We start from the raw sequence: 72,089 nt of genomic DNA, 5'->3' as shown, positions 1-72,089 counted from the left end.
TTATAATGAGAAAAGCGCTCCCGAGGACACATGGGAATTATCATCAAGCTAGTTTTCATCACGCTCATATGATTCGCGTTCGGTACTTTGATAATTTGATATCTGGGTGGACCGGTGCTTGGGTACTGCCCTTCCTTGGACAAGCATCCCACTTATGATTAACCCCTATTGCAAGCATCCGAAACTACAAAAGAAGTATTAAGGTAAACCTAACCATAGCATGAAACTAGTGGATCCAAATCAGCCCCTTACTAAGCAATGCATAAACTAGGGTTTAAGCTTCTGTCACTCTAGCAACCCATCATCTACTTATTACTTCCCAATGCCTTCCTCTAGGCCCAAATAATGGTGAAGTGTCATGTAGTCGACGTTCACATAACACCACTAGAGGAGAGACAACATATATCTCATCAAAATATCGAACAAATACCAAATTCACATGACTACTAATAGCAAGACTTCACCCATGTCCTCAGGAACAAACGTAACTACTCACAAAGTATATTCATGTTCATGATCAGAGGAGTATTAATATGCATTAAGGATCTCAACATATGATCTTCCACCAAGTAAACCAATTAGCATCAACTACAAGGAGTAATCAACACTACTAGCAACCCACAGGTACCAATTTGTGGTTTTGGATACAAGATTGGATACAAGAGATGAACTAGGGTTTTGAGAGGAGATGGTGCTGGTGAGGATGTTGATGGAGATTGACCCCCTCCCGATGAGAGGATCATTGGTGATGATGATGGTGATGATTTCCCCCTCCCGGAGGGAAGTTTCCCCGGCAGAACAGCTCCGCCAGAGCCCTAGATTGGTTCCGCCAAGGTTCCGCCTCATGGCGGCGGAGTTTCGTCCCGTAAGCTTGCTTATGATTTTTTTCCAGGGTAAAAGCCTTCATATAGCAGAAGATGGGCACCGGAGGGCCACCGGGGGTCCATGAGACAAGGGGCACGTCCAGTAGGGGGGGCGCCCCCCACCCTCGTGGCCAGGGTGTGGGCCCCCTCTGGTACTTTCTTTGCTCAATAATTCTTATTAATTCCAAAAATGACTTCCGTGGAGTTTCAGGACTTTTGGAGCTGTGCAGAATAGGTTTCCAATATTTGCTCCTTTTCCAGCCAGAATCCCAGCTGCCGGCATTCTCCCTATTCATGATAAACCTTGTAAAATAAGAGAGAATAGCCATAAGTATTGTGACATAACGTGTAATAACACCCCATAATGCAATAAATATCGATATAAAAGCATGATGCAAAATGGAGGTATCAACTCCCCCAAGCTTAGACCTCGCTTGTCCTCAAGCGGAAGCCGAAATCGAAAAATATGTCCACATGTTTAGAGATAGAGGTGTCGATAAAAATAAAATACGGACATGAGGGCATCATGATCATTCTCATAACAGCAACAAATATTGATTTTGTCATATGACTTATTATGCTCAAGTAACAATCTATTCACAATGTCAAGTATGATTCAGAAACTTCATTGAGAACTAGCAAACTATAATCTCAGTCATTGAAGCAATTGCAATTTAGCATAACATCAGAAAGATTCAAGAATAGAGCTTTTTAGCAAGTCCACATACTCAACTATCATATAGTCTTCTACAATTGCTAACACTCATGCAATATTTATGGTTATGGAGTTTTAATCAGACATTGAGAAAGATAGGGGCTTATAATTTTGCCTCCCAACGTATTCACCTTTGGGTGGTGTCAACAATAATAGTTCATGCTAACTTAAATCCAATTTGATATATATATATATATATATATATATATACATAAACACTATTCTGATCACGGGATCAGAATAATATTCTGATCACAACCTGAACTGCCTGAGTAACGCGCCTGAACTTCCCTCTGTACTGGGTTGAACTTCAGCTAAAAAGTGTCCAAATGGGGCTTGCGATATACCGTTGGAAAGCTATGGACACCAATATCATGATCCAAGTTAAATTTTTGGCAAAACGTAAGCGGTTTAAGAGCAGTTTTGAAAACCGTTTTTTCTTCATACAAAAAACGTGAATCGTATTTTCGATCGCATTTCTAAACCGTTTATCGGAATGAGGTAAATAATATAGCATTGGAAAGCTGCTGCAAAACCGCTCCTTCGACATGTTGAAAGTTTTCTCTAATTCTCTATGGATAAAGAGTAATTTTGAAAATCGTAAAATTTCGCAAACCAAACAGCCGAGTTCGTATTTTCAATGTAATTTCTAAACAGCTAATCCATTTGAGGCAACTGATATGGCATTGGAAAGCTTGTGAAAATACACTACTTTTTCATGTTAAAAGTTTTTTCTAATTTAGAACGGTTTAAAAGTAATTCAGAAAACGGTACAAGTTCCACCAAGTTCGTATTTTTGAGATAATGTTTTAACCATACGGCCGAATGCAACAAATAATACGGCGTTGGAAAGCTTGAGCAAATGCGAAACTTTTTCGTATATATTGTTTCTCCTAATTCCTTACAGTTTTAAGTCAAACTGGAAAATGGCTAAAAACGTATTTTTGGCATAATTTCTACATACTTTATCGAAATGGGGCAAATAATATACCGCTGAAAAGCTACGGAAAATGCAAAACTTTTTCATGTTGATGGTTTTCTCTGATTCCTAGCCGTTTTCATGTAATTGTGAAAATAGCGAGATCATTCGTTCTGCCTTTATCACGAAACTGATTCTTCGAAAATGCATCGCGTGAAGAACCTGAACTTCTCGGCACGTGTACTTGAACTTCACTCTGTTTTTCACGTGCTTTTTTTTGCTTGTATATCTCTATCCACTGCTCCTAGCTCTCCATCCAGTCACCGGAATTGAGCAAGTGATATACCGATGGAAAGCTACTGTAAACACGCAACTTTCCCGTGTTGATCATTTATTCATACTCGCAACGATTTTAAAAGTTTTTCAACTGAAATTCATTCAGCGTAGTAGTTGAACTTCATGTTGTTTTCACGTTGAGCTTCTGTGACGTATTTTTGTTTGTACGCGCGCCTGAACTTCTCTTTGTACGAACCCGACCTTTGGGCTATCTTCGCAACCGTGCCTTCTACCGCGAGTTTTTCTGGTTAGTCGTGTTCCATGTGATCTAAGTGTAATCTTCAAACGATTTTTAGCAACTAAATACTCGTTTTAGATAGGAATCTCGCTCATAGGCGGATTTTGCACTCGGGTCGTGAAAAACTCGTGTTTTTTGCGATTTTACTGCCTGAATTGTTCGACCTGAACTTCCCTCTGTGCTAGGTTGAACTTCCCGCAACATTGCCCAAATAGGGCTTGCTATATACCGTTGGAAAGCTACGGACATGAGTATCATGACCCAAGTTAACTCTTTGCAAAATGTAAGCGGTTTAAGAGTAGTTTTGAAAACCGTTTTTTCTTCACACAAAAAACGTGAATCGTAATTTCGATCGCATTTCTAAACTGTTTATCAGAATGAGGCATATAATATGGCGTTCGAAAGCTGCTGCAAAACCGCTCCTTCCACATGTTGAAAGTTTTTTCTAATTCCCTATGGTTAAAGAGTAATTTGAAAAAACGTAAAATTTCGTAAACCGAACAGTTGAGTTTGCTTTTTCGATGTCATTTCTAAATGGCTAATCCAATGGAGGCATATGATATGGCGTTGGAAAGCTTATGAAAATGTGCTACTTTTTCATCTTGAAAGTTTTTTTCTAATTTTGAACGGTTTAAGAGTACTTTAGAAAATGGTCCAAGTCCTACCGAGTTCGTATTTTCGAGCTAATTTTTTAACCATGCGTCCAAATGCAGCAAACGATATGGCGTTAGAAATCTTGAACATATGCGAAACTTCTTGGTATGTATTATTTCTCCCAATTCTTTACGGTTTTAAGTCAGTTTCGAAAATGTCGAAAAACGTATTTTCACCGTTATTTCTACAGCCTTTATCGGAATTGGGAAAATAATATACCGTTGAAAAGCTACGGAAAATGCGAAACTTTTTCATGTTAATGGTTTTCTCTGATACCTAGCCGTTTTCAAGTAATTCCGAAAACGGCGGGATCATTCGTTCTGCCTCTACCGCGAAACAGATTCTTCAAAAATGCACCGCGTGAAGAACCTGAACTTCTCGGTGCGTGTACCTGAACTTCACTCTGTTTTTCACGTGATTTTTTTGCTCGTAGATCTTCATCCACTGCTCGTAACTCTCCATCCCACTCACGGGAATTAAGCGGGTGATATACCGATGGAAAGCTGCTGTAAACATGCAACTTTCCTGTGTTGATCATTTTTTCGTACTCGCGACGATTTTGAAAGTTTTTCATCTGAAATTCATTTAGCGTAGTAGTTGAACTTCCTGTTGTTTTCACGTTGAACTTCTGGGACGTATTTTTGTTTGTAATTTTCTCATCCATTCGTAAGTGTTACACAAATAATATTCATTTTGTACAAACGTCTCTCACAATAATTTTTTTAACTTTCTCCGACCAAGGACTTGAACTTACACAAATGATATTACCGTCGTTTCGAGGTAAATTAGAAAATGGCGAGATCATGATTTCTGCGTTCATCGTGAATGGAAATGCACTGTGTGAAGTAGTTGAACTTCTGGAGCATGTCTGTTTGAACTTCACTTTGTTTTTTGACGTGATGTTTTTCGCCCGTAATTCTCAAACCACTTACCGTAATTGAGCAAATGATTACCGATGGAAAGCTATTAAGAACACGCAACTTTTTATGTTGATGAGTTTTTCATACTCGCAACGATTCAAAATATATTTTTGAATGTGTAAAACAACGTCTTTTTTGCATGTTTTTTACATGTAACTGAAGGTCGAACGTCTCACACTAGAGATCTCGAACTTCACCGGGAGTAGCACGTGAACTTCTATCAACAAAATCTTTTAAGCTTTTTGTTTTATATTCTTATTTTCCTATCTGAAACGCATTTCGTGTAGTTGTTGAACTTCCCGCTATTTTCATCTTGAACTTCTGTCATGTATTTTTGTTCAACCTCTCTCACAAGAATTTTTGAACTTTCTCGGGCCGAGCACTTGAACTTCTAGCAACGAAATTTTATCCTTTGCTTGAACTTCCCGCTGTTTTCACCTTGAACTTCTGTCACGTATTTTTGTTGAACCTCTCTCACAAGAATTTTTGAACTTTCTCGGGTTGAGCACTTGAACTTCTAGCAACGAAACTTTTAGCCTTTGCTTTTTCATTCTTTTTTTCATACAAATGCACAACGTGTAGTACATGAACTTTTGGCAGTTATCAACCTGATCTTCTCTCGGTTACGTGAAAATATTTGAGTTTTTTTATAAATTTTTAATCTAATTTTCTTAATCATTTTTTATGAATTTTGAAGCGCTCTATTTTTAAAGTTGAACTTCTTGTTATTTTATTTTGTGAACTTCTTGTTTCCATTCTTTAATAATGAGGAAAATCTAAGTTTTCTATAATCATCGAACTTCTCCATCTTTTTAATATGGACTTCCTGGTTTTTTTTCTTAATCTCTTTTATGAAATTTTGAAGCACTCTATTTTTAAAGTTGAACTTCTTGTGATTTTATTTTTGAACTTGTTGTTTCCATTCTTTAATAACGAGGAAAATCTGAGTTTTCTATAATCATCGAACTTCTCCATCTTTTTAATATGAACTTCCTGGTTTTATTTCTTAATCCTTTTTAAGAAATGTTGAAGAGCTCTATTTTTAAAAGTTGAACTTTTTGTTATTTTATTTTTGAACTTCTTGTTTCCATTCTTTAATAACGAGGAAAAATCTGAGTTTTCTATAATCATCGAACTTACTGATGTTTTCACTTTGAACTTCTACCACGTATTATTGTTCGTAATTCCTCACCCGTTACTCGGAGTTCCACAAATGATAAACCATTAGAAACATGTTGAAAAGACGCAACTTTTTTTCATACGATTAAACTTCTTTTTAGCACAACATACACCAATTTGTTTTTAACCGTTTATGTTGGAATAAGAATATGATATACCCATGGAAATTTGTTGAATAGAAGAACATTTCTGTGTCGAGCATTATGTTTCAAATTTATAATGGATTGAGAAAACTTTTTTAAAACACTAGAAACAACATTTTTGTGTGTTTTTGCACAATTAAATACATAGTGAACCTCCTTTACAAGAATTTTTGAACTTCGTGGACCGAAACACGTGAACTTCTAGCTAAAGTCTTTTTAGACTTTGTTTTTTTAGTAGTTGAATTGCTGGTTGTTTTCACTTTGAACTTCTCTTTTTGCTTTTTTACCCATAATTCCTAAAACATTAATAGTTTTATTCTCCGGAGAAAAAAAAAGGTTTTAGAATCATACAATTTTATTAAAATTGAACTTCTTTCTTTCATTTTTCCTAGAGACGGAAAGGATTTGAGTTTTCTGTATAGATCGAATAGCTCCTTTGTTTTAATTTGAGCTTCTTCATTTTTATTCTTTAGTTACAAGGAAAACCTAAGATTTTTATAAATATCGAACTTCTCTATTTTCGTAATTTGGACTTCTTCATTTATTTCCTTGTAGTAATGGAAAAAATCCTAGTTTTCTAATAAATATTGAACCGACCCGTTATTTAAATATGAGCTTCTATAGTTTTTTATTAGAAACAGTGAAAATCCTTTTATGAATTTTTTACTGCTCTATTTAAAAAAATGAACTTCTTGTTTTCATACTTTAATAAAGAGGAAAATCTGAATTTTTTATATCATCAAAGTGCTCCGTTTTTTAGATTTGAATATCTAGGGTATTTTAATGGATAATAATCCTAGGTTTTTATAATCTTTGAACTTCTCTATTTTTTACTATGAACTTTTTGTTTTCTTCTTTGAAAAGAAAAAAAGATTTTTATGTAAACATCGTACAATTTTTCAAAATAAATTGAACTTCACACTTTAATTTTGCGGGAAACAAGAATATTTTGAGTTTTTTGTATACTTCAAACTACTCCATTTTTTAATTTGAAATTCTTGTTTTTGTTTTTAAAATCCCATATTTTGTATAAATATCGAACCATGTGTTATTTTAATTTGAACCTTCCAAAATTCGGTGTGTTAAATTTCGACAAATATAAAGCAGGACAAACAAACTCATTAGCATGACTAGGCGGTGGGCAAAACATGTTTCGCACGTTATGCACGTACATACACAAGTAGTTGAAATTTTGCCGACATGATTTTGCACATACAAGCATAAATAACCCACGGGAGCAATTCTTTCTTCTTCTTTTTCTAGCTCCAACCATCTTAAAGATGGATCGATTTTATTTATAAAACACTTGAAGACGAACATCTACTTTTGAAAAGAGAAATGGGTATAATGCAAATGCCGTGGAGTTATTCTCCACCACACACGTTCTTTTATCCTCTCACTGTCGCAGATGTTCTCTGCTCTTAATATGGTTGCTTTTGCAGTCTCAGTAAAAAAATTAGATCATCAGGGGAGTTTCTGCCCCCCGGGTTCCATTTAATAGAAAATCACCAACAGTTCAGACAACCACGCACTCTGCATCTAGCATGTTCAGGAAGTACGAGAGATAAAAACAAAAAGGGCCAATGGCCTAACACATGTTCACCCTTTTTTTTGTTGCATACTAACGACTCAAATCGCGCCCATAGAGTGTAAAGGATGAAAAGAAAGAAAGAAAGTTAGCCACCACGGGGGGAGCTCATTCCGCGGCTCTTTCACGAGTTGGCCCTGGGAAAATTTCAGTTGTTCGTCAAGTAGCTGGCTGTTTCAGCTTTCTACGTTCTCGTTTGACTAGACTATAAACTGAACCCAACATGTATATCTTCTGAGTTCTGCCCGCTGCCATTGCCTATCCCCAATTCTCTGTTTTTTTGTACTCTGCTTTCTTGCTTGCCTACCGCTATGGGGAACAGGTAGAAGTTCAGATTCAGTTAGAAGTTCAGAATCAGTGGTGTACTCTGCTTTATCTGTGGGTGTCGGTAGTAGCATAAATTTTTAGCCAACTCTGTTTGTTCTTCAAAACACAAACAACCAAGCTGATGAGGCTGGGCAGGTTGAAGTGAATTGAAGTGACTAGAGGTGGAAGCAGCGCGGGGCATTGCGAAGCCAAATGCACCGCAACGACACCGTCGACCCTCAGGAGCTATAGCGACACATCACTGGACCTGTACCAGTAGTTTGATAAGTTCAGAGAAGTAAATTTGTAATCCATCAGTGCCTAGACGTAAGTAGTATGATATCCCAAACCTGGGCGCCGAGTTGAAGGTGACGAGCGTGACGGCGGAGGCCGGCAGCAGGCGTCCATGGCACCGGTCAGCGGCTGGGCGCAGGAACGCCGTCCTGAGATGGGTCAGCTCGTGGCGTCGAAGCAACAACAGCTGACGATTGCGAGGAAGGAGAGGAAGTTGCAGATCACCGCCCTTCGACGGCACTTACCGGCTGCGGTGAACTTCCCAGCCCGAGGGGTGAACCTCTCCAGATCGTGATCCGGGATGGGTCGCCGGAGACGGAGTGGTGGTGGCGCGCCTAGGTGGAGGTGGGATGGGGGCGGCGCCCGCAGCGGCCGGAACGCCCCGTGTGCTGCTGCGGTGGGGCCCGTCGGGAGGGGTTGTGTGTCGGCACGCCGTAGGAGGCGAAGGAGCTGGGAGGAGGTGGAGGCGGCGTCGCGCCGGAGTAGGTGGTGACGGCGGTGCGCCGGAGGAGGCGTGGGGGGGCCTTGGCAGGCAGCGGCGGGCACAGGAGGCGTGGTGGTCGACGTGCTGGTGGAGGCGGATGGCAGTCGCGGCGAGCGACGACGTTTGTGGAGGCACATGGGGCTGCGCATCCGCGGGATGAGGTAGGTGGCGGCGCCACGGGAGGAGGCAGGCGGCGGGGCCACGGGAGGAGGCCGGCGGCGCATCCGCGGGAAGAGGCAGGCGGCGGGGCCACGGGAGGAGGCCGGCGGCAGGCCAGCCTATATAGGGACATCGTGATCCAAATAACTATTCTGATCCAGGAATCAGAATAGTGCCTATATATATATATATATATATATATATATATATATATATATATCAGGATCTTTCCAACACGAGGTGCTTGCCAAAGAATAAGATGAAAAAGGGAAAGGTGAAGATCACCTTAACTCTTGCATAAAGTAAAAGATATAAAGTAAAAAATAGGTCCTTCGCAGAGGGAAGCATAGGTTGTCATGTGCTTTTAGGGTTGGATGCACAAAATCTTAATGCAAAAGAACGTCACTTTATATTGCCACTTGTGATATGAACCTTTATTATGAAGTCTGTCGCTTTTATTACTTCCATATCACACGATCGTATAAAGCTTATTTTCTCCGCACTAATAAGTCATACATATTTAGAGAGCAATTTTTATTGCTTGCAACATGACAACTTACTTGAAGGATCTTACTCAATCCATAGGTAGGTATGGTGGACTCTCATGGCAAAACTAGGTTTAAGGATATTTGGAAGCACAAGTAGTATCTCTACTTGGTGCAAGGAATTTTGGCTAGCATGAGGGGGAAGGCAAGCTCAACATGTTTGAATGATCCATGACAATATACTTTAACTGAGATGTGAGAAAAAAACTCATTACGTTGTCTTTCTTGTCCAACATCAACTCTTTAGCATGTCATACTTAATGAGTGCTCACAATTATAAAAGATGTCCAAGAAGTATATTTATATGTGAAAACCTCTCTTTCTTTATTACTTCCTATTAATTACAACGATGACCAAAATTATGTTTGTCAACTTTCAACAACTTTTAAGTCTCATACTGTTTATATGTGAAGTCTTTACTATCCATAAGATCAATATGAACTCTTTTATTCTTTTTTGTTCTTCCTATTTTCTCAAGATCATAGCAAGATAGCAAAGCCCTTGATTCAACACTAATCTTTATTACAAAGCTCACGGACTCGATTACATAGAAGGATCACAAAGCAAAACTCGAAATTAATCCATACCAAAAATTCATTCTAGTAGATCAAGATATTATTAAAAGGATTGAACTAAGAAAAATGGTAAAGATAGGAGTGTGATGGTGATACGATACCGGGGCACCTCCCCCAAGCTTGGCAATTGCCAAGGGAGTGCCCATACCCATGTGATTATGTCCTCGGAGGTGATGAAGGAGTTGTTGATGATGTAGGCTTGTCGTCCGTCTTTCAAGGCATAGGCTCACCATCATATAAGGATGATCGAGTCTCCGGGATGCTCAAATCTGTAACCAAACTCATCCTCTTGAATCTATATTCATACTCACAGTTTTGATTTTGCAGGTCATAGATCTGAGCTTGGAGATGCTCGATTTTCTCATGAAGCTTGAAGATGGTCTCCCCAATGTTCTTGGCGTCCAGCTTGTGGTTGTTGGTGAATTCTGTGATCCTCATCTGGTTGGCGTTAAGTCCATGCTCCACCATCCCTTGGCACTTGAAAACTTGTTGTTCCATAGCTTCGAGCTTTGTCTCCACGCTTCCGGTACGCCTTGGTCCCTCCACATCGCAGATGTGCAGCACCCCCTCACGCATCTCAATGGTTTGAGGGTGTTGCAGCACCTCCGCAAGATAGGGGTTGATGACCCTCTCGAAAAACTTGTCCTTGGGAGCACTTGGAGACGTCACGGTGCTCTAGATCTGTCAGAAAAACAGCTCGAAACAAAGATAGAAGATTTTTGCGTGATACGGTGGTCAAAACCTTCGGGAGATTATATAATGAATTTTTACCGACCAAGAGAAGTATTGTGCAAGAAAACAGAGTCCAGGAGGCACACGAGGTGCCCACGAGACAGGGGGGCGCGCCTAGTAAGGGTGGGCGCGCCCCCACCCTCTTGGAGGCCTCGTGTCCTTCCGGGATTACTTCTTGCTTTCCTAAATTCTTAAATATTCCAAAACGAAGAAAAATTGCCATTAGAATTGTTTTGGAGTCAGTTTACTTACCGTACCACACACCTATTCCTTTTTGGATTCTAAAACGTTCTGGAAAGTGTCCCTTATGTATTCCTCCGGGGTTACAGTTTCAATAATATTAGTTTCAACATTGATAGGATTACCTGAGATATAATGTTTGATTCTTTGACCGTTCACCACCTTCGGATTTGTGCCTTCGAAGTTGTTGATTTTTATGGCACCGAAACGATAGACCTCCTCGATAACGTAAGGACCTTCCCCTTTAGAGAGAAGTTTTGCTGCAAAAAATCTTAAACGAGAGTTGAATAGCAACACATAATCACCTACGTTAAACTCATGCTTTTGTATTCTTTTGTCATGCCATCTTTTAACTTTTTCTTTGAACAACTTGGCATTCTCATAGGCTTGGGTTCTGCATTCATCAAGTGAGCTAATATCAAATAACCTCTTCTCACCGGCAAGTTTGAAATCATAGTTGAGCTCTTTAATAGCCCAATATGCCTTATGTTCAAGTTCGAGAGGTAAGTGACATGCTTTTCCATATACCATCTTATACGGAGACATACCCATAGGATTTTTATATGCAGTTCTATAGGCCCTTAATGCATCATCAAGTTTCTTGGACCAATTCTTTCTAGATCTATTGACAGTCTTTTGCAAAATTAATTTGAGCTCTCTATTACTCAACTCTACTTGACAACTAGACTGTGGGTGATAAGGAGATGCAATTCTATGATTAACATCATACTTAGCAAGCATTTTACGAAAAGCACCATGAATAAAATGTGAACCACCATCAGTCATGAGATATCTAGAGACTCCAAACCTCAAAAAAATAATTCTTTAAGCATCTTAATAGAAGTGTTATGATCAGCACTACTAGTTGGAATAACTTCTACCCACTTAGTAACGTAATCAACAACAACTAAAATATTTGTATATCCATTGGAGGCAGGAAAATGTCCCATACAATCAAAGCCCCAAACATCAAATGGTTCAATAATAAGAGAATAATTCATAGGCATTTCTTGACGTCTACTAATGTTACCTATTCTTTGACATTCATCACAAGACAAGACAAACTTACGGGCATCTTTGAAGAGAGTAGGCCAATAAAAACCGGATTGCAATACCTTATGTGCAGTTCTATCTCCAGCGTGGTGTCCTCCATACAGCTTGGAGTGACACTTGCGTAGGATCTATTCCTGTTCATGCTTAGGTACACAACGTCTAATAACACCATCTACTCCTTCTTTATAAAGGTGTGGGTCATCCCAGAAGTAATGTCTTACATCATGGAAGAACTTTTTCTTTTGCTGGTATGTGAAACTAGGCGGTATAAATTTAGCAACAATGTAATTAGCATAATCAGCATACCAAGGAGCAGTACGAGAAGCATTAATGACCGCTAATTGTTCATCAGGAAAGCTATCATCAATAGGTAGTAGGTCATCAAGAACATTCTCTAACCTAGACAAGTTGTCTGCAACGGGGTTCTTAACTCCTTTTCTATCAATAATATGCAAATCAAATTCTTGGAGCAAGAGAACCCATCTAATAAGTCTAGGTTTAGCATCTTTCTTTTCCATAAGATATTTAATAGCAGCATGATCAATGTGAATAGTAACTTTAGAATCAACAATATAAGGTCTGAACTTATCACAAGCAAATACAACTGCTAAGAATTCTTTTTCAATAGTAGCATAATTTCTCTGGGCAGTATCAAGAGTTTTACTAGCATACTGGATAACATTTAATTTCTTATCAACTCTTTGCCCTAGAACAGCACCTACAACATAATCACTAGCATCACACATAATTTCAAAGGGTAAATTCCAATCAGGTGGTTGAACAATAGGTGCAGTGATCAAAGCTTTCTTAAGTATTTCAAATGCTTCTACACAATCATCATCAAAGACAAAAGGAATATCTTTTTGTAATAAATTAGGGCCTGTTCGGAGGCTCCCCAGCTTCTCAAAACTCCAAAAAACCAGCTTCTACTCCTTGCTTCTCCTCGCTTCTAGCTTCAGCTAGCGATCCCACGAGCGTTCGGCTCGATGTGCAGCTTCTCCCGTTGCTGCAGCCCAGTTGGGAGGGGATGTGGCCTGTTAGGCGTACGTTGGGCCGGCTGGACACGGCCCAATTAGCTGGGTACCGGTTCGAGCGAGACTAGCGTAACGCTTCGATCGATCCTTTTTCTATTCGACGAGGGGATGCAGCGAAGCGTTTTCTTTAGCGGTGGCAGTTCGCTGTAAATTGAGCGAACTCCACGCTTCACGTTTAGGTGGAGCTGGGCCGGTCGTGCTTCCGATTTTTACACTACAGGATCAATCAGCTTCGTGAATTCAGCTTCTCGGGCTACAACTGTTCTGGACAAATTCATTTGTGAAGTTTTGGAAGCGTGGAGTTGGAGGACATCAGAACAGGCCCTTAGTCAGAGGCCTAGAGATTTTAGAAAAGTCCTTAATGAACCTCCTATAAAAACCAGCATGACCAAGGAAACTTCTTATACCTTTAATGTCCTTGGGACATGGCATCTTTTCAATAGTATCAACTTTAGCTTTATCAACTTCAATACCTCTTTCAGAAATTTTATGCCCCAAGACAATGCCTTCATTAACCATAAATTGGCACTTTTCCCAATTCAAGACGAGACTAGTGTCTTCACATCTCTGCAAAACTCGATCAAGGTTGCTCAAGCAATCGTCAAAAGGGGATCCATAAACGGAGAAGTCATCCATGAATACCTCACAAATCTTTTCACAAAAGTCAGAGAATATAGCCATCATGCATCTTTGAAAGGTAGCAGGTGCATTACATAAACCAAAAGGCATACATCTATATGCAAAAGTACCGAAAGGGCAAGTAAAAGTAGTTTTTGATTGATCCTCCGCTGACACAGGTATTTGAGAGAAACCAGAATAACCATCTAGAAAGCAGAAATGTGTGTGTTTGGATAGTCTTTCTAGCATTTGATCAATAAAAGGTAAAGGGTAATGATCTTTCTTAGTAACTTTATTTAATTTACAGAAATCAATTACCGTCCTATAACCTTTAATAATTCTTTGTGGGATCAATTCATCTTTATCATTAGGAACGACAGTAATACCTCCCTTCTTAGGGACGCAATGGACAGGACTTACCCAATCACTATCAGCAACGGGATAGATTATACCTGTCTCGAGGAGCATTAGTATCTCCTTCCACTTCTTTCATATTAGGATTTAACCGTCGTTGATGATCTCTAACTGGTTTGGAGCCTTCGTCCAATTTAATTTTCTGTTGGCATAAAGTGGGACTAATGCCCTTAATATCATCCAGAGTATATCCAATAGCAGCACGGTGCTTCTTTAGAGTTTTCAATAATCTTTCCTCTTCCTGCTCTGAAAAGTTAGCACTAATAATAACATGATATATCTTCTTTTCATCAAGATAAGCATATTTAAGATTATCAGGCAAAGGTTTAAGCTCAAACATGGGATCACCCTTGGGTGGAGGGGGATCCCCTAGGATTTCAACAGGCAAGTTGTGTTTCAGAATAGGACCCTATTGAAGGAATACTTCATCTATTTCCTTTATTTCATTCATAAACATATTATTTTCATGGTCTAGCAAATATTGCTCTAATGGATCAGTAGGAGGCACGACAATAGAAGCAAGACCAATTATTTCATCCTTACTATGCAATTATTTATCATGGGGTTGTCTATGGAACTTAGCAAAGTTAAACTCGTGTTCCATATCCCCTAAGCCAGTTGTAATAACATCCTTTGTGCAATCAATCCTAGCATTAACAGTATTCAAGAAGGGTCTACCAAATATAATGGGACAAAAGCTATCTTGTGGGGAACCAAGAACAAGAAAATCAGCAGGATATTTAACTTTCCCACACAAGACTTCAACATCTCTAACAATCCCAACTGGTGAAATAGTGTCTCTATTGGCAAGCTTAATAGTAACATCAATACCTTCCAACTCAGCGGGTGCAATATCATGCATAATTTCTTCATATAAAGAATGAGGTATTGCACTAGCACTACCACCCATATCACATAAGCCATGATAACAATGATCTCCTATTTTAACAGAAATAACAAGCATGCCTACAACAGGTCTATGTATCTTAGCATCAGGTCTAGCAATATTAGCAGCTTCATCATAGAAGTAGATAACATGCCCATCTATATTATCATCCAAGAGATCTTTAACCATGGCAATACTAGGTTCAACTTTAATTTGCTCAGGAGGTGTATATGTTCTAGTATTACTCTTACAAACCACAGTTGAAGCTTTAGCATGATCCTTTATTCTAACAGGAAAAGGTGGTTTCTCAACATAAGTAGTAGGAACAATAGGATCATTATAAGTGATAGTCTTTTCTTCAACTGTAAAATGTGCAACTAATTTTACTTCAGTGGGAGGATTATATTTAAACCACTTCTCCTTAGGGAGATCAACGTGAGAAGCAAAAGATTCACAGAAATAAGCTACTATCTCAGAGTCTAGTCCATATTTAGCGCTAAATCCACGAAAAGCATCGGTATCCATAAAAGATTTAACACAATCAAACTTAGGTGTCATACCTGACTCCTTACCATCGTCGGACCCAATCTTCAGAGTTGTGTTTAATTATTTCCAATAAATCCCAGTTGAATTCAGTAGTCTTCAGCATATAAGAACCAGCACAGGAAGTATCAAGCATGGTGCGATCATTGAGAGAAATCCGAGCATAAAATTTTTGAATAATCATTTCTCTTGAGAGACCATGATTGGGGCATAAATATAACATTAACTTAATTCTCCCCCAAGCTTGAGCGATACTTTCTCCTTTGCGAGGCCAAAAATTATATATATAATTACGATCACGATGAGCAAGATGCATAGGATAGAACTTCTGGTGAAATTCCAATTTCAATCATTTATAGTTCCAAGATCTCGTATCATCACATAGCCTATACCATGTCAATGCGTCTTCGTTCAAAGATAAAGGGAAGACCTTCCTCTTAACAACATCATCGGGTATACCTGCAAGCTTAAATAATCCACAAACTTCATCCACATAGATAAGGTGTAAATCGGGATGCAATGTTCCATCTCCTGCAAAGGGATTAGCTAGGAATTTCTCTATCATACCCGAAGGAATCTCAAAGTAACATTTTCAGTAGGTTCAGTAGGTTGAGGAGCCACTCTTTGCTCTACTGGTCGGGGCGAAGATGCCCCGAACAAGCCCCTCAAAGGATGAGTTTCCATAGTAACAACTAACAAGTGACAGAAAATTTCATCACACTATATAAATGTTTCCTTACCAAGTTCCACTCACCCAAGGCACTTCACTCCCCAACAACGGTGCTAGAAAAGAGTCTTGATGACCCACAAGTATAGGGGATCTATCCTAGTCCTTTCGATAAGTAAGAGTGTTGAACCCAACGAGGAGCAGAAGGAAATGATAAGCGGTTTTCAGTAAGGTATTCTCAGAAAGCACTCAAATTGTAGGTAACAGATAGTTTTGTGATAAGATAATTTGTAACGGGTAACAAGCAATGAAAGTCAATAAAGTGCAGCAAGGTGGACCAATCCTTTTTCTAGCAAAGGACAAGCCTGGACAATTTCTTATAATGAGAAAAGCGCTCCCGAGGACACATGGGAATTATCGTCAAGCTAGTTTTCATCACGCTCATATGATTCGCGTTCGGTACTTTGATAATTTGATATGTGGGTGGACCGGTGCTTGGGTACTGCCCTTCCTTGGACAAGCATCCCACTTATGATTAACCCCTATTGCAAGAATCCGCAACTACAAAACAAGTATTAAGGTAAACCTAACCATAGCATGAAACTAGTGGATCCAAATCAGCCCCTTACGAAGCAACGCATAAACTAGGGTTTAAGCTTCTGTCACTCTAGCAACCCATCATCTACTTATTACTTCCCAATGCCTTCCTCTAGGCCCAAATAATGGTGAAGTGTCATGTAGTCGATGTTCACATAACACCACTAGAGGAGAGACAACATACATCTCATCAAAATATCGAATGAATACCAAATTCACATGACTGCTAATAGCAAGACTTCACCCATGTCCTCAGGAACAAACGTAACTACTCACAAAGTATATTCATGTTCATGATCAGAGGATTATTAATATGCATTAAGGATCTAAACATATGATCTTCCACCAAGTAAACCAATTAGCGTGAACTACAAGGAGAGTAATCAACACTACTAGCAACCCACATGTACCAATTTGTGGTTTTGGATACAAGATTGGATACAAGAGATGAACTAGGGTTTTGAGAGGAGATGGTGCTGGTGAGGATGTTGATGGATATTGACCCCCTCCCGATGAGAGGATCGTTGGTGATGACGATGGTGATGATTTCCCCCTCCCGGAGGGAAGTTTCCCCGGCAGAACAGCTCCGTCGGAGCCCTAGATTGGTTCCGCCAAGGTTCCGCCTCGTGGTGGCGGAGTTTCGTCCCGTAAGCTTGCTTATGATTTTTTCCAGGGTAAAGGCCTTCATATAGCAGAAGATGGGCACCGGAGGGCCACCAGGGGGCCCACGAGAAGGGGGCGCGCCCAGTTGGGGGGGCGCCCCCCACCCTCGTGGCTAGGGTGTGGGACCCCTCTGGTACTTTCTTTGCTCAATAATTCTTATTAATTCCAAAAATGACTTTCGTGGAGTTTCAGGACTTTTGGAGCTGTGCAGAATAGGTTTCCAATATTTGCTCCTTTTCCAGCCAGAATCCAAGCTGCCGGCGTTCTCCCTCTTCATGAAAAACCTTGTAAAATAAGAGAGAATAGCCATAAGTATTGTGACATAACGTGTAATAACGGCCCATAATGCAATACATATCGATATAAAAGCATGATGCAAAATGGATGTATCATTGGGCCAGATTTCTGCTTGTTAAAAACAGGATCAAAGACTACCCAGACGACGACGTAGTTTCGGTCTTTCATCGTAACTGCACCGACGAGGGAATATCGAATGCCCTCGACCGTCGCGACATACGGTGCTTTATGAAACTATCAGAAGTAGTGGAAAAGTATTGTGTGATGGAAAGCACATGGAGGGCCCAGAAAACTCAACTGGAGCCTGCTGCCTTTAAGCAGTGTGCAGCCCGCACTAAACGGATACATCCATGCGGGTCACTCGACCACCAGTCTATGGGCAGGAAAAATAAACCCTTCACGGGACACATGCCTGTTCTTGACGAACTGCTGGACAAGCCCTTCCCAATACACGCCACTTCGCGCACAGTCCCAACCCATAGCCTTCGAGCAAGCTGGGTACTCCGACAAGTAGCAAAAAGTGGAGTGGCCATCGTCACCAAAACTCTAGAGAAATACTCTCTAGAGAGGGACAACTTTAGCGTCCTCACGGTCTTTGATAACCCGCAAGTATACGGGATAGTTGTAGCCTCTTTTGGTAAGTAAGATTGTCGAACCCAACGAGGAGCTAAAGGTAGAATAAATACTCTCTCAAGTCTTATCGGCCACTGATAGGACTCTACGCACGCTTAACATTCGCTTTACCTAGAACAAGTATGAAACTAGAAATACTTTGTAGGTGTTGTTGGATAGGTTTGCAAGAAAGTAAAGAACGCGTAAATATAAAATAGGGGCTGTTTAGATAAAGACACAACTAAATTAGTAAAAGTAAAGATCTTGTTGTCACGAGAAAGTTATTTGTCCCTAGGCAATCGATAACTAGACCGGTAATCATTATTGCAATTTTATTTGAGGGAGAGGCATAAGCTAACATACTTTCTCTACTTGGATCATATGCACTTATGATTGTAACTCTAGCAAGCATTCGCAACTACTAAAGATCCATTAAGGTAAAACCCAATCATAGCATTAAACATCAGGTCCCCTTTTATCCCATACGCAACAATCCCTCTTACTCGGGTTTGTGTTTCAGTCACTCACCAACCCACTATAAGAGAATCATGAACGTATTGCAACACCCTACAACGGGAATCCCTCATGCTTGCGCGACACGGATGGCACCATAGGACAGCACCAATAATAAAACATACAACTCAAACCAATCACGATCATCAAATAGCCATTAGGACAAAACAGATCTACTCAAACATCATAGGATAGCCATACGTCATTGGGAAATAATATATAGTGTTGAGAACCATGTTTAAGTAGAAATTACAGCGGGTAAGAGAGAGGTTACACCGCTGTATAGAGATGGGGGAAGGTGATGGAGATGTTGGTGAAGATGACAGCGGTGTTGGTGAAGATCGCGGTGATGATGATGGCCCCCGGCAGTGTTCCGGCGCCACCGGTAGCAAGGGGGAGAGAGCCCCCCTTCTTCTTCTTCTTCTTCCTTGGCCTTCTCCCTAGATGGGAGAAGGGTTTCCCCTTTGGTCCTTGGCTCCCATGGCGTGGGAGGGGCGAGAGCCCCTCCGAGATTGGATCTATCTCTCTGTTTCTGCGTTTTTCTGCATTGGCAGATTCTTACCCCTTCACCGTTTCCTTTATATCTGGAGATCCGTAACTCCGATTGGGGTGAATCTTTCGCTCAGATCTTCCTCGTAAAATTATCTTTCTTGCACCAGAAGGAGAGCGTCAACCACCTTACGGGTGGACCACAAGGGTCAGGGGAGCGCCCCCTTACCTCGTGATCACCCTGGACGCCGTTTCGCGTTGATTTTACTTCCAAAAAATCATAAATATTCAAAAAAAATCTCCGTCCGTTTTTATCCCGTTTGGACTCCATTTGATATTGGGTTTCTGCGAAACAAAAAACATGCAACAGATAGGAACTGGCACTGGGCACTGGATCAATATGTTAGTCCCAAAAATAGTATAAAAAGTTGCCAAAAAGTATATGAAAGTGAATAATATTGGCATGGAACAATCAAAAATTATAAACACGACGGAGACATATCAGCATCCCCAAGCTTAATTCCTGCTCGTCCTCGAGTAGGTAAATGATAAAAAAGAATAATTTTTGATGTGGAATGCTACCTAGCATAATCTTGATCATATGTCTAATCATGGCATGAATATTAAGACACGAGTGATTCAAAGCAATAGTCTATCATTTGACATAAAACAATAATACTTCGAGCGTACCAATAAAGCAATCATGTCTTTTCAAAACAACAAGGCCAAAGCAAGCTTATCCCTACAAAATCATATAGTTTGGCCATGCTTCATTTTCGTCACACAAAATGCCCCCATCATGCACAACCCCGATGACAAGCCGAGCAATTGGTTCATACTTTTTAACGCGCTTCAGCTTTTTCAACCCTCACGCAATACATGAGCGCAAGCCATGGATATAGCACTATAGGTGGAATAGAATATAATGATGGAGGTTATGTGGAGAAGACAAAAAAGGAGAAAGTCTCACATCGACGCGGCTAATCAACGGGCTATGGAGATGCCCATCAAGTGATGTCAATGCGAGGAGGGATTGCCATGCAATGGATGCACTAAGAGCTATAAGTGTATGAAATCTCAACAAAAGAAACTAAGTGGGTGTGCATCCAACTTGCTTGCTCATGAAGACCTAGGGCATTTGAGGAAGCCCATCGTTGGAATATACAAGCCAAGTTCTATAATGAAAATTCCTACTAGTATATGAAAGTGACAACATAGGAGATAATCTATATGAAGAACATGGTGCTACTTTGAAGCACAAGATATAAGACTCACTACATGAAGAACATGGTGCTACTTTGAAGCACAAGTGTGGAAAAAGAGATAGTAACATTGCCCCTTTTCTCTTTTTTTGGGTGGGCTTCTTTGGCCCCCTTTTTTATTTAGGGTCCTTTGGCCTTTCCTCTCTTTTTTATGGGGCAATGTTCTATAATGATGATCATCACACTTTTATTTACTTACAACTCGATATTACAACTCGATACTGGAACAAATATATGACTCTATATGAATGCTTCTGGCGGTGTACCGGTATGTGCAATGATCTAGCGTAGCAATGACATAAAAAAACAGACAAGCCATGAAAACATCATGCTAGCTATCTTACGATCATGCAAAGCAATATGACAATGAATGCTCAAGTCATGAATATGATGATGATGGAAGTTGCATGGCAATATATCTCGGAATGGCTATGGAAATGCCATAATAGGTAGGTATGGTGGATGTTTTGAGGAAGATATAATGAGGCTTATGTGTGATAGAGCGTATCATATCACGGGGTTTGGATGCACCGGCGAAGTTTGCACCAACTCTCGAGGTGAGAAAGGGCAATGCACGGTACCGAAGAGGCTAGCAATGATGGAAAGGTGAGAGTGCGTATAATCCATGGACTCACATTATTCATAAAGAACTCATATACTTATTGCAAGAATTTATTAGCCCTCGAAGCAAAGTACTACTATGCATGCCCCTAGGGGGATAGATTGGTAGGAAAAGACCATCGCTCGTCCCCGACCGCCACTCATAAGGAAGACAATCAAAGAAACACCCCATGCTTCAAATTTGTCACACAACGGTTACAATACGTGCATGCTACGGGACTTGCAAACCTCAACACAAGTGTCTCTACAATCCACAACCACCCACTAGCATAACTCTAATATCACCATCTTTATATCGCAAAACTATTGCAAGGAATCAAACATATCATATTCAGCGATCTACAAGTTTATGTAGGATTTTATGACTAACCATGTGAATGACCAATTCCTGTCATCTCTCTAAATAGATATAAGTGAAGCAAAAGAGCATTCTACAAATGGCGGTTGTCTATATGAAGAGAAACAAGCAATCCAAACTTCAAATGATATAAGTGAAGTACATGAAGCATTCTATAAAGCCACACTCAAAAGATTTAAGTGAAGTGCAATGAGCCTTCTATAAATCAACCAAGGACTATCTCATACCAGCATGGTGCATAAAAGAAAAATAAAAACCTAATTGCAAAAGACGCTCCAAGATTTGCACATAATGCATGAACGAAACAAATTTGAAAACATACCGATACTTGTTGAAGAAAGAGGGGTTGCCTCCCCAACATCCCCAAGCTTAGACGCTTGAGTCTCCTTGAATATTTACTTGGGGTGCCTCGGGCATCCCCAAGCTTGAGCTCTTGCCTCTCTTCCTTCTTCTCACATCGAAACATCCTCAATTAGACACTACATCCACACAAAACTACAACAGAAAACTCGGTAAGTTCCGTTAGTATAATAAAGCAAATCACCACTCTAAGTACTGTTGCAAACCAATTCATATTTTGTTTTTGCATTGTTTCTACTGTAATATAACTTTTACATGGCTTAATCCACTAATATAAATTGATAGGTTCATCAAAATAAGCAAACTATGCATCAAAAACAGAATCTGTCAAAAACAGGACAGTCTGTAGCAATCTGAACATCCACCATACTTCTGGTACCCTAACAATTCTACAAAAATTAGGAAAAATAAACAAGTTGTGTAGCAAGACAGTGCAAAAGGAATTATAACCATTTGACGTTCCAGGTAAAAATGTAAAATCGTGCACTACAGCCAAAGTTTCTGTCCTGCATCATACAAACCAACAAGCATTGTAAACATCCTAAAGGCAAACCTTGGCACATTATTTTTATAATACAATGGAATTGTACAAGGGGATAATTATTTGTGATGAAAAGTTTCTGTAATCAAGATTCACAAAGTTTCTGTGAGCATGAACAAAGTTCAAGGAGCTCTCCCACTTCAACAATGCTTGTCTTTCTTACTTTCACTTTCCTTTTTGAAAAGTTTTAGGTTCCCCTCTTTATTTTTTTTTGTTTTTAAACTATATGAAAGCACTCAACAGAAATAAATGACTCTCTAAAACTTCCGGGTTGTCTCCCTGGCAGCGCTTTCTTTAAAGCCATTAAGCTAGGCATTTAGTGCTCAAGTAATGAATCCACCCGGATCCCAAGGTATATCAAAGCCAATTTTAATTAACAATGATTTGTAATTTAGTAGTGAGCAAAAAGTAACATATATCATGCAACAACTAAGTCTAACTCTCTTCCTATGCATCAGCATGTCGTAAAAGAACAATTCATGCACACATAGTAAAGGCCAATGCATAGTATAAACAGTTTCTTGCAATTTTATCGTGTGGGAAACATAGAGAGGTGGAGATATAGTTCCTCTCTCATAATAATTGCAAGTAGGAGAAGCAAGCACATGCATATTACATTCATCAAAATCATCATGTGCAATGGTAAAAGGCAACCCATCAATATAATCCTTAATAAGCACAAACTTCTCCGATATAGTGTAGTTTGGAGAATTCAAAAACATAATAGGACTATCATGCGTGGGTGCAATAGCAACAATTTCATGTTTAAAATAAGGAACTATAGCAAGTTCATCTCCATAAGCATAATTCATATTGGCATCTTGGCCACAAGCATAGCAAGCATCATCAAAAAGGGATATTTCAAGAGAATCAACAGGATCATAACAATCATCATAGCAATCATCCTTCGGTAAGCACGAAGGGGAATTAAATAATGTATGAGTTGGAGGGTTACTCTCATTAGAAGGTGGGCACGGGTAGCTAATCCTCTCCTCCTCCTTTTGTTCTTCGCTCTCCTCATCATCTTTTTCATCCAATGAGCTCACAGTTTCATCAATTTCTTCTTCCATAGCTTCCTGCAAAATATTAGTCTCTTCTTGGACAGCGGAGACTTTCTTAATAAATTGTTTAACATAGGCATTAGAAGCATAATTATAATAACAATATTCAAGTATGGAAAAAATTTCAGATTTGTAAAGAGTAGCATCATACTTTGCAATCAACATAGCAATTTCAAAAGCACCCTTAAAAACAACAAATTCTTCAATTTGTTGAACATCATAGTAACTATAAACACCCTTAGCATAAGAAGATAAGATTCCATTATCAATAAACTCACATTTGTAGGGAAGGTGTTTTTTAGGGTTTTCAGAACAACAAGTAAAATCATATTCCCAACATAAATTCCAAGCATAGCATTGTAAACGTTGATTGACCCCATAATAGTTTCCCTTTTTCAGATATACGGTGTCGCACATAACAAGCATGCTCATCTAAAGATTTGCCCTCAACTAAGCTAGTTGGGGTTTCAGCACGAGCACATAGGGATCGAAGATGATCCAAGTAATAAGCTTCAGCAGTGTGATAGATTTTGAGTGGTTCTTCAAGCATTGGTTCAGCAGGTACAACTAATTTTTTTTGGTATTTTGCGTTTTCTACCCATAACGAAAGATAGAGAACAACTAAGAACAGCAAATAAAATTACTTAGTGATAAAGCAAACAAGCACACACGAGAATATTCACCCCACGCTATGACTCCCCGGCAACGGCGCCAGAAAAAGGTCTTGATAACCCGCAAGTATACGGGATAGTTGTAGCCTCTTTCGATAAGTAAGAGTGTCGAACCCAACGAGGAGCTAAAGGTAGAACAAATACTCTCTCAAGTCCTATCGACCACTGATACGACTCTACGCACGCTTAACGTTCGCTTTACCTAGAACAAGTATGAAACTAGAAATACTTTGTAGGTGCTGTTGGATAGGTTTGCAAGAAAGTAAAGAACACGGAAATATAAACTAGGGGTTGTTTAGATAAAGACACAACTAAATTAGTAAAAGTAAACATCTTGTTGTCACGAGAAAGTTATTTGTCCCTAGGCAATCGATAACTAGACCGGTAATCATTATTGCAATTTTATTTGAGGGAGAGGCATAAGCAAACATACTTTCTCTACTTGGATCATATGCACTTATGATTGGAACTCTAGCAAGCATCCGCAACTAATAAAGATTCATTAAGGTAAAACCCAACCATAGCATTAAACATCAGGTCCCCTTTTATCCCATACGCAACAATCCCTCTTACTCGGGTTTGTGTTTCAGTCACTCACCAACCCACTATAAGCGAATCATGAACGTATTGCAACAACCTACAGCGGGAATCCCTCACGCTTGCGCGACACGGAGGGCACCATAGGACAGCACCAATAATAAAACATACAACTCAAACCAATCACGATCATCAAATAGCCATTAGGACAAAACAGATCTACTCAAACATCATAGGATAGCCATACATCATTGGGAAATAATATATAGCGTTGAGCACCATGTTTAAGTAGAGATTACAGCGGGTAAGAGAGAGGTTACACCGTTGTATAGAGATGGGGGAAGGTGATGGAGATGTTGGTGAAGATGACGGCGGTGTTGGTGAAGATCGCGGTGATGATGATGGCCCCCGGCGGCGTTTCGGCGCCACCATAAGCAAGGGGGAGAGAGCCCCCCTTCTTCTTCTTCTTCTTCCTTGGCCTTCTCCCTAGATGGGAGAAGGGTTTCGCCTCTGGTCCTTGGCTCCCATGCCGTGGGAGGGGCGAGAGCCCCTCCGAGATTGGATCCATTTCTCTGTTTCTGCGTTTTTCTACGTTGGCAGATTCTACCCCTTCATTGTTTCCTTTATATCTGGAGATCCGTAACTCCGATTGGGGTGAATCTTTCGCTCAGATCTTCCTTGTAAAATTAGCTTTCTTGCGCCAGAAGGAGAGCGTCAACCGCCTTAAGGGTGGACCACGAGGGTCAGGGGAGCGCCTGGGGGGTAGGGCGCGCCCCCCTACCTCGTGACCACCCTGGACACCGTTTCGCGTTGATTTTACTTCCAGAAAATCATAAATATTCAAAAAAAATCTCCGTCCGTTTTTATCCCGTTTGGACTCCGTTTGATATTGGGTTTCTACGAAACAAAAAACAGCAACAGACAGGAACTTGCACTGGGCACTGGATCAATATGTTAGTCCCAAAAATAATATAAAAATTTGCCAAAAAGTATATGAAAGTGAATAATATTGGCATGGAACAATCAAAAATTATAGATACAACGGAGACGTATCAGTCTTCAAGACATTTTCTTCGAACAATCGGTGCAAACTGGCACTCCGCGACCTCGCCGAAGTCCACCAAGTGACCGCACTGAGCCCATGGAATGACACGACAATAACCTTTACAGCCGAAGATGAACCAAAGGCTCGGTTAGTCCAAGCACCCGCTGCCCTAGTACTAAACCCCGTTGTGGAAGGTTTTCGGCTTACTAAAGTGCTCACGGACGGCGACAGTGGGTTTAACCTCATCTATGAGGACACACTCGATAAAATGGAGATGGACAGATCACGCATCGAGCAAAGCAATACCACCTTTTGAGGTATTATCCCCTGTCGAGAAGTACGATGCTCGGGGAGAATTAAACTGGATGTAGTATTCGGCACACCCAAAAACTATAGATCCGAAGAGTTTCTTTTTCATGTGGTCCCCTTCAATAGTGGGTATCACGCCATCCTCGGCCGAGACGCTTTCTCACACTTCCAAGATATACCCCATTATGGATATATGAAACTCAAAATGCCCAGGCCCAATGGAATCATCACAATTTCGAGCGACCTGGACAAAGCCCTTCATGCCGAAAACAAAATTGCATCCTTGGCCCTCGAGGCGCTGCCCAAAGCCCTATCAGCGGAGGAATTAACCACCCTACGGTCCATGGTGGATAGGGATGATGTGATTCTCGATAAGAGATCCAAATCCACCTCATTCAAGCGAGCTGAGGAAATAGTCAAATTCCAAGTGCACCTGTCGGACCCTTACAAAACAACATCTATCGGAGCACAGCTGGATCCGGTAGTGGACGCCTCCCTATGCACATTCCTGCGACAGAATTGGGATATTTTTGCCTGGCACCCTTGAGACATGCCTGTCATCCCACATAGACTGGCCGAACACAGTCTCAATATAATCAAGGGATTTAAACCCGTGAAGCAGACACTACGGCGATTCTCCTAACCTAAGCGACAAGCCATGGGAGAAGAGCTAGCCAAGTTACTAGAGCCTGGGTTTATTAGGGAAATTAAACATCCGGATTGGTTAGCCAACTTGGTCATGGTACCAAAGAAGGACAAATCCTGGCGCCTGTGCACCGATCTCAAAGACCTTAACAAGGCTTGCCCTAAGGATCCCTTCCCATTGCCTCGCATCGACAAAATCATTGATGCAACTGCAGGACACGATTCTTTATGTTTCCTCGACGCCTATTCTGGATACCAACAGATTAAGATGAAGGAATTGAACCAGGCCGCAACCGCGTTCATAACCCCTTATGGTCCATTCTGCTTCAACACTATGTCCTTTGGGCTCAAAAACACCGGGGCTACTTACCAGCATATGATTCAAACTTGCTTGAAAAAACAAACCGGCAAAACAGTCAAAGCATACATGGACGACGTGTTCATCAAGACAAAGCACGTCAAAACACTGGTGGACGATCTCCGCCTCACCTTCGACAACCTCCAAACATATGGCATATGGCTTGATCCGGAAAAGTGTGTCTTCGGAGTACCAGCCAAAAAGTTGCCAGGGTTCATTGTTTCCATAGAGGAATAAGCAAACCCAACCAAGATCCGAGCTTTGTCACAATTGGCCATACCAATAGACCTAAAGCAAGTCCAGAAACTAGCCGGGTGTGTCGCGGCCTTAAGCCGTTTTATCTCCAAATTGGGAGAAAAATAATTACCACTCTACAAGCTATTACGACGCACTGACAACTTCAAATGGACGAACGCTGCCACATCCGAATTGGAAGAAATTAAAACCCTTCTTGCAAGCAACCCAATCCTAGTTGCACCAGGTGTTGGAGAGCCCATGTTATTATATATTTCGGCAACTAACCAAGTAGTTATTGCCGTGCTCGTCGTCGAACAAGGGGAAGAGGGACATAAATTCCCCACCCAAAAACCAGTCTATAATGTATCAGAGGTCCTTACACCATGCAAATCCCGATAACCCCACTATCAGAAGATAGCCTACACAGTCTTCATGGCATCCTGTAAACTGCGACACTACTTTCAAGAGTTTTCGATCACAATGGCATCTGATGTACCACTCAATGACATTATCAATAACAGGGACGCCACTAGCCGCATAGCCAAATGTGCCATCGAGCTATTAAATCCCAGGTGTTGGCTGACTTTGTCGCTGAATGGACGGAATCCGAACTCCCTAAAGAGTATAGCTCATACTCCAATTGGATTATATAGTGACGGCTTTAAAATGCTGGCCGGACTAGGGGTTGGTGCCATCCTAACATCTCCTACTAGGGACACAGTCCGCTATGTACTACAAATTATGTATATAGACTCCAACAATGCAGCCGAATATGAGGCACTGCTACATGGTCTTCGCATGGCTATCTCCATGGGTATACAACGCCTGGAGGTGCGTGGTGATTCCAACCTCGCAATATCCCATGCCAATGGAGAGTTCGACGCAAAGGACCCAAAAAGGCGGCATATCAAAATGCCATATTAAAAATATCAGCTCGGTTCGAAGGACTTGAGTTTCATCACGTTGCTCGAGAAAGTAATCAGGCAGCCAACATCCTCGCTCGTATGGGAGCTAAGCGCAACCCTGTGCCACCTAACACCTTTGTGGAAAGACTCTTTAAGCCATCCGTAGTGTGGCAGGGTGAGAGCGGAGAAGGCAATACAGACCTGATCACTCCCCCAGCTGCCAAACACAATGCAGACACCGCCGGGGGTCTGGATATCGAGATAACACCCTCTGCTCATGAGATCATGGCGGTTATTGCTCCCTGGACCAAACCATTCCTGGCCTACATAATAGGCAGGAGTTTCTCGACGATCAAAATGAAGCTCGGTGCATAGTTCGGCGCTCTAAAGCCTTTAAAGCACATGAGGGTGAACTGTACAAAAGAAGTACTACCGGAGTCCTTCAAAGGTGTATCGCCGAAGAGGAGGGAAGACAACTCTTGGCAGAAATACATGCTGGTCTCGGCGGTCATCATGCTGTAGCTCGAGCCCTTGTAAGCAAGGAGTTCCGGACATGTTTTTTCTGGCCTACGACTCGAGCAGACGCTCAAGCCCTTGTCCAACATTGCGTGGGTTGTCACCTTTTCGCCAATCAAAGCCACATGCCTCCCACCGCATTAAGAATAATCCCCATTACTTGGCCCTTCACGGTTTGGGGGCTTGATATGGTTGTACCCCTTAAAGGGGGCAGCCACAAAAATAAATACTTGCTGGTAATTGTAGATAAATTCACTAAGTGGATAGAGGCCAAAGCTGTAAAAATAGCTAAGTTAGGGCCAATGAGTGACTTTATATCCGGTGTAGTCCACCGTTACGGTGTCCCGCACAGTATCATCACTGATAATGGCTCCAACTTCACAGCTGATGAGGTGAAAACTTGGTGCGCCAAGTTGGTCATTAAACTCGACTACGCTCCGTATACCCTCCTCAAACAAACAACCAAGTCGAAAGGGCCAATGGTCTGATCATGAGTGGCATTAAGCCCAACCTAGTGCGCTCTTTACGAGAATGAGACAAACACTGGGTTGAGGAACTCGATTCCATACTTTGGGGACTCCGGACCACGCCCGATCGAACGACCGAATACACACCCTTATTTATGTTGTACGATGCAGAGGTCGTATTGCCCTGCGACATTATTCATGACTCACCTGGAGTGCGCATGTACAAAGAGAGAAAAGACGAACTAGATCGGCAGGATAACCTAGACGAACTCAAAGAGGAGCGCGATGTTTCTAAAGCCCGTTCCGCATTTTATCAACAATAGGCCAGGCGTTACCAAAGCAGAGAAGTGCAGGCTAAGACATACAATGTCGGAGAACCTGTTTTACGCCTCCCGGAAAAGAAAAAGGACAAGCTCAAACCCAACTGGGAGGGCCCCTTCTTCATAGATGAAGTCCTTATTGGAGGAGCCTATCGCCTTCGCAATGCAGCGGATAATCGCCTTGAGCCGTACCCATGGAACGCTGCCCGGCTTCGAAGATTCTATGCATAGTTTGGCCTCCTTAGGTTTCATTTTAACTAGTTTTTTTTTTCCTTTTTCTCTCCCTTTTTGATTTTTCCTCTTCTTCTCAAATGTATGTTCGGATCAACTGCATTATTTGGGGTACACATCTTTAAATGTATACACCCCACCATACATGGGGGCTTCTTTAAACGAAGCATTTTATTGAAAGCTTATTAGCTTCCTTTGTCCATGACGGTTGTTGCTTCTTCCATTTTATGCACCTCTATGACTTAAGTTTTTGCCAAGCTGGGTTGCCTTGCTCCTGTGTTTATACCCTACGTTCCCGATTGTTCGGCTAGGGTGTAAAGGGAGTACCTCTGTGATTGTTACAGCCGGGTTATCTGAACCTGTACCTCAGATGGGTGAAGCCGAAAGCTAGCATTCTTAAGGGAATAATTGGTCGGCACTTATACAACAGACTGTTTTTTGGAACAACTACGAAACTGGTTGCCTTTCGTTCAGATAAAAGCCTAGGCATGCATCATTTAGCATGCTAACCCAAGGAAAGGAACCCCTAACGGAACTATTTTTCTTGGAAGATGTTTCTTACATGAAATAGTAATATAACATAACTCCCCAAACATATTTTTTCTGTTCAAGCAATATGACCGGATAACCTGGTTTCCGAAGATACTAAACGATTCTTAGTTAAACACAGTATATGGAAACACTCCAACTTCTTGGTTCAGAGGTGGAAGCCGAAGGTCTACGATGACAAAAAATTTATAAGTTCGGCAGGAGATAAGTTCGGTCATAAAGTACATTGATACATAGAATCGAACACCTACTCTCTTTCTATGCCATCTAATAGGCTATCTAGCTTACAATCTTGTTGTGAATATTTTGACGCAATCATTACTTGGTCATATACCAAGCTTACAGGAATTTCCTTCCTGTCGGGTCCTTGAGGTCCAACTCGGGCCGTATGACTCGGATCGAGTCTGGTGTAGCGTGTCTTCACCCTGGCCCATGCCTCTCGTGCACCTTCATGACATGCGGACATCTTCCACAGCTCGAAGCGATGCCGAGCACCCTTGAACAAGTCTGCCAACCCCTCCATGCTTTTTGGAGGGGCATCAGATGGCCATAAGGCTTTGGCCATATTCTTCATGGCCTTTCGGGCATGCTCGTGCAACTTTGACAGTTCTTTTAGAACATAGCTTTGAAGCCCGGACACTTCCTCCTCGTGGCGGCCGGTCAACATGCATGTATAAATCGAACTATAACATTCTGTATTATATGATTATATCAATACTTTGGATGGTTCAACAATCATACTGAATATGCCACCCTTCAGCTTTTGGTTTTCCTGTTGTGCCTCCAAAAGTTGAGACTTTAAGATATTTATCTCCTCAGCCTTCTTCTTCATTTCCTCTTCTAGTTTTTTATCTTTCCCCTAGTCATTGGGGCACTCTTCATTTCTTCAAGCTTTGTGACAACAGCATTTAGCTATGTCCGGCTAGTCTCGAGCTCCTGGGACAACACACAGTTCTTCTCCTTGAGAACCTGCGGTCATAAACGATCCTCAAATCGGTTAGTTCCTACCGCTTTAAGTCTCGGGGCTACTGATATCTATATATAAGATTTGCATAAATTTTTCACCTGGATATCCTTTGAGAACAGGCGAGTAATACCCATAAGTCCATCCCGGGGAGCTTGGATATACGCTCCCACGAAGTTTAAAGAGGTAAACTCTTCTTCCGAAAAGATCGGGGCATGCAGGGTCTCTTTTAAGCGACGGTGATGCATAGCACTCTCCACCTCGGAGTTAGTGATGGACATCTCATCCGGATCTTCCTGAGGTGGATGAGATGGCGCCACCCCTGTATGCACCCTCGTCCTAGTTGACGAATCCGGCATCACATTGGCTGCGGCTTGGCTTGTTGGGATCTTTGGCACGGTTTGTTGGGGAACGTAGCAGAAATTCAAAATTTTCCTACGAGTCACCAAGATCTATCTATGGAGAGACTAGCAATGAGGGGAAGGAGAGTGCATCTACATACCCTTGTAGATCGCTAAGCGGAAGCGTTCAAGAGAATGGGGTTGAAGGAGTCGTACTCGTCGTGATCCAAGTCACCGGAGATCCTAGTGCCGAACGGACGGCACCTCCGCGTTCAACACACGTACAGCCCGGTGACGTCTCCCATGCCTTGATCCAGCAAGGAGAGAGGGAGAGGTTGAGGAAGACTCCATCCAGCAGCAGCACAACGGCGTGGTGGTGATGGAGGAGCGTGGCAATCCTGCAGGGCTTCGCCAAGCACCGCGGGAGAGGAGGAGGACTTGGGAGAGGGGGAGGGCTGCGCCAGAACTTGGGTAAAGCTCCCATGCGCCTCCCCACTATATATAGGGGTGGAGGGGGCTGGTTTCTTGCCCTCCAAGTCCATTGGGGCGTTGGCAAAGGTGGAAGGAAAGAAATCCCATCATTTCCTTCCCCACCGATTGTTATCCCCCCTTTTTAGGGATCTTGATCTTATCCCTTCGGGATATGATCTTATTCCTTCTAAGGGGGGATCTTGGTGCGCCTTGACTAGGGGTGTGGGGCCTTGCCCCCACTACCCACGATCATGTGGGCCCCCCATGCAGGTGGGCCCCACTCCGGAACCTTCTAGAACCTTCCCGATACAATATCGAAAAATCTAGAACATTTTTCGGTGGCCAAAATAGGACTTCCCATATATAAATCTTTACCTCCGGAACTCCTCGTGACGTCCGGGATCTCATCCGGGACTCCGAACAACATTCGGCAACCACATACAAACTTCCTTCATAACCCTAGCGTCATCGAACCTTAAGTGTGTAGACCCTACGGGTTCGGGAGACACGTAGACATGACCGAGACAACTCTCCGGCCAATAACCAACAGCGGGATCTGGATACCCATGTTGGCTCCCACATGTTCCACGATGATCTCATCGGATGAACCACGATGTCGAGGATTCAATCAATCCCGTATTCAATTCCCTTTGTCTAACGGTATTGTACTTGCCCGAGATTCGATCGTCGGTATACCGATACCTTGTTCAATCTTGTTACCGGCAAGTCTCTTTACTCGTTCCGTAACACATCATCCCGCGATCAACTCTTTAATCACATTGTGCACATTATGATGATGTCCTACCGAGTGGGCCCAGAAATACCTCTCCGTTTACACGGAGTAACAAATCCCAGTCTCGATTTGTGCCAACCCAACAGACACTTTCGGAGATACCTGTAGCGCACCTTTATAGCCACCCAGTTACGTTGTGACGTTTGGTACACCCAAAGCATTCCTACGGTATATGGGAGTTGCACAATCTCATGGTCTAAGGAAAAGATACTTGACATTTAGAAAAGCTTTAGCATACGAACTACACGATCTCTGTGCTGGGCTTAGGATTGGGTCTTGTCCATTACATCATTCTCCTAATGATGTGATCCCGTTATCAATGACATCCAATGTCCATGGTCAGGAAACCGTAACCATCTATTGATCAACGAGCTAGTCAACTAGAGGCTTACTAGGGACATGGTGTTGTCTATGTACCCACACATGTATCTGAGTTTCCTATCAATACAATTATAGCATGGATAATAAACAATTATCATGAACAAGGAATATAATAATAACTAATTTATTATTGCCTCTAGGGCATATTTCCAACAGTCTCCCACTTGCACTAGAGTCAATAATCTAGTTCACATCGCCATGTGATTAACACTCACACGTCACATCGCCATGTGACCAACATCCAAGAGTTTACTAGTGTCATTAAACTAGTTCACATCATCATGTGATTAAGACTCAATGAGTTCTGGAGTTTGATCATGTTTTGCTTGTGAGAGAAGTTTTAGTCAACGGGTCTGCAACATTCAGATCCGTATGTACTTTGCAAATCTCTAGGTCATATTGTAAGTGCTGCTACCACGCTCCACTTGGAGCTATTCCAAATGGTTGCTCCACTATATGTATCCGGTTTGCTACTCAGAGTCATTCGGATAGGTGTTAAAGCTTGCATCAACGTAACCCTTTACGCCAAACTCTTTATCACCTCTAGAATCGAGAAACATTTCCTTATTCCTCTAAGGATAATTTTGACCGCTGTCTGGTGATCCACTCCTTGATCACCTTTGTACCCTCTTGCCAGATATGTAGCAAGGCACACATTAGGTGCGGTACACAGCATAGCTGTAGAGCCTACGTCTAAGGCATAGGGGACGACCTTCGTCCTTTCTCTCTTTTCTGCCGTGGTCGAGCTTTAACTCTTAACTTCATACCTTACAACTCAGGCAAGAACTCCTTCTTTGACTGATCCATCTTGAACACCTTCAAGATCATGTCAAGGTATGTGCTCATTTGAAAGTACCATTAAGCGGTTTTGATCTATTCTCATAGATCTTGATGCTCAATGTTCAAGTAGCTTAATTCAGGTTTTCTATTGAAAAACACTTTTCAAATAACCCTATATGCTTCACAGAAAATTCTACATCATTTCTGATCAACAATATGTCAATAACATATACTCATCAGAAATTCTATAGTGCTCCCACTCACTTCTTTGGAAATACAGGTTTCTCATAAACTTTGTATAAATCCAAAATCTTTGATCATCTCATCAAAGCGTACATTCCAACTCCGAGATGCTTACTCCAGTCCTTAGAAGGATCGCTGGAGCTAGCATAGCTTTAGCATCCTTAGGATTGACAAAACCTTTCTGATTGTATCGCATACAACCTTTCCTTATGAAAACTGGTAAGGAAACTCGTTTTGACATTCATCTGCTAGATTTCATAAATGCAGCTAATGCTAACATGATTCCGACTGACTTAAGCATCGCTACGGATGAGAAAATCTCATCGTAGTCAACTCCTTGAACTTGTGAAAAACTCTTCACCACAAGTCGAGCTTCATAGACGGTGATATTACCGTCCACGTCCGTCTTCTTCTTAAAGGTCCATTTATCTCAATGGCTTGCCGATCATCGGGCAATTCCACCAAAGTCCATGCTTTGTTCTGATACATGGATCCTATCTTGGATTTCATGGCTTCTAACCATTTGTCAGAATTTGGGCCCACCATCGCTTCTCCATAGCTCGTAGGTTCATTGTTGTCTAGCAACATGACCTTCAAGACAGGATTACTGTACTACTCTGAAGTAGTACGCATCCTTGTCACCCTACGAGGTATGGTAGTGACTTGATCCGAAAACTTCATGATCACTATCATAAGCTTCTACTTCAATTGGTGTAGGCGCCACAGGAACAACTTCCTGTGCCCTGCTACACACTTGTTGAAGTGACGGTTCAATAACCTCATCAAGTCTCCACCATCCTCCCACTCAATTTTCGAGACAAACCTTTCCTCGGGAAAGGATCTGATTCAAGAAACAATCCCTATTGCTTTCGGATCTGAATTTGGAGGTATACCCAACTGTTTTGGGTGTCCTATGAAGATGCATTTTATCTGCTTTGGGTTCGAGCTTATCAACCTGAAACTTTTCCACATAAGCGTCGCAGCCCCAAACTTTTAAGAAACGACAACTTAGGTTTCTCCAAACCATAGTTCAAACGGTGTCGTCTCAATGGAATTATGTGGTGCCCTATATTAAAGTGAATGTGGTTGTCTCTAATGCCTAACCCATGAACGATAGTGGTAATTCGATAAGAGACATCATGGTACGCACCATATCCAATAGGGTGCAACTATGATGTTCGGACACACCATCACACTATGGTGTTCCAGGCGGTATTAATTGTGAAACCATTTCCACAATGTCTTAATTGTGTGCCAAAGCTCGTAACTCAGATACTCATCTCTATGATCATATCATAGACATTTTATCCTCTTGTCACAATGATCTTCAACTTCACTCTGAAATTACTTGAACCATTCAATAATTCAGACTTGTGTTTCATCAAGTAAATATACTCAGTATCTACTCAAATCATCCGTGAAGTAAGAACATAACGATATCCACTGCGTGCCTCAGCACTCATTGGACTGCACACATCAAAATGTATTACTTCCAACAAGTTGCTTTCTTGTTCCATCTTACTGAAAACGAGGCTTTCAGTCATATTGCCCATGTGGTATGATTTTCATATCTCAAGTGATTCAAAATCAAATGAGTCCAAACGATCCATCTGCATGGAGTTTCTTCATGCGTATACACCAATAGACATGGTTCGCATGTCTCAAACTTTTCAAAAACGAGTGAGTCCAAAGATCCATCAACATGGAGCTTCTTCATGCGTTTTATACCATTATGACTTACGTGGCAGTGCCATAAGTAAGTGGTACTATCATTACTATCTTATATCTTTTGGCATGAAAATGTGTATCACTACGATCGAGATTCAATAAACCATTCCTTTAGGTGCAAGACCATTGAAGGTATTATTCAAATAAATAGAGTAACCATTATTCTCCTTAAATGAATAACTGTATTGCGATAGACATAATCCAATCATGTCTATGCTCAACGCAAACACCAAATGACAATTATTCAGGTTTAATACTAATCTTGATGGTAGAGGGAGCATACGATTCTTGATCATATCAAACTTGGAAACAGTTCCAACACATATCCTCATCTCACCTTTAGCTAGTCTCCATTTATTCCGTAGCCTTTTGTTTCGAGTTACTAACACTTAGCAACCGAACTGGTATCTAATACCCTGGTGCTACTAGGAGTACTAGTAAAGTACACGTTAACATAATGTATATCCAATATACTTCTATCGACCTTGCCAGCCTTCTCATCTACCAGGTATCTAGGGTAATTTTGCTCCAGTGGCTGTTCCATTTATTACAGAAGCACTGAGTCTCGGGTTTGGGTTCAACCTTGGGTTTCTTCACTAGAGCAGCAGCTGATTTGCCGTTTCATGAAGTATCCCTTCTTGCCCTTGCCCTTCTTGAAACTAGTGGTTTCACTAACCATCAACAATTGATGCTCCTTCTTGATTTCTACTTCCGCGGTGTCAAACATCGCACAATACCTCAAGGATCATCATATCTATCCCTGATATGTTATAGTTCATCATGAAGCTCTAGCAGCTTGGTGGCAATGACTTGGGAGAAACATCACTATCTCATCTGGAAGATCAACTCCCACTCGATTCAAGTGATTGTTGCACTCAGACAATCTGAGTACAAGCTCAACGATTGAGATCTTCTCCCTTAGTTTGTAGGCTAGAAAACTCGTCGAAGGTCTCATACCTCTTGACGTGGGCACGAGCCTGAAATCCCAATTTCAGCTTTTGGAACATCTCATATGTTCTGCGACATTTCAAAAACGTCTTTGGTGCCTCTACTCTAAACCATTTAACTGAACTATCACGTAGTTATCAAAACGTGTATGTCAGATGTTCGCAACATCCACAGACGATGTTTGGGGTTCAGCACACTGAGCGGTGCATTAAGGACATGAGCTTTCTACTGTTCGCATAATCGCTACTGTCAACTTTCAACTATATTTTCTCTAGGAACATATCTAAAACAGTAGAACTAAAGCGCGAGCTATGACATAATTTGCAAAGGGTTTTTGACTATGTTCATGATAATTAAGTTCATCTTATGAACTCCCACTTAGATAGACATCCCTCTAGTCATCTAAGTGATTACATGATCCGAGTCAACTAGGCCGTGTCCGATCACCACGTGAGACGGACTAGTTATCATCGGTGAACATCTTCATGTTGATCGTATCTACTATACGACTCATGCTCGACATTTTGGTCTCTTGTGTTCCGAGGCCATGTCTGTACATGATAGGCTCGTCAAGTCAACCTAAGTGTTTTACGTGTGTAAAACTGTCTTACACCCGTTGTATGTGAACGTAGGAATCTATCACACCCGATCATCACGTGGTGCTTCGAAACGACGAACTTTCGCAACGGTGCACAGTTAGGGGGAACACTTTCTTGAAATTTTAATGAGGGATCATCTTATTTACTACCGTCGTTCTAAGAAAATAAGATGCATAAACATGATAAACATCACATGCAATCAAATAGTGACATGATATGGCCAATATCATTTTGCTCCTTTTGATCTCCATCTTCGGGGCTCCATGATCATCATTGTCACCGGCATGACACCATGATCTCCATCATCATGATCTCCATCATCGTGTCTTCATGAAGTTGTCTCGCCAACTTATTACTTCTACTACTATGGCTACCGGTTAGCAATAAAGTAAAGTAATTACATGGCGTTGTTCAATGACACGCAGGTCATACAATAAATAAAGACAACTCCTATGGCTCCTGCCGGTTGTCATTCTCATCGACATGCAAGTCGTGAATCCTATTACAAGAACATGATCAATCTCATACATCACATATCATTCATCACATTCTTCTTGGCCATATCACATCACAAAGCATACCCTGCAAAAACAAGTTAGACGTCCTCTAATTGTTGTTTGCATGTTTTACGTGGCTGCTATGGGTAGCAAGAATGTTTCTTACCTACGCAAAACCACAACGTGATATGCCAATTGCTATTTACCCTTCATAAGGACCCTTTTCATCGAATCCGTTCCGACTAAAGTGGGAGAGACTGGCACCCGCTAGCCACCTTATGCACCAAGTGCATGTCAGTCGGTGGAACCTGCCTCACGTAAGTGTACGTGTAAGGTCGGTCCGGGCCGCTTCATCCCACAATGTAGCCGAATCAAGATTGGACTAGTAACGGTAAGCATATTGAACAAAATCAATGCCCACAACTACTTTGTGTTCTACTCGTGCAAAGAATCTACGCAATAAACCTGGTTCCGATACCACTGTTGGGGAACGTAGCAGAAATTCAAAATTTTCCTATGAGTCACCAAGATCTATCTATGGAGAGACTAGCAACGAGGGGAAGGAGAGTGCATCTACATACCCTTGTAGATCGCTAAGCGGAAGCGTTCAAGAGAACGGGGTTGAAGGAGTCGTACTCGTTGTGATCCAAATCACCGGAGATCCTAGTGCCGAATGGACGGCACCTCCATGTTCAACACACGTACAGCCCGGTAACGTCTCCCATGCCTTGATCCAGCAAGGAGAGAGGGAGAGGTTGAGGAAGACTCCATCCAGCAGCAGCACAACGGCATCGTGGTGATGGAGGAGCGTGGCAATCCTGCAGGGCTTCGCCAAGCACCGTGGGAGAGGGGGAGGGTTGCGCCAGAACTTGGGTAAAGCTCCCATGCACCTCCCACTATATATAGGGGTGGAGGGGGCTGGTTTCTTGCCCTCCAAGTCCATTGGGGCGTTGGCAAAGGTGGGAGGAAAGAAATCCCATCATTTCCTTCCCCACCGATTGTTATCCCCCCTTTTTAGGGATCTTGATCTTATCCCTTCGGGATATGATCTTATTCCTTCTAAGGGGGGATCTTGGTGCGCCTTGACCAGGGGTGTGGGGCCTTGCCCCCACTACCCACGATCATGTGGGCCCCCCCATGCAGGTGGGCCCCACTCCGTAACCTTCTAGAACCTTCCCGGTACAATACCGAAAAATCCCGAACATTTTCCGGTGGCCAAAATAGGACTTCCCATATATAAATCTTTACCTCCGGAACTCCTCGTGACGTCCAGGATCTCATCCGGGACTCCGAACAACATTCGGTAACCACATACAAACTTCCTTTATAACCCTAGCGTCATCGAACCTTAAGTGTGTAGACCCTACGGGTTCGGGAGACACGTAGACATGACTAAGACAACTCTCCGGCCAATAACCAACAGCGGGATCTGGATACCCATGTTGGCTCCCACATGTTCCACGATGATCTCATCGGATGAACCACGATGTCGAGGATTCAATCAATCCCGTATTCAATTCCCTTTGTCTAACGGTATTGTACTTGCCCGAGATTCGATCGTCGGTATACCGATACCTTGTTCAATCTCGTTACCGGCAAGTCTCTTTACTCGTTTCGTAACACATCATCCCGCGATCAACTCTTTGATCACATTGTGCACATTATGATGATGTCCTACCGAGTGGGCCCAGAAATACCTCTTCGTTTACACGGAGGGACAAATCCCAGTCTCGATTTATGCCAACCCAACAGACACTTTCAGAGATACCTGTAGCGCACCTTTATAGCCACCCAGTTACGTTGTGACGTTTGGTACACCCAAAGCATTCCTACGGTATCCGGGAGTTGCACAATCTCATGGTCTAAGGAAAAGATACTTGACATTTAGAAAAGCTTTAGCATACGAACTACACGATCTCTGTGCTAGGCTTAGGATTGGGTCTTGTCCATCACATCATTCTCCTAATGATGTGATCCCGTTATCAATGACACCCAATGTCCATGGTCAGGAAACCCTAACCATCTATTGATCAACGAGCTAGTCAACTAGAGGCTTACAAGGGACATGGTGTTGTCTATGTACCCACACATGTATCTGAGTTTCCTATCAATACAATTATAGCATGGATAATAAACGATTATCATGAAAAAGGAAATATAATAATAACTAATTTATTATTGCCTCTAGGGCATATTTCCAACACGGTTCGCTGTATACCTCTCCTGAGATAATAAAGGGAGGATGAAGATGATAATTTGGCTTTACGCCCAAATATGAAATAAGTAATATACCTTTTTGGTGATGGAGTAGGCTCAGTGGCGCTCCCGGCCTCCTTTCGCTTTGCACGACCACCCCTTGAGGTGTCGTCCTTCTTCTTGTTGCCCGGCCTTGGGTACGGTTCGCTGAGCGCCGATCCTGCGAAATACGGCATAGTGTGGAGAGTAAGTTATGCGTGGAAATGTCACTCTTTTTTTATTTCTGAACACTTACCTTAACAAAGGGGTAGAGATCGGGGTAATCGTCCATGATGGCTACTTCCGAGCCGTCAAGGCTCGCCTAGTAATAGACTCCTTCTTCAAATTCCACAAATATATTCGGATCCTCATGGAATCTGGGGTCTTCATGACGTGCGTGGTCTTCTGGTTGGGGAGGAGGGCAATAGATGTTCTCCACTACCTTCCTCCATGACTATTTTGAAGCAACCAGAGTATTCAGTTAATGCACCCCAATGATAAAGAAGGTGTTGAATGACTAAACTTACCCAGTCAACGGGGTTGTACATGGAGAAACCGTCCCGGCAATGTAGACGAGCGAAGTCTCCTTCTCCCTTATAAAGGTCCACAAGCATGGAAGCCAATGCGGCTTGGTTATCTGGACCATTTCACATATAGCGAGACACGTCGTCCTTCCTATTGTAGTTCCATAAAGGACCCACTCTGGACTGAAGAGGCCGGATACATCGCTTTATTGCAATAGCCATGACTTCAGCGATGGAGAGTCCGGAATGGGTCAACAATCTAACCTTGCTGACTAGTCTCATCACTTCCGCACTATCCTCTTGTCTGGTGGATTTGCGGTGCTAGCTGAATAGTTTCTTCAAAGGAGCGCTGGAAAATTTGGGAAGCCTGCGCCAAACAGGGTCCGTAAGGGGAACATCCTCAATGTAGAACCATTCCGAAGACCATTCGTTGGACCCCCTCTTCGGAGTCCTGATTGGGTACGATCTGGCTATGTGCCATACTTCGGCGCCGCCCACTTCAAATATGGACCCTCCGCCCTGGTGGCAGTGGACGAGGCAGAAGAACTTTTTCCATAGTTCAAAATGAGCCTCGTAGCCCAAAAATAATTCACAAAGGGCGACAAAACCAAAAATATGCTGAATGGAACCTGGTGTGAGGTTGTGTAGTTGGATCCTGTAATATTCCAGTAGACCCCTGAGGAAGGGGTGGATCGGGAATCCTACACCCCTCAGAAGGAACGAGATGAAGCACACCCTCTCCCCTTGGCTGGGATTGGAGAAATTCTCTGCCAATGCATCATCGCCCATAGAAGTTAATCCTGCCCGTACGGAGATTAGATCCGCGGGGGAAGATATCCTTGCGTCTGGAGATGATTGAGCTGAAGATGGGATACAGAATAACTTTGCCAATCCCCCTCTTGAGGGCCATGAGGACGCGAGGAGGAGCCAGGGACACTAGCCATGGTTTGAGGTTTTTTCGTGGTTTGCTCTGTTGCTCTTGGGGCGATGTGAAATGGCATTTTGAAGATCTAACCTCATTATATAGGCACCGATCGTGCCTACTAAAAATATTAAAATATAAGGGTAATGGACCGTTCGCATTCACTCAGACGTGTGGAAATCGAGGCAATGGCAAGAAGGAATCATAAAGACTACACGCATAGGCCGATGCCGGACTATCGTCAATCTGGAGTAAGGTGGAGAACCCTCCTTGCAAAGCCGAAGAGTTATATCCGCATACTACATCATCATTGGAGTCAAGTTCGGGGGCTACTGAGGAGTCCCGGATTCGGGGTCCTGATGTGTCCGGCCCAGGAGTATGGGCCGGGGTGGATGGGTCGTACAAGACCAAGCTGAAGATTATTCTCCATGTCCGGATGGGACTTCTCCATTTGTAAACGGCAATATCAGAGTCTGGGTGTTTCCTTCCCTTATGAACCGACCTTGTACAAACCCTAGGCCCCTCCAGTGTGTATATAAACTGGAGGGGTTAGTCTGTAGAGGCTATCCTCATTACCGTCATCGGAATACGGGCTAGACATCTAGGGTTTAGCCATTACGATCTCGAGGTAGATCAACTCTTGTAATCTTCATACTCTTCAAATATAATCAAGCAGGAGTAGGGTATTACCTCCTTTAAGAGGGCATGAACCTGGGTAAACATCGTGTCCCCTGGTCCCCTGTTACCATTGATCCTTAGACACACAACTTGGGCCGCCCTACCTGAGATCTGCCAGTTTTGATACCAACAACGGACACTCCTTGCGATGACGCAGACCGCGCCTTATTCACGGCTTGCACGGCAGTCACCATTGGCAACGGCGCCATGGCCTCCTTCTAGTTCTCTTCTTGGCTGGGAGGCAGGCAGCTATGCTTGGCCTATCCGGAGGATTTCACGCAATCCATTAGGAAGAAGATATCGGTTTGGCAGGCACTACACGAAGACCGGTGGATTCTGATCTTCAACACGGCAATCACGACAACATCATGCACCTTGTGGTCCAACTAGCAAGGGAGATTCAAAGCACTGGGATAACGATGGAAGATGGGAGGGAGGATGTGGTCATATGGACTCTGAGCAGCTCTAGGTAGTACTCTATGTGTTCTGCTTACAATGTGCAGTTCGACGACAGCACAACAATCAACTTCAGAGGATCAATCTAGATGGTTTGGGCACCCGGCAAGATCAAGATGTTCATTTGGCTGCTGCGCCTGGATAGGCTATGGTGCAATGACTGGCTACAGCGCAGAGGTTGGGGCAACTACTACTTTTGCTAGTTGTGCATGAGGAACCTTGAGACCTCTTTGCACCTCTTCCGGGAGTGCCCTCTCGCCATTCAGGTGTGGAACAAGGTGGCCACCTGGTGTGGATGCAGCGCCCTGGTGATGATGACATGTACCTAGGGTAGGGTCCTAGACCTGACCTACATGCCCTACCCAAGGACACTGCACAAGTGGCCAAGACCTACAAAGATAGAAAGAAGGTACCAACTGGAATCATCATTGGATGCAATCCACTCGATGATAGATCCACTCGGATACCCCAATTCCACTCGATCGTTGTTATTCACTGGGAAGACAAGGATTCTCTCGAAGGACAGAAGTCCTAGAGTCACCTCTGATTGGCAACGGTCAGGCATTCACTCCGTAGCCTTAAGGTTTGTCAAATGTGGGTTTTACCAGTAACGTTCCTGTCATTATTCTGTCAATGAACCCTTGTGTAACTAAGGACGGCAAGGGGTCGACACACTCTATATAAGCCACCTCTCCCCTCAGGCACAGGGGCTCGCACCCCCTGTAACTCAACACTCCAACCAACAAGCCTCCCCGGCACCGAGACATAGGGCTGTTACCTCCTCCGAGAGGGGCATGAACTCATAAAACCGAGTGTATAACCTCACCGTAGCTAGGCACTGGCTCCTCCTACATACCCCCCCATCTCTACTGTCAGATCCATTCCCACGACAGTTGGCGCCCACCAAGGGGCAGGTGTCTAAGCAACTTCCGGTGAGGTTGCAAACTTCGATCTTCGTCAACATGGTTTTCAGCGGTGGATTGTCCTTGGGTCGCGAGATCTGTCTCGGCGCACTCACTTTTATTGCCGATAATTTGGCCTGGATCCAAGAGGCCCCCCTCAACGTCAAGGAACTCCTCATTCGCGGGGCGGTGCACTTCTACGCGAGTGTCTATGGCGTCCTCCTGCAGCAGCCGTCGACTCAGTATCGATCGGCACCTGCGGCGTCTTCGCTTCCTGCTGCCCGTCGTCGCAAGTGATCCAGTCGCTCGCGGCTCCAGCGGTGGGTGAAACACGCGGTGGCCCTTCAGTCGGCCACACCACAAATCGCGGCAATCTATCCCGATGAGTCCCTTTATGGCTTGTTCGACCCGTCGACTGGCCATTCGGATACTCTCTTCGAGTGTGAAAGCAATGACCCCGCGGTGGAAGTCATCATGGTTGGTCCCCAGTGCAGCACGCCAGGATTTCCCCATGGCGCGGGCGGTAGCGGTGGTCCGTCAGCGACAATGACAAGTACTATCCTCAAGCCCTCACTACGGGCAGAGGGAAGAGCTGCAGCGCAGAAATGATCAAGATCTCTAGACCCCCATCGTTGGGGAGACCCCTGAAGCTCTGGCCTTGGAGGCTGCGTGCCTAGCCACTCTGGCTGAGTGTGCGCGCCTGGAGAATCTTCAGCAAGCACTCGATGACTGCGCCCACAGACATATCCCAAGTTCCAGTCAACGGCAACGGCAATTGTTTCTGACTGGACCTCGGGATGAGTGTCAGATATACCGTACTCCGATCCAAAATGTTGCAGCAGCTGCGCGTATTGCAGATTCGATCCACCATCCCGTTCCGAGGCTGGTAGAGGGTTACAGCAGATTTGGGCACTCCTTAGGGCGGCAGGAGAATAGAACTCGGTTGTTTCCCAATCACGCAATAGGATTCACAGAGGTCTGTCATGGTAGACATAGTTCAGTTGGCACACAGCCCAAAATCGCCTCTGCGGCATGAAGATCATGGTCATTGCCAGGGCCAGTACCTGGGTCAAGGCCACGGGCAATCTGACCCTCGATACCACCGTGATGACCGCCGTCGAGTGCCTACGCCCTCTCTGAGGGGTGGTTCGTACGCGCCCCGGTGGTATGATGACAGACGCCCATATGGCGACGAGCGGAGGATCCCAGTTGACCCCCAAGAGCTCGGGTTTGATGCAAGGTCAGTCCTCGTGCAGGGCCTAGTTGACAAAAGCAGAGCTAACAGGGAAGGTTTGGATAGAGATTACCTAAGTGGGAGCAGAGCGTTCGTCTCTGGGCCTGAGTGTTTCAGCAGAGCCAATCGAGCTGCTGAGATTCCTCCCAACGTCAGATTGGCTATAGGAGTGAGCAAGTTTACTGGCGAGTCAAAGCCAGACATGTGGTTGGAGAATTACCTAGTGGCAGTGCAGATTGGTGGATGTTGGGAGACGTTGCATGGAAAACAAAAAAAATTCCTACGCTCACGCAAGATCTATCTAGGAGATGCATAGCAACGATAAGGAGAGAGTGTGTCTACGTATCCTCATAGACCGAAAGCGGAAACGTTTGACAACGCCATTAATGTAGTCGAACTTCTTCTAGCTCCGACCGATCAAGTACCGAACGTACGACACCTCCATGTTCTGCACACGTTCAGCTCGATGACGTCCCACGTCCTCTTGATCCAGCAAGATATCGAGGAAGTAGATGAGTTCTGTTAGCACGACGACATGGTGATGATGATGGTGAAGTGATCCGCGCAGGGCTTTGCCTAAGCACCGCGATAATATAACCGAGGGTGTAATCTATGGAGGGGGGCAAACACGGCTAACAGATGTTGTTCTGTTATGCTAGGGGCGCCCCCCCCATATATATATATATATATATATATATATATATATATATATATATATATATATATATATATATATATATATATATATATATATACAGACGGTCTATTCTGCTAATATCAGAATAACTATTCTGCACACCACTTCGGCACTGCACACTCAACAGAAGCGCACTGCATCATTTTAACGACGAGCACTGCAATAGAGACTAGTGAACTTCGTGTCGAAAAAATTGCATGCGGTGTTTTTTCGGTACTGCTTTCGCTCTAATTTTTTAACCGTTTATCGGAATGAGGTGTATAATATACCATTGAAAAGCTATGGATTAGGCGCAACTTCGACATGTTGAACACTTTTCAAGATTCCACACGGTTTAAGAGCAGTTTTGAAAATAGTGCGGCGGATGACGAGTGGCAGCGAGCGTTTTTTCGCGTTTTTTTCTAAACCGCTTGTCGGAATGAAGCAAATGATACGCCGTTGGATAGATATCATCGAGGCGCATCTTTTTCATATATAAATCTTTGTCTAATTCATTACGGTTTAAGAGCAGTTTCAAATTTACTAAATCGCAAAACTCTGTTTTTCAAAAAAATTGAAATTTTCGGTACTGTTTTCTCTCCAGTTTTTGAACCGTTTGTCGAAACGGGGCGTGTGATACGCCGTTGGAAAGCTACGGACAAGGTGCAACTTTCATATATTGAAATTGTTTTGAGATTCCTTACGGTTTTTAGTTAATTTTGAAAATCGTGTGGCTGACTTCGAGAGGTAGCAGCTGTTTTTTTGCAAAACTTTTGCAAACCGCTGGTCCGAATGATTCAAATAATATGCCGTTGGAAAGATATCGACGAGACGGAACTTTTTCATGTAGAACACACTCTCTAATTTTTTACGGTTTAAGAGCAGTTTTAAAATTAGTGAAAAACAGACACTCTGTTTTTTCGCGACACCAAAATCGTCGTGGAACAAAAGAACGCACTGCTTCAAACTGAAAACCGCACTGCAACAGACAGACAAGTGCACTGCATCATTTCTTTTTGTCGGACGTAAACTTTCTCGCACAAGTTTTTGTTGTCTTTTTTTCAACTTTTTTTTGAACGACAGTGGACCGCAACACTCTCGAAAGTGAAACGCAACACTACCAAAAGTGAACCTCATGAGTTTTTGTTGTCCTTTTTTTCGTACGTACTAATTTTTTTACGCACATTGACCAAGTGAGTGGACCACAGGGACTGATCGAGTGTACTACATCTAATATAGAAGTGAGCTTCATTTTGAGATCTTTTTTGTTTTGTGTTTACCAAATGGACAACAGAGGAGTTTTATAGCATACAAAATCTGCACTCTCCACCAGCCAATCCACGGTAATGAATTGCAATTTTTACAATGAACTAATGAAGTGCACTTTTCAACAACAATAAAATTGAGTAATGGGGCATCAGATAGAAGAACGCACTTTTTCACACCGAAAACCACACTGCATCAAACTGTTAAGCGAGCTGCATAATTTCTTTTTGTGAGACGTAAATTTTCCCGGGGCGAGGAAGTGCACTGCGCTTCACATCAGGCGTAAGTGAACCACAAAACTATCAAGAAATGGACCGCATTACTTTTTTTGTGTTGTTTCCGTAACAAATATTTTCTTTTCACTTCGCGTCGGGCATAAGTGCACCGCGACAGTAGCGAAAGTGAACCACATTATTTTTTTATAGTGAACTTCGAAACCTCTTTTTCAATCATCCCATAAATGAAAATGAAGTGCGTTAGAATCTCTCGTGGGAATTTTCTCTTTTTTACAAAGTGAACCACCAATCACCAGAAAATGGACCACGCCTTTTTTGAAAACTTCAAGAAATAATTCATGGTAGGGCCAAGTTAACTGCATTGTTTATTTTTTTTTGGAAATTTTGCTCGGATACGAATTCCATTAGAAGGTTAAGTGAACTTCATGCGAGTGTTTATGGTTTTTTCTTTTGCAAAGTAAACCACATGAGAGCTTGCATCAAACTACATCTATTTTCAATTTTGACACATAGGTTCCTGTATTTGACTCAACTCAAAAACAAAAATACCAATGCAATCGTGTCGCTGGCCTTTTTGCACAACTCATAGTACCCAAAGCGTACTGCTTGTGGAGTCAACGATGGCCGCGTGCCCCCATCATGTGGGCTGCTCCAGCAACGACCTGGTCCTATGCGTGCATCGGCAGCGCCGTAAGCATACTGACGTGATACCACCATAGCCCGGTCACGCCAAGGTCCTCCTGTGCCCGTGGGGTTGACTGTAACAGCTCGCAAAATCGACTGCATGGACCATGGCTCCATGATCTATGGTGTGGACGACCGAAACAAACTGCGACATGGAATGGGGCGCTGCCGGTGATCTGCAGATTGGGGGGGAGAGACTTGCGAGGGAGCAACAAAGTGTACTGCAAGGGGACACTTTGAAAACAACAAGTGAGCTGCGAAAAAGAAGTGCAAAAGGGCGCCCGTGTGCACTGCACTGACCGGCAAGCAGAGGAAGCAGAGGAAGGGAGGGCCAGGCGAGATCTCGCAGTCATGGTGCTCGTCGACGCGGGGAGGGACCGCCGTGGGGATCTGCAGTGCAAGGCAGGCACCACCCGCATCGACCCGGCCTCGCTCCACCTGATCCCCGCCGGGGAGGTGTGGATCCGGGGTTAGGAGAGGTTTGGCCGGCGCCGCCGGCCGGGCTGATCTCCAGGAGGAGCGCGACCCCGCGTCGCCACGGCATGGACGACCGCCGCTCCGTCGCGATCCATCTCCCAGCATGCCGCCATGTACCGGGATGTCGCAGCTGGGGCTGGTCGTGGCCGCGCAGGGGCACGTTTTGCCGGCCCGGATCCCGTCTCCTTGAGGTGGAAGAAGGTGGGAGGGAGACGACTGGTGCAGGGCGCCTGCGGTGGAAGATGCCAGATGCTGGTGGGGCGGCGCCGGCGGGGGAAGAAGCCGGGTGGGGTGGGGCGGCGATCAAGGAGAAAGGCAGGATAGGGGGAGGGGGATCCACAGCCGTCATGGTCAGCTGGATCTGACGCGAGGGAGGTCAAGTCCCTGGCCGGCTCCGTCGGTGGTGCGGGGGGGGGGGGGGGGGGGAGGGGATGTGGGGCGCACGGCGGGGGAGGTTTGTGGTCGGGGTGGTGAAGAGGACGTGCGGCGGCCCCGACCAGGAGGAAAAGATGCGCGGGGGGAGGGGAGCGGCGGCGCGTGCTCGGGAGAAGAAGGTGGGTTGGGGGAGTGGGGCGCCAGCCCCTGCGGGCTGCGTGAGAGGACGTTGACGAAGGTAGTGGGGGATTCGGGGGTGCGGTCATCAGGGGGTGTTATCAGAATAAGCACGTTGGTGTGCAGAATAAGGGTCTTAAGAGTGTTATCATAATAAACCCACCCTATATATATATATAAGATAGGTCTATTCTAATAACATCCTTTAAGACCTTATTCTGATAACACCTGAAAACTTATCCAGACCCCGAACCGAGCTAAACGGCCAGCACAGACGAACTGCACGCAGAGGGGAAAAACCCCAACCACCCAAACCCACGACCACCCACTACCTCCTCCCTATCCCCAACCTCGCTCGCATCCCCCCACATCCCGCACAAACCCACGCCTCCCACCCTGGATAATCCATGGTGATCCCCTCCACCTTCTTCCACTGCTGCCGCCGCCGGCAGCCGAACCTCTGGGGATCCCCTCTACTTCCTTCTGACCCGGCGCGCCACTGCCTTGCCCAGTCCCAATACACCGCTCTCCGCCGCCACTGGAACCTACTGCCGGCCACCTTCAGATCCGGCGATCCCCGGCGACACGACCCGCCCACCACCTTCTCCCGTATGCGGATCCGTTGGATCTCGGGCTCCACTCCCTTCCCCCAACCTCTGCACGGCGCGGGTGGCCGGTGGTGGGGAGGGCCAGCCACCGTGCCCTAAAAGGAGCTCACCACTGAGGCAGCGCGATTCATCCTTCGGCCGGGCCGACCGGATGTGCGTCGCCTTCCTATCTTCCACTTCTGCAGGTGACCACTGGCCACCCCTCGCCCGCTGGATCCGGCCATCATCTCCATGGGGGGTGGGTGTGCAGGCGACTAGCGGATTCGCCGGAGAACACCACGACGAGCAGAAAAGAGGGCCTCCACCCCCAGCCCCATGCAATTCGCCTGATGCGCCCATGCAGTGCGGATAGCCTTCTGCTTCCTCCTCCCCATGTCCGGGCACCCCCGCTACCCTCGCAGGGTAGTATGAGCGCTGGCCGCCACGCTCCCCTGTCCTCCGACCTCTCTCTGCCAACGTCCCTTTGCTCAACTCCCGGCGAGGTCCCAGGTGCCCGCAGGATGAAGTACAGACAACGACACCGTGCAGTTCTTTACATCTCCCCTTGTAATTTTGTGAGCTGCAGTAAGGAATCGATGTTCGGCTCGATCCCCTGGTGCCGCTTGATTTTTTTTGTGTTGCAGATTTTGCTGTGTAGTACTCGTGGAATTGCAGCTCACAAAAATTGTTCTTTGCGTTTTTTCAGATTTTGGATATGTGCGGACGTGCAGTACAGTTCCCATGAGACGCAGCTTGTTTTCGCCCAAGGTCGATGATCATCAGGGCGAGAAGGAAAAGCGGGAGGAGTCCTAGCCACCCCTCACTACAGATCGTGGAGCCATGGTCGAGCAGTCGAGTCTGCCTGTTGTTGCAGTCCGTCCCACGGGCACCTGCAATATGCATCGCCCCCACCTGTGTTAAGCTTGGGCTCCCCTTGGATCGAGTTGCCACCGGCGAGGTTTCTTCCAGATGCAGTGCGGCAACGCGGAAGCGTGCGGTTCCATGGCAATCTTTATGCAGTTTGATTCAATCTCCTATAACCTTCCACACCCCCTCGTCCGTCCCTGGAGCAGCGCGGGTTGGGTGGTGCAGTGCACTGGGACTCCGCGTGCAGTGCATAAGTGCATAAGACAACATGCGGTTTTCGATAATTTTGCACTCGGTTGGAGGCGCGGGAGCGTGGATATGCACTTATGCACAACCGTGCCCCTCGTTGGGATTTTTTTGCCTGAGAGGACAAAGACAACGTGCGGTTTTCGATAATTTATGTATAAAAGTTATGTGGACTCGTTTGAAAATTGTTTACAAAAGAAGCTCATTTCGAGTTGTGTTGCGGCTCATTTCCCTCGACCATGTGGTTCGCTTCTTCGCAAGTGTACAGCTTGCCAATGTGGAAACCCAAAACTCCAAACAGAAAAAATAAAGAAGAAAATGCAGTGCTAAGATGTGTTAAATGAAAAAATGGTAGAGAAGCGACAAAAATAATAATGCCGTTCACTTGACCATTTGATGTGGTGTTAAATGAAAAAATGGTAGAGAAACGACAAAAATAGTAATGTTGTTCACGGTGTGGTTTTCAAACTGAAGCAATGCGGTCGGTTCTTTGATGATGTTCATCTTGTAAGTGCAAAAGAAAAATTGTTACCGAAACGACAAAAAAATAATGCGGTTCATTTCCCTATACTTTTGCGATTCACTTATGCCAGATGTGGAGTCCGATCCACTTCCTCGCCTGAGAAAATTTACGTGTAAATAAAAGAAATCATGAAGTGCGCTTGCTCATCCGATGCAGTGCGGTTTTTCATCTGAAGCAGTGCATTCTTCTGTCTGATGCAGTACACGCGTCGATTTTCGTGTCGCGAAAAACAGAGTATCCGTATTTTGGTAATTTCAAAAGTGCTCTTAAACCGTAAGGAATTAGAGAGAGCGTTCTACATGAAAAAGTTGTGCCTCGTCGATATCTTTCCAACGGAGTATCGTTTGAATCATTCCGACCAGTGGTTTGTAAAAATTTCGCAAAAAACGGCCGCTGCCACTCATCGTCCGCCACACGATTTTCAAAATTAAATTAAAACCGTAAGGAATCTCAAAACCATTGCAACATATGAAAGTTGCGCCTCGTTCGTAGCTCTCCAACGGCGTATCACACGCCTCGTTTCGACAAATGGTTCAAAAACTGGAGCGAAAACAGTGCCGAAAATTTAAAAAAATTTAAAAAACAGAATTCCGCGATTTAGTAAATTTGAAACTGCTCTTAAACCGTAACGAATTAGAGAAAGATTTATATATGAAAAAGATGCGTCTCGACGATATCTATCCAACAGCGTATCATTTGCTTCATTCCGACAAGCGGTTTAGAAAAAAATGCGAAAAAACGCTTGCTGCCACTCGTCATCCGCCGCACTATTTTCAAAACTGCTCTTAAACCGTGTGGAATCTCGAAAAGTGTTCAACATGTCGAAGTTGCGCCTAATCCATAGATTTTTAATGGTATATTACACGCCTCATTCCGATAAACGGTTAAAAAATTAGAGCGAAAACAGTACCGAAAAAACACCGCGTGCAATTTTTTTCGACACGAAGTTCACTAGTCTCTATTGCAGTGCTCGTCGTCAAAATGATGCAGTACGCTTCTGTTGAGCGTGCAGTGCCGAAGTGGTGTGCAGAATAGTTATTCTGCTAATATTAGCAGAATAGACCATATTTGGACAAGGGGGAGGGGAGGCAGCCTGACGCACCACATAGGTGGCCGCGCCCCCTCCCTGCCATATTTGGACAAGGGGGAAAGGAAGGAGGGGGCAGGGGAAGGAAGTAGGAGTCCTACTTCACATTTTCCTTCTCCTTCTCTCCTTTCCCTTCCTCCCCATATGGCTGGCCCTATAAGGGGCGCACCAGCCCCTTGTGGGCTGGTGTGTTCCCTCACTTGGCCCATTAAGCCCATATATTTGCCGGGGGTGCCCGGAACCCTTTCCGATGACCCGATATGTACCCGGTCCCTGTAGAACACTTTCGGTGTCCGAATACCATCGTCCTATATATCAATCTTTACCTCTCGACCATTTCGAGACTCCTTGTCATGTCCGTGATCTCATTCAGGACTCCGAACAACATTCGGTTACCAAATCACATAACTCATATAATACAAAATCGTCATCGAACGTTAAGCGTGCGGACCATACGGGTTCGAGAACTATGTAGACATGACTGAGATACCTCTCCGGTCAATAACCAATGGTGGGACCTAGATTCTCATATTGGCTCCTATATATTCTACGAAGATCTTTATCGGTCAAACTGTTATGACAACATAGTTATTCCCTTTGTCATCGGTATGTTACTTGCCCGAGATTCGATCGTCGGTATCCACATACCTAGTTCAATCTCATTACTAGCAAGTCTCTTTACTCATTATATAACACATCATCCTGCAACTAACTCATTAGTCTTTTTTGCTTGCAAGGCTTCTTATGATGTGCATTACCGAGAGGGCCCAAAGATACCTCTCCGATACTCAGAGTGACAAATCCTAATCTCGATCTATGCCAGCCCAACAAACACCTTCTGAGATACCTGTAGAGCATATTTATAATCACCCAGCTATGTTGTGATGTTTGATAGCACACAAGGCATTCCTCCGGTATCCGGGAGTTGCATAATCTCATAGTCAAAGGAATATGTATTTGACATGAAGAAAGCAATAGCTAAGCTAACAAATGGGTCTTTTCCATCACATGATTATCCTAATGATGTGATCCCGTTCATCAAATGACAACAAATGTCTATGGTTAGGAAACTTAACCATCTTTGATTAATGAGCTAGTCTAGTAGAGGCTTACTAGGGACACGGTGTTTTGTCTATGTATCCACACATGTATCAAGTTTCCGGTTAATACAATTCTAGCATTAATAATAAACATTTATCATGATATAAGTAAATACAAAACAACAACTTTATTATTGCCTCTAGGACTTATTTCCTTCAGTGGAGGTAATGATGAATTAGCCATGAAGCACATGCCCTTGATGCTTGAAGGCTCAGCTAGGGCCTGGTTGAATCAGTTGGCCCCTGCTAGCATTTACTAGACTTGGTTCGAGTGTTTATGAAGACATTTGAAGGCACTTGCAAGCGTCCTGCTGGGCTGTCTGAGTTGCAACATTGTGTCCAAAAGCCGAATGAAACTTTGAGAGATTACATCCATTGTTGGACTACACTTCACCATCTGGTGGAGAATGTTTTAGAGCATCAAACAGCCTGCGCTTTCAAGGAAGGCGTACAGTACAGAGAGCACACACTGAAATTTGGTCCCTCCGGGGCCATGACTTTGAATCGGATGATGGAGATAGCCACTCGGTACGCGAATGGAGAAGAATAAGACCAAATCCATAATGGCAAAGGGAAGACAGTCGACCCCAACACTGGGGGCAGAAATACCAGTTGGAAGTAGAAACGCAAAGCTGAAGCCACAAGTTAGGCTAAAGCTGTAGTGGTGAATACCCAAGGAAAGTTCAAGGGAAAGCCCAAGGGGCCATGTATACCCAAGAAGATAAAGGACCAGTCGGTCCAGGATGTCCTGGATTTACCGTGTGCCATCCACAGGAAGAATGATGAAGAGAGCAACTTGATTTTTGTGGCACCCCGACCCAGAGAAACCGGAACGCCCCGTATTCCAGCCCAGAGATCGAGGACAAGTCTTATGGAATACGACACTGCTTAGCATAGAACAAATCAGCTCTCTATTAATACATGAATATGATTACAAGGTCTCTGATATTACAATGAATAACATCGGTACGACGACACTATGCCATCCTCAGTTGCTCTATGCAAGCAGTAGAACAACACGATGCAGCGGAAAAACTTCTAGCAGCGGAACAACGACGACGGTGGTGAACTCCACTCTGTAGGGACTCTAGCTGGAACGCTTATCCAAGCTCGCACGAACGAAAACTACGATAAGCAAGCAATCAAATCCGGCATGACCTGCAAACTGGTATGACACGCCAGGTCAATTCATTGAATGTACTTGCAAGCTCACAATAACCAGAAGCATTCAAGACAGACAACAGCATGTCAATTACAGGTTAAGCAGGAATTATGATGAGATCATCAAAATAACATGGCATGAACAACATAAACATGATACAGCTATAACAATATGAGCATGACATGACGATTCTAGCATGCAACATGATGATACTACATGCACCACTTATTCTGCTCGGGTTACCTGGTAACCATCACATGCAACACTTACCAACCTCGGACATCACACGATCATCTCAGGATCAAATCAAGCTTGGTATAAACAATACCGTAGTGATCATTAAATGACCACAAGGAGCTTGATCTTTACCCACGATTCTCGCACAACATCACGAATATCCAACAACTCGGTATCCTCGATACCACGGTGATCATTCACGAATCACAACCATGACCAACACTTGGTCTCAATCGGTGATCTTTCCGGCGGTCACAACCAACTTATCTCATCATCAAACCGGGGTTGTCATTAATCAAGTTATTATTAATACTGTTGACTCACAGTGTGACTAACACGAACTGGGCCCTTATCCGCGGGTGCGACTATCGATATATTTAATATACACTCTGCAGAGGTTAGTACACTGTACCCACACCATGGAACCCATGGCCTCACACTCCCATTCGGGTGGACCAACGACGCTCCGACAAAACCGATCTACTGCCATGACACTCTCTCGGCCACTCCGACTCACTCCCCACTGGGCTAGTCCTCGGTGGCCCCGTGTCTACCAAAGACACCAACGACCACCGTCGTGGCCAAAACAATAAACCGTGCCAAACGGGGACATGTGCACATAACAACAACAACGAGCACACATGGCTTATGTCCGCCTACTTGATCAGGGTAGCGCGCGCCCATAACCTTCCCTCGTTGGAGGCACCGGCGAGAGGCACAACAATAGACCCAGTTAGGACCTTCCCATAAAGGTAAGCGTGGTTGCACTGGTCAACTCGATAAGGTGGCACCATGACTCAGCCAACAGTTGTTCAAGTTCAATTTAATCCGGTTAAACTTGAATGCAATATGCTGAGCCATGATAAAATAACATGATGCAATTACAAAGCATGAGCATGATAACAACATAAGCATGAGAGTACATCATAACTATCCACCATATCAACAATGGTTCATATCCAACTAAGCATGGCATAATGATGAGCATGAATATTACAAGTACAACACTACTCATAGCATAACATGACCATTAGCATCAACAATAAATACCATGCAAGAACACATCAATAACATTACCGAGTAATCACTTAACCAACTAACAGCAAAGGAACACTGCATATTAACGATACTCGGTAACCGACGTTAGTCATGCACCAAAGAAGATGACCAACCCAACATGTACTACTATCAAGCATGACTAATGAAATTAATACTAGCAAGTAATTGATAACTACAGAGTGCAAGATAACAAAGCATGCCGGTAACCACCGATCCATAAGCATAACCGAAATAGCGACAACAGTAGCAAAACAAACATATAGTTATTTAAAGATTCAAGTTGAAAACCAATGCTACTGCATGGCTATGATGCAAATGATGGTTTTGGCTTGCCTGAGGGTGGCGAATACTCCGGGAAGTAGTGCGGTGAAACCGCGGAACGAAACGCCGGACGGTTCTCCCTCGGAGGGGGCTGATTAGAGGCAAGGGCAATATGGTCTTTTTAACAGTGTGAACACTTTATGAAAATGGTACCAACAGAAAGAGCTTGACGAGACGAAGAAGTGAGCGTTGGTTTCACCTCGATCGGAGTTACGGTTGCGGAGTTATGAGGTGTAAAAGTTCAGGGACTTTTCTGTGAATATATCTTCAGCAAACACGTCTCTGAGTGGATAAGGCAGAAGTGTAAAATGAGAAATACGCTTCCACTTATCCACATGGACCTGGGCCTTGGACCACTTACAGGCGGGTCCCACGAGCAGGGGGAGGGGCCAGGCTCGATCGTCTCCTTCCTCCCGCTCGCCTGTTCTCCCGTGAGATAGAGCAGAGGCAGGGGAGCGAAACGCCCAAGGCGCCGGCCGGCTCAGGCGCTCCCCGGCCGAGCAAAGGGCACCGGCGGGACCGCGGGGCCGCGGTGCACCTGCTCCAGGAGAGAAGAGGCGCGGGGGAGGCCTGGAGCGAAGATGACGAGCGGCGACCGGAGATGTACAGAGAACGGGCGCCGGCGATGGAACGGGCCGCTCTGGCCACCTCAAGCCAAAGCGCGGGCACCAGACGCTTCAGGGCGACGCTGCGGTACCGTTCAAAGGAGAAAGGGACGCCGGGGAGGAGTGGGGGCGCGGTGGTTAGAGGCGACAGGAGGAGGACAGTGAGCTAGCGATGGTGAAGGTGTTCGTCGAAGCAGGGCACTCTGGCGAGGGATGAGGGGTTCGGGCGGCTCTGTGGGACTAGGGGAAGGCCGTGTACGTGGAGGGAAGGCTAGTGGGGGCCTGTGGTGGCCAGAAACTAGCGAACTCTGGCGACCACCAAGGAGGAGCGACAAACTCCGGCGAGATTGGGCGACTCCAGAGGGCAAAGGGGGCGAGGGAGGGGCTTGGGAGGTGAGGGAGGACCTCAGGCACGCTTATATAGCCGAAGGGAAGCCTCTCGAGCATCAGAAGCGAGCTCCTACATGGCTCTAATGGTGGACAGTGGCGGGGGGCGGCACGGGCATGGAGCTAGTGGCTCATTTATGGCGAACCACGACAAGCCATCGACGAGTGAGGTGCAGTCGATCACAGGGAAGCACCAGGACACATTGAACGTCGAGACAAGGACGGAGCAGACGAGCACATGGGCAAGAACCAGCCAGAGCACGAAATGTGTGTGTCGCCAGCGTGACCACCACGGGCACTGGTGTAAATGGCACGTTCTGGCCGGGCCGACCATGTCCAGTAGATAGACTGTCGTGCCCGTAGTCAAAATGAGAAAATAAATCGGTGTAGGGCCAAAGAAGAGATTTGTACTTAGCTCCAAAGTAAAACAACAGGAAGGTGTTTGTAACTTGCTGTGGTTACTCCAGCCTGGTAACGTGGTAAATATTTTGTCTGGCAATGATCACACTGTAAGGTGACTAAGATGACAGAGTTTAAGCTGAAGAAGAGGAGTTTAGCTAGGGGTTGCTGTAGAAACCACCAGACTGGACAGAAATACAAAACATGAGGTAGCACTCACATATCAATTTGTATTGAGCTGAATTTGGGCATGGCCCAATTATTTGAAGACATTAAGATGCCCAAGCAGTTTCATGCCATTTGGATGAACCAAAATAGCACTTGCTTCAGAAAGATTTATTTTGACGAGAAACTTGGAAAATTCCACGGGGCAAATGGGCAAAGAGATTGATCCACAACTTGGTGGAGGGAGGTTATATGAATACTAGAAGGCCTAGAAAAATATGCAACCATAATGGAGCAAGATAAAATATACTTTATTCACAAACTGAAATTTTGGGCAGAATCTAAGAATTGAAGCTGAGCTCACATGGAGGCATGACATGAGCTCAACTTGGGTGGAGGTCTAGGATATGATGATATTAAGGATCATGAAAAATGGAAACTCATTTGGATATGCCTAGCTTGCAGCTCCTTCACAAAGCTTCTTTCTGGACAGAAACTTTGGAAAATCATAATTAAATAATTACTAGGCAAATGAGGTTGCATTTTGGCATGTGGAAATTATATGGACATGAAAAGATGTCCAAGGAGTTTGAGGTAATTTGGGAAAAGGAAAATAGCACGTGCTTCACAATGTGCCATTTAGGACAGAATAGGAAATTAATTATTTGAGGATTACTTTTTATCATGGCAATGAAAAGTTTTGCCATATTTGATTAAGATATGACCCAAACAATTTATGAGAATTATTTGGGAATTTTAGGAGTGACAGAAATATAGGTTGCTTCACAACCTAGGGTTTTAAAGGGTTATTCCTTTATCGGAAAAGGAATATTCCCAATAAAAAGAATATTGGGTTAGGTAAAGGATGAAAATGACAGGGTTTCAGGATGATGATGAGGTTAACAAGCCACTTTAAACCTAGGAAGACATGATCTTCCCAAGTTTCAGAATCACATAGCCACGGAAAAGCAAATCAATTCAGGAAATCCAAGAAAATCAAAGGACAGAAATCCAGGCTGTTACAAACCTTCCCCCCTTAAAGAAATCTCGTCCTCGAGATTTGGATTGCTCAGGGTTAAATAATTTTTTTGACTTGAAGAAACCGTTTCCAACTCGGGTTTCTTTTATTTATTCTCATATAATATTTCCACTGAATTAGATCTGACTGACTATCTTGATCTGGGTGGTTTGCTTCACCGTATCTGACATATGGACAGGACTTGCCTCATACATTCTTGTTCATCTTGACTCAACTTTTTCTTTCATATTCGTTGGCTGAGCTAGGGTCCGAAAGATCTTCTGACATACATGTCCTTCTCGATGATCCTTGCTGGAGATGTTATTCTTGTATCGAGTACTGATAATATTCGACGAGGTTGGGGAACACATCTTCCCGTGGAATGAAGGATTTATTCTATCCAGGCATCGGGTTCCTTGAATATATGCATGCCGTTCTGGGTTCAAAACAGTGAGGTGGACCATACCTGTTTTATTAATTGATTCTGACATCTTGCAGGAGTTTCCGACTTATCTCGACTGGTTTCACAACCTTGAGTATCCAAGTTGTACCAAAAGTTTGAGTGTCGCTTGCCGTGACTGATAAAGAAAATGCACCATCTCCTGATGATAACATTTGCAGACTTGACTGACGGTGATCTTGGCAAAGACTCCCTCTCACAGGCTATTCTTTAATTGCTTTCCATATGCGAGAGATAACAATCCTCAGAGTCTGGGTTCTCACAATGATTCTTCATTTTTTTCCGATATCTCCCTGGGAATAATAGTCTATGCAATGCTCCATCGCGGGTGTTGAGGTCAATATATTGAGTTGTCCTAGGTTCGGACTTGACAGACTCGGGCATTTAATGCTGATAGTTCTGAGCATATTGTGGACCAAGCTGGTTGCCTTTCCATGAGGTCCTTACTAGAATGGAGTAGACCTTTAGGCGTATCTTCACGGGGTTCGATATGGAATAAGTTTGTCTTGGGCATACATACCACATTACTCACTGAATAACCGGCATATTTGTATTGTTGGTCTTGTCCTTTCATTACTATTTTCTCTATCTGGATCTTTAACTGAAATAACGAGGCCTTATACATATCCTTGATTATTTTCGCGGCCCTGAATACTGTTGTAGGGCATATTTATTCCCAATATGTTTTGGTGATTGATGACAATGCTTGTGCGGACTAATCGTGTGCATTAGTTCTTTCAGAGATTCATCCATTGGCACCAGACGATTTCCTCCCCTCGGTGTTGTAATTCAAGACAGTGTAGCTCCTTCGTTTCGTTGTTGGTGGACTAGTTTCGTAGGAGTCACCGTACTATCAAGAGGGGATCCATTTTGGTAAGACTTGGGTGGAATCACACATACACATCATTATCACACCCGTCGTCTTTCCTTCCGCATCTCTGGAGCTGCTGTTTTCCCCTTACTATGCTCTGCTTTGCCCTAGCAGTAGTACCGCGTCCACAACGGTAGTACCACCGAAAACTCCACAGCGGTAGTACCGCTCTCAGAGCGGTAGTACTGCTCCAAGCGGTAGTACCGCTCTCAGAGCGGTAGTACCGCTTGGGTGTTTCGGCCGTAGTACCGCTGTGCGTCTGGGCTACTTCCGCCTTGATTCTCGAACGAATTTTTTGTGTCGGATTTTGCGGCACTAAGGGAGGTAGTAGGGGCGGTAGTACCGCTCTAAGCGGTAGTACCGCCCTTCCCTAGCGGTAGTACCGCCCTGGCGACAGGGCCCTGGGCAGCGCGGCAGTACCGCTGGGTCTAAGCGGTAGTACCGCCCTGAGCAGTAGTACCGCTCTTCCCTGGCGGTAGTACCGCCCTGGAGTCAGGGCCCCAGGCAGCGCGGCAGTACCGCTGGGTGGAGCGGTAGTACCGCCCTTCCCCAGCGGTAGTACCTCTCTGTGCGGGGCTGGTAAGTGGGATAACGGTTGGATTGTTCTTCCCACTATATAAAGGGGTCTTCTTCCCCAAAGTTGACCTACCTCTTTCCCCCAAAGCTCCATTGTTGCTCCAAGCTCCATTTTCGCCCGATCTCTCTCCCTAGCCAATCAAACTTGTTGATTTGCTCGGGATTGGTTGAGAAGGCCCAGATCTACATTTCCACCAAGAGAAATTTGATTCCCCCCTCTTATCCCTAGCGGATCTTGTTACTCTTGGGTGTTGAGCACCCTAGACGGTTGAGGTCACCTCAAAGCCATACTCCATTGTGGTGAAGCTTCGTGGTGTTGTTGGGAGCCTCCAATTGTTGTGGAGATTGCCCCAATCTTGTTTGTAAAGGTCCGGTTGCCGCCTTCAAGGGCTCCAATAGTGGAATCACGGCATCTCACATTGTGTGAGGGCGTGAGGAGATTACGGTGGCCCTAGTGGCTTCTTGGGGAGCATTGTGCCTCCACATCGCTCTAACGGAGACGTACTTCCCCTTAAAAGGAAGTAACTTCGGTAACACATCCTTGTCTCCACCGGTTCCACTCTTGGTTATCTTGTCCCTTTACTTTTGCAAGCTTACTCGAGTTATATCCATTGCTTGCTTGCGTGCTCATTGTCTTTGCATCATATAGGTTGTCCACGTAGTTGCACATCTAGACAACCTATTTCATTGCAAGTTTTAATTTGTTAAAGAAAAGTATAAAAATTGTTAGTTGCCTATTCACCCCCCCTCTAGTCAACCATATCGATCCTTTCAATTGGTATCAGAGCCTCGTCTCTTTATTAAGGACTTTGCCGTTCGAAGAGTATGGTTGATACCAACGACGGTGCAGAGGAGCACTCCGGTGTGAATCTCGTCTCGTCTTCGGCCGAAGGGGGAACCTCGGTCTCTCGTGAGGAATTCAATGTGGCTTTAGACACATTGAAAACCTCCATGACGGCCGAGGTTAAAAGCATGTTTACTGAATTCCTAGAGGGACTCAAACTATCTACCTCGCCGATGAAAGTGGGTGATCCCACTAACAAGGTGACGGATGCTAACCCCGACAAGGGGGAAGCTAATAGTGAAAAGAGTCCGTCTACTGGTGGTAGAAATGGCACCGGCATCTATGCGCATGTGGAACCCCCGGCGTATAAAGGACCGATCCCCTCTACGCATTTGAATCATGCCGGTCCTCCTCCTAAATATGTGAAAAATGAAGATTATGATTCTTTGGTTTATCGCTTCAAGCGTCACTTAAAACATGTGAATACTAACCTTTGGAGAATTATTGAAGAAGGTTTCTATCCTCATGATCCAAGCAACTTCACCCCTCGAGAAGAAGTGGACAACCAATTCAATGAGAGTGCTCTCTTCATCATCCAAGATGCTATCCTTCCCGAAGATCTCCCTCATCTTCGACCTCATGTCATGGCTAAAGAAGCATGGAAGTGTGTCGAGCGTATGTATCGAGGAAGTGCTAGCATTCAACGCTCCAACTATGAAGTGGTGCAAGATGAAGCCGATGAGTTTGCAATGAAAGAAGATGAAGAACCTCGTGAGCTCTTTCGAAGAGTGACCAAACTTGCGGTCGCACTCCGAGATCATGGGAGTAAGGACACGGATGACAACTGGATCAAGCGCAAGTTCCTCAAGGCCATGATGCCCTACAACAAGGCCATGTCCTCCGTCATCCGCCAAAGACCGGACTTCCACTCCATGACCTCTGGTGAAGTGTTGGATGAGTTTGTTGCAATGAACATCTTGGATAAGACCGCCGACAATGCGGTGCTCCGTTCCCAAAGGGCAAAGAAGCCCAATCTTGCCTTGAAGGCCAAGGTTAGTGTGGAAGAAGAAGAAGAAGAGGAAGATGAGGAGAGCAACCCCGAGGACATGAAGTATGATTATCATGAGCACATGGATCTTGCCTCAAGACAGTTTTGGAGTAAGAAGACTACAAGACCCAACTTCAACAAGAACAACTCAAGTGGCCTCAAAGGGAAGCAACGAGTTAGAACTTGTTTCAACTGTGGCAATGTCAGTCATTTCATTGCAGATTGTCCATACGAGAAGTGGGAAGACAATGGTGGCAAGTTCATTAGAAAAGACAAAGCCAAGTCCTTCCCCAACAAGAACAACTTCACCAAGAAGACTCCTTCTCGCGGGTTGGTGGTTCAAGAAGAATACCGTGAGGATGATGATGATGATGAAGATGGTGAAACAATGGCCATGGCATCCGTCGCCATTGTCTCAACTCCTCGGGTGTCTCTCTTTGATGCACCTAACGAGAACATCACCGCCAAGTGCCTCATGGCTAAGGCCACCAACAAGGTAACCCCCAACATCAAAACCACCATTATTCCTAACCCTCCTTCAACGGATGACTCTGATAATGTTAAGGGGTCTAATGAGGAGATCAATGAATTTGAGTCCTTCATGAGTAAGCTCAAGGGCAAATCCAAGAAGCATTTCGTTTCTCTCTTGGAACAACTTGGTGAAGCCAATGACATGATCGAGGCTCATGAAGAAACCATCACTAAGATGGAAAGTCATAGTCGTGACTATGCCGATGAGATATCGGATCTCTCTAATGCTCTTGAGGAAGAGCGTGAGCATCATTTGGCTCTTGAGGAGTCACACAATGATAGTCATGCTAAACTAAAGAAAGATCTTGATCATGCTCTTGTTGTGTCTCGTGTTCTAGCCTCTGAGAAGGCTAAACTTGGGGTTGATCATGTTAGACTCACGGAGGAGTTTGATGTACTTGACAAGGCCCACAAGGTCTTGAAAAGTGCTCATGCCACCCTTAAGGAGTCTCATGCTCAACTCCAAGTTAAGCTAACTAAGGAAAAGGCCACATTTCCTCACATGGTCTTAATTGATAATGCAAATGCTACTAACCTATGTTGTGAGCATGTGCATCTTGTGGAGGAAAATGCCAAGGTGAAGGAACAACTCGAGAAAGGTCTTGTGTCATGCATACAAGGTGAGAAGAACCTAAATGACCTTTTGAGCAATCAAAAGGAAGTTGTGGGAAAGGAGGGAGTTGGGTTCGCACCCAAGTCCAAGAACAAGAAGAAGAACAAGGAGAAGAAGAGCAAGACCAATCGACCTCCTCCGCTCACGCAAACCTTTGTGAAGGAGGGAGAAGGTTCTCCTAAGGAGAAGAAGAACAATGGGAAGAGCGGTGAAGCCAAAGAGCGCAACGCCATCTCTCCCAACAAAGCCGGCAACTTTAACCCCTCTTATGTGTTGTGCCGTGCTAGTGATGGACATGTTTATGCTAAATTTGTTGGTTCTCCTTATGAGTACATTGAATGGTCTATTTGGGTTCCTAAGACCCTTGTTACTAACATCAAAGGACCCATTACTCAATGGGTACCTAAAACCAAGCATTGATCTCTTGTAGGTGTTTGCTTCCGGTGGGGGATCATGGTTGCTCGATAGTGGAGCAACAAATCATATGACCGGGAGCAAGGACTTGGTGGTGGACATGCACAATATCCCATCTATGCCCACCAATGTCGAATGGGGTGATGCCTCACATTCTAAGGTATTGGGTCTTGGCAAGGTTGTCATTTCTCATGATCTAACGATCGAGAAAGTCATGCTTGTTGAGTCCCTTGCGTTCAATTTACTTTCCATTCGTCAACTCGCTCTCATGGGTTTTGCCACCTTCTTAGATATTGATACCGTGGCCCTCTTGTGGAGCAAGACTCTTAAAGTAGCCTTTGTTGGGCATGTCGAGAATGGTCTCTATGTGGTTAACTTCTCGGAGCAACCCACTAAGACCGCGACATGCCTAATGGCTAAAGTTGATGTGGGATGGCTTTGGCATCACCGTTTAGCCCACGTCAATATGAGATCTTTGCAAAGTCTTCTCAAGGGGGACCATGTCCATGGACTAACGAATGTTAGTTTTGCCAAAGATCGTGTTTGCAGTGCTTGTATCAAAGGAAAGCTTCATGAGACGGCTCACCCTCCCTCGACTATTATCTACTCGAAGAGACCCTTGGAGCTCCTCCACATGGACCTCTTTGGGCCCCCATCCTTTGATAGTCTTGGGGGTATAAAGTACTGCTTGGTGATAGTGGATGATTATTCAAGATACACTTGGGTATACTTCTTCAAGAGGAAGAGTGAGACCCAACAAACCGTCATCGACTTTGCAAATGAAGCTCAACGTCAACATGATGCAAAGATCTTGGCAATAAGAAGTGACAACGGCACTGAGTTCAAGAACTACACCTTGGATGAGTTTCTTAGTGATGAAGGGATCAAGCATCAATATTCCGCACCATATACCCCTCAACAAAATGGTGTTGCAGAGAGAAAGAACCGGGCGTTGATGGATGCGGCAAGGACCATGATGGCGGAGTTCAAGTCCCCATACAACTTCTGGGCCGAAGCCATCAACACAGCTTGTCATGCATCGAATCGGCTCTATCTCCGCAAAGGCTTGAACAAGACTCCGTATGAGATACTCACCGGGAACAAGCCCAATCTCAAGTACTTCCGGGTGTTCGGGTGTAAGTGTTTCATTCTCAAGAAAGGTGTTCGTTTGTCTAAATTTGAAGCTAGAGCTCATGAGGGCATATTTGTTGGTTATGCTACAAACTCTCATGCTTACCGTGTTCTCAACAAGTCCAACGGACTCATTGAGGAGACGTGTAACGTAGAGTTTGATGAAAATAACGGCTCCCAAGTGGAGCAAAGTGGTACTTGTGATGTAGGTGATGAAATTCCTCCCCAAGCCATAAGAAGAATGGGTATTGGTCATATCCTACCCATTGAGGAACCCCTTGTGGCCGAAGGAGAAGGACAACGCTCCACTCAAGTGGAGCCATCACCTCCCCAAGACCTACACGCTTCCGAAGAACAAAGTGAAGGCCCTCACCTTCATGAACAAGACCAAGGGCAAGATCAACCTCAAGATGGAGGTGAACCTCTAAATGATGCCCAAGGTCAAGTTCTCCCCCTTGAGCAAGTTCAAGATCATGAGCAAGCTCAAGACGGCACTCAAGATGATCAAGTTAACCTTCCTCCTTCCACACCCGAGGAAGAATTAGAGCGTCGTGCCGCGAAGATTGCTTCCAAACTAACCACACAAGGCCATCTCATGGAAAACGTGGTTGGAAGTCTAAGAAAGGGGGTAAGCACTCGTAGACAATTAGCTAACTATTGTGAACATCATGCGTTTGTCTCTTGTGTTGAACCCCAAAAGGTCTATGAGGCGCTCGAAGACTCGGATTGGCTCAATGCCATGCATGAAGAACTCAACAACTTTGAATACAACAAGGTGTGGAGATTGGTGCCAAGACCTTCGGGGAACCACAACGTCATTGGAACAAAGTGGATCTTCAAGAACAAGCAAGATGCTCATGGGAACATCATTCGCAACAAGGCAAGATTGGTAGCACAAGGCTACTCCCAAGTCGAGGGTATCGGAGAAACCTTTGCTCCCATTGCTCGTCTTGATCCATTCGTTTGTTGATTGCATATGCTTCCCATCACAACTTTAAGTTGCAACAAATGGATGTGAAAAGTGCTTTTCTTAATGGTCCCATTAATGAGTTGGTCTATGTCAAGCAACCCCCCGGGTTCGAGGACCCCTACTTCCCGGATCATGTGTATCAACTCGATAAGGCACTCTATGGCCTTAAACAAGCCCCACGTGCGTGGTATGACCACCTTACCGAGTTGATACAAGATCGTGGATTTGAAGTAGGACAAATCGATCCCCCTCTTTTTACTAAGAAGGTCAAAGGGGAGTTGTTTGTATGCCAACTATATGTTGATGACATTATCTTTGGTTCTCCTAACAAAGCTTTCAATGAGGAATTTGCCGCTCTCATGACCTCCAAGTTCAAGATGTCTTCGATGGGAGAGTTGAAGTTCTTCCTTGGTTTTGACATCAAACAAAGAAGAGAAGGAACCTTCATCAACCAAGCCAAATACACTCAAGACATGCTTAAACGGTTCAAGCTAAGCGATGTCAAGCCAGCTCCTACTCCAATGCCTACCAAGTGCCAACTCGACATCGATCCCAATGGTAAAGCGGTGGATCAAAAGGTATATCGCTCCATGATTGGCTCCTTGCTTTACCTTTGTGCATCTAGACCGGATATCATGTTGAGTGTGGGGATGTGTGCACGGTTTCAAGCCGCACCAAAGGAAAGTCACTATGTGGCGGTCAAGCGAATCTTTCGATATTTGGATCATACCCCAAACTTTGGATTATGGTACCCAAGAGGAGCAAATTTCAAGCTTGAAGGGTTTACGGATTCTGATTGGGCGGGAGACAAAGTGGATAGGAAGTCGACTTCCGGAGGGTGCCAGTTTCTTGGGTGCTCTTTGGTAAGTTGGTCTTCCAGAAAGCAAAGTTGTGTGTCTCTCTCGTCCACAGAAGCAGAATATGTGGCGGCCGATAGTTGTTGCACAACTCTTATGGATGAGGCAAACTTTAAAGGAATATGGTGTCATTTGTGACAAAGTGCCTCTTTGGTGTGACAACGAAAGTGCCATCAAGATTTCGCTCAACCCGGTGCAACACTTCAAGACGAAGCACATTGAGATTCGGTATCACTTCATCCGGGATCACATTAGGCGAGGAGAGATCGAGCTCAAGTATGTCAACACTCATGATAACCTTGCAGATATTTTCACGAAACCCTTGGATGAAGCAAGATTTCGCGAGTTAAGGCATGAGCTAAATATCATTGATTCGAGCAATGTGACTTGAACCCTTGCACACCCCACCCCACTCAACTTGGTATCTTGCTTAGATGTAGGCATCTACATAGGGGGAGTGTTGTTCTCTCAATGAACTTTCCCTCCCCCCATTATGCATAAAATGATCAACTCTTTCACAATAGCCATTTTTGATGGTACTTGTGCTTCAAAGACAAGTTTCGGTCATGGGCCCAAGGATAATTCTTCGCGGTGCCATACCAATTGACTCAAACATAGGTGGCTCCGGCTACCGCCCTCTCCTGAGAGAGGCCAGAGCTTGCTCTGTTTCGTGTGGTTGTTTGTGTTTGAGTTGTTTCTGGTCTGTTGTGTGTGTGTGTGTTGTCACGTCGGTCCTCTCGTTCTGTTGGCTTTGCTTTCCGTTTCTTTTTGAGCGTTAGCCGTTGGTCTAGTAGCAGCGTGGTTGCTGAAGCGGTACTACCGCCCTCTAGAGCGGCACTACCGCTCCCAGCGGTACTACCGCCCTCCAGAGCGGTACTACCGCTCCCAGCGGTACTACCGCCCTCCAGAGCGGTACTACCGCTCCTAGCGGTACTACCACCCTCCAGAGCGGTACTACCGCTGTGAGGCGCGGGCTGGGGGTTTTATCGGGGGCAGGGGGAGTTTCTCCTCCCCCATACCCATTCGCTCACCCCTTCGTCCCATTCGCCTCTCTCTTCAGCAACCGGCGCCGCGGGAGGGCTCCGGCGGATCTCCCTCTCCGGGGCACTCCTCTCCGTTTCCTTCGGTGGAATCGTCCCCACCTTTTCCTCTTGCCATGGATGCCGGTATTGCCCCCGTTCCCTGTTTCCTTTTGTCTAGATTTCCAATCTAGCGTTCTTGGGGCAATAGCAGTTGCATCTCTAGATTTTTTTTCCAGATCTAGGCTTGAGTAGGATGGAGAATGCTTCTAGACTGTTTGGATTAGTGTTTGGTTGGAGTATTTTTGAATTTGGTAGGACGGTAGTACCGGATCTGACCACGGTAGTTGGAAACTGCTGTTTCCCCGCCTCGAGCGGTACTACCGCTCTCCCAGAGCGGTACTACCGCTGAGAGCGGTACTACCGCTCTACCAGAGCAGTACTACCGCTTGGGGCGGTACTACCGCTCAAGGGTCACGGTACTACCGCCCTCTACCCAGTTCCATCATCCTTCAACCTTTCAGTGATCTTTTCGTTCGTGTTTGTGGCTTACACTCGTTCTTTCTGGTTGTTTTGCGTGTTTGTGTGTGTGGTTCCAGGTGATGAGGTTCCTGAGCATCAGGCTCGTCGTGTCAACCCCGGTCGTGCTTCGTCCAAGCGCTACCGCACTACTGAGCCCACTGAGCCTGCCGGAGGATCTTCCAGTGCTCAACCTCCTCCCCAACTGCTGAAGAAGCCCGGGGTCAAGCCAAAGCAAAGCAAAACCGTGCCAGAAATGCCGCCCAAGGAGTTCTGGGCAAGGCACCGCCGCAACCCGTATGAGGTCGACCAAGATCCCACTTTGGTCAACCGTCCGTTCTGGAACAGGTTCCAGTTTGCCATCTATTTTGATGTCCTCAAAGCCAAGAAGAATCTCTATGTCAACGTGCACTCCATCGACACCGAGCATATGGAGAATGATCCTGACTACTTTGGTGAAGCTCTTCAGATGTGCACTCAGCTGAACATTCTCGGGATCATGCAATTCAACAAGGACTATGATGCTGATATTGTGGCCCAATTCTATGCCACGGTTCACCTTGGGACCGATGAGGACAGGACTCTGACTTGGATGACAAATGGCAAGTTGCTGTCAGTCAAGTGGAAAGCTTTCATGCAGTTGATTGGGGTGGAAGATCTTGGACTTGAGTCTTTTGTCGGCTTTCGCCCCCACCGTCGTGCCAATGCCACTCACAAGCAAGCTCTGTGGCCCTACTGCACTCTAAGGATCAACCATGAGACAAAGAAGGAGACCTATGAGCTGCCTGCCTATCTGGACATTCTTCAACGTATCTTCAGAGAAACTCTTTTCCCTCGCATCGGGAATCTGGACCAGGTTCACTCTTATCTCGTGGACATGCTTCTCTTCTGTCAGCGGGAGAAGGGGCAGAGCACCGGAGAGTACTTGGATATCTCTCATGTTATGTGGTCTAAGCTGGTTTCTGCTATCTCCGAGCGCAAGTGCCCGATTTATGGTCCGTTCATTATGCTGCTCATTGAGAAGGCCTGGGATCATATCTATCCCAAGGTGGTGCTGGAGCTTGGAGACTTGGTTACTCACGATGTCAAGCGTCTGAGGAAGAAGGATAACTAGGGCACTCAGGCCCCTAGGACTGGAGTTCCTTCATATGCTGCTGCCATGGAGACTGAGGAGGAGTTTGGGGCTGAGGCTGAGGATGAAGATGATGACTACGTGCCTTCTGAGGCAGAGCCCTCTTGGGCCAAGAAGCTCAAGATCAAGGTGAAGAAGCTGTTCTGCATGGAATCTCACGGTCGGTACATGACTCATGTGGCTGAGAAGAAGGCTCGAGGTCGCCACAAGGAGCTCATGCGTCAGATGGGTGCTATTGTGATTAGTGGTTTTGAGGATCAGCTTACTGAGGAGGAGGAGTGGATTCAGCAGCACTGCCCCTGGACTGATTCTGATGCTGAGCACTTCCCGACCGACGATGGCACCGCAGATGATACCTCTGAGATCTGATGGGTGTCCCTCATTTACCTTCACCTGGAGCCGTAGCATCACTCCCTCTCCTTGTTGGTGTCTCGCTGCCAAAGGGGGAGAGAGTTTAGGGATTTGCGCCTTGTGTCTTTCGTCGTTTGTGTTTGTGCTTTCGCTTGTCGTCTTATTTGGTTTGTGTTTGTGAGACCTAAGTTCTGGTTCTGTCAGTAAGACCTAAGCTCGAGTCATATGGTGTGAGACATATGCTACCTTATCTCTTCGTATCTTTATCTATGTCTATCTAGCTTATGAGTTCCATGCTTATCTTGTTATATATATGTTGCTCTCATATCATGCTTAGGTAGTTGGTCTCTAAAATGTAGGGGGAGCATTGTTTCTGGCTTCTGTGCCGTGCAGTCCAAAGCACCTTTCTAAGTAGCACATATCTAGGGGGAGCCCTTCTACATTTTAGGACAGTTGTACTTTTGCGCTTATCCTATATCTTTCATATTGTGCAAATCCCGTATTGTCATCAATCCACCAAAAAGGGGGAGATTGTAAGGGCATATTTATTCCCAATATGTTTTGGTGATTGATGAAAATGCTTGTGCGGACTAATCGTGTGTGTGAGTTCTTTCAGAGATTCATCCATTGGCACGAGACGATTTCCTTCCCTCAGTGTTGTACTTCAAGACAGTGTAGCTCCTTCGTTTCGTTGTTGGTGGACTAGTTTCGTAGGAGTCACCGTACTATCAAGAGAGGATCCGTTTTGGTAAGACTTGGGTGGAATCACACATACACATCATTATCACACCCGTCGTCTTTCCTTCCGCATCTCTGGAGCTGCTGTTTTCCCCTTACTATGCTCTGCTTTGCCCTAGCGGTAGTACCGCGTCCACAGCGGTAGTACCGCCGAAAACTCCACAGCGGTAGTACCGCTCCAAGCGGTAGTACCGCTCTCAGAGCGGTAGTACCGCTTGGGTGTTTCGGCCGTAGTACCGCTGTGCGTCTGGGCTACTTCCGCCTCGATTCTCGAATGAATTTTTCGTGTCGGATTTTGCGGCACTAAGGGAGGTAGTAGGGGCGGTAGTACCGCTCTAAGCGGTAGTACCGCCCTTCCCTAGCGGTAGTACTGCCCTGGCGACAGGGCCCTGGGCAGCGCGGCAGTACCGCTGGGTCTAAGCGGTAGTACCACCCTGAGCGGTAGTACCGCTCTTCCCTGGCGGTAGTACCGCCTTGGAGTCAGGGCCCCAGGCAGCGCGGCAGTACCGCTGGGTGGAGCGGTAGTACCGCCCGGAGCGGTAGTACCGCCCTTCCCTAGCGGTAGTACCGCTCTGTGCGGGGCTGGTAAGTGGGATAACGGTTGGATTGTTCTTCCCACTATATAAAGGGGTCTTCTTCCCCAAAGTTGACCTACCTCTTTCCCCCAAAGCTCCATTGTTGCTCCAAGCTCCATTTTTGCCCGATCTCTCTCCCTAGCCAATCAAACTTGTTGATTTGCTCGGGATTGGTTGAGAAGGCCCAGATCTACACTTCCACCAAGAGAAATTTGATTCCCCCCTCTTATCCCTAGCGGATCTTGTTACTCTTGGGTGTTGAGCACCCTAGACGGTTGAGGTCACCTCGAAGCCATACTCCATTGTGGTGAAGCTTCGTGGTGTTGTTGGGAGCCTCCAATTGTTGTGGAGATTGCCCCAATCTTGTTTGTAAAGGTCCGGTTGCCGCCTTCAAGGGCCCCAATAGTGGAATCACGGCATCTCACATTGTGTGAGGGCATGAGGAGATTACGGTGGCCCTAGTGGCTTCTTGGGGAGCATTGTGCCTCCACACCGCTCTAACGGAGACGTACTTCCCCTTAAAAGGAAGGAACTTCGGTAACACATCCTCGTCTCCACCGGTTCCACTCTTGGTTATCTTGTCCCTTTACTTTTGCAAGCTTACTCGAGTTATATCCATTGCTTGCTTGCGTGCTCATTGTCTTTGCATCATATAGGTTGTCCACGTAGTTGCACATCTAGACAACCTATTTCATTGCAAGTTTTAATTTGTTAAAGAAAAGTATAAAAATTGTTAGTTGCCTATTCACCCCCCCTCTAGTCAACCATATCGATCCTTTCAACTGTCATGTACAATATTTTGCAATCATACCTTGGTCTGTTTCATGTCTTGAACCTTGGTATATTTATCTAGCTCACGTGCGGTTATACAGATCTTAATA

The 72,089-nt window shown here is 44.7% G+C and overlaps 1 protein-coding gene and 2 long non-coding RNA genes across 4 annotated transcripts; 1 reads left to right on the top strand and 2 right to left on the bottom strand.

The window, feature by feature from the left end:
• Positions 1–7,534: 7,534 nt before the first annotated feature.
• LOC123088425 (uncharacterized) lies at positions 7,535–8,923 on the bottom strand. Its single transcript, XR_006441895.1, has 2 exons — positions 8,212–8,923; positions 7,535–8,129 (listed from the first exon to the last, which is right to left on the bottom strand). It is a non-coding gene; the product is annotated as an uncharacterized lncRNA (long non-coding RNA).
• Positions 8,924–47,555: 38,632 nt separating this feature from the next.
• Positions 47,556–48,781, bottom strand: LOC123112688 (uncharacterized). Of its 2 annotated transcripts, none has more exons than XR_006455645.1 (2): positions 48,128–48,781; positions 47,556–48,061 (listed from the first exon to the last, which is right to left on the bottom strand). XR_006455645.1 is itself a non-coding variant. In XM_044533754.1 (2 exons), exons 1-2 carry the CDS (start codon positions 48,407–48,409, stop codon positions 47,812–47,814), a joined length of 519 nt encoding a protein of 172 aa, XP_044389689.1. In that variant the 5' UTR covers positions 48,410–48,781; the 3' UTR covers positions 47,556–47,811. The 2 variants fall into 2 exon arrangements, 1 of the variants encoding a protein (XP_044389689.1); XM_044533754.1 differs by having other exon boundaries at positions 47,556–48,048.
• Positions 48,782–49,195: 414 nt separating this feature from the next.
• On the top strand, positions 49,196–50,783 carry LOC123112697 (uncharacterized). The gene is made up of 2 exons (XR_006455646.1): positions 49,196–50,059; positions 50,150–50,783. It is a non-coding gene; the product is annotated as an uncharacterized lncRNA (long non-coding RNA).
• Positions 50,784–72,089: the final 21,306 nt, after the last annotated feature.

The sequence above is a fragment of the Triticum aestivum genome, chromosome 1B (assembly GCF_018294505.1).
Source record: "Triticum aestivum cultivar Chinese Spring chromosome 1B, IWGSC CS RefSeq v2.1, whole genome shotgun sequence".
Classification (NCBI taxonomy): Eukaryota; Viridiplantae; Streptophyta; class Magnoliopsida; order Poales; family Poaceae; genus Triticum; species Triticum aestivum.
Note: the sequence above shows the minus strand (reverse complement) of the source record. Positions and strands in the feature narration are given on the sequence as shown.

What these genes read in the sequence shown, in the direction of transcription:
- LOC123112688 (XM_044533754.1), bottom strand. Translation starts at nt 48,409, where the DNA reads ATGCTGGGAGATGGATCGCGACGGAGCGGCGGTCGTCCATGCCGTGGC. An exon ending in TCTGCTTCCTCTGCTTGCCG is followed by an intron (nt 48,049 to 48,127) that starts GTCAGTGCAGTG and finishes GTCCCCTTGCAG; the next exon opens with TACACTTTGTTGCTCCCTCG.